This window comes from Mauremys reevesii, linkage group 12, assembly GCF_016161935.1.
Source record: "Mauremys reevesii isolate NIE-2019 linkage group 12, ASM1616193v1, whole genome shotgun sequence".
NCBI classification, from domain to species: domain Eukaryota; kingdom Metazoa; phylum Chordata; order Testudines; family Geoemydidae; genus Mauremys; species Mauremys reevesii.
In genome coordinates this window covers 37685816-37756233 of record NC_052634.1, presented here as the reverse complement: position 1 = coordinate 37756233, position 70418 = coordinate 37685816, and the positions used below count along the sequence as shown (strand labels likewise).

At 51.5% G+C, this 70418-nt stretch overlaps 1 protein-coding gene and 5 non-coding genes across 6 annotated transcripts; 5 read left to right on the top strand and 1 right to left on the bottom strand.

Moving 5' to 3' along the window:
• The first annotated feature begins 4663 nt into the window (after positions 1–4663).
• On the top strand, positions 4664–4735 carry TRNAC-GCA. The gene has a single exon. It is a non-coding gene; the product is annotated as a tRNA-Cys (tRNA).
• A 12977-nt stretch (positions 4736–17712) lies between these two features.
• On the top strand, positions 17713–18759 carry LOC120375650 (zinc finger protein 418-like; the record flags this gene model as incomplete). The annotated part of the gene is made up of 1 exon (XM_039496425.1): positions 17713–18759. A coding segment is annotated over one exon (1047 nt), but the record flags the coding sequence as incomplete, so codon positions are not given.
• Positions 18760–37952: 19193 nt separating this feature from the next.
• On the bottom strand, positions 37953–38046 carry TRNAI-UAU. The gene is made up of 2 exons: positions 38009–38046; positions 37953–37988 (listed from the first exon to the last, which is right to left on the bottom strand). It is a non-coding gene; the product is annotated as a tRNA-Ile (tRNA).
• Positions 38047–51122: 13076 nt separating this feature from the next.
• Positions 51123–51195, top strand: TRNAR-CCU. The gene has a single exon. It is a non-coding gene; the product is annotated as a tRNA-Arg (tRNA).
• An 8568-nt stretch (positions 51196–59763) lies between these two features.
• Positions 59764–59837, top strand: TRNAT-AGU. The gene has a single exon. It is a non-coding gene; the product is annotated as a tRNA-Thr (tRNA).
• A 4920-nt stretch (positions 59838–64757) lies between these two features.
• On the top strand, positions 64758–64829 carry TRNAE-UUC. Its single transcript has one exon. It is a non-coding gene; the product is annotated as a tRNA-Glu (tRNA).
• Positions 64830–70418: the final 5589 nt, after the last annotated feature.

Below are 70418 nucleotides of genomic sequence, written 5' to 3'. Positions count from 1 at the left end.
GAGATAGGTCTTTAGTCTGGCTGGTTCAATGGGCTGGTGGCTACAGGTTGGGGTCCTAGAATTTAACAGTCTGGCTAGAGATTCCTGTGGGTTGATCATATGCTTGTTTCTCGCTGCTTCACCTGATGCCCACAACTTCGGTCCCTGCAGCTGCCACACTCTTCCTCTTGCCCACATGGCATTTAAAGGAAGGAGGGCCAGGGCCAGGCTTCACAGTCAGGGCTAGGCAGGAGGGAGGCAGAGTCCCAGGCTGGAGCCCAACACACCTCTCCTCCTCTGGGCACCTGGGGTGTTGTTCCCCCCTGTTCAGGCTCTCCTGGGTCCCTGCACTTCACACAGCTCTCCCTGATTTCAGCTGTTAGTGAGGGAGCCTCACTGCTCGTGCAGACTGGGCAGTTTGTTGCATGAGAGACACTGTCCCAAAGCAGGACTAATGCTTAGAGCTGGTTATCAGTGATTTCAGATCTGTTGGTCTGCAGCAAGACTCTCCATTGAGTCTTAACCAGCTCTGTTATTACACAGGGAAGAACAAAAGGGTCAAATGGGGCCTGGAACCCTTAAGAAGGATCCACCCCACCGAGTACAACACTTGTCGCTACCTGCTCCCAGCCCCACTGAGAATGTTTTGGGGTCACCCATCGCCTGTATCAACCTAGGAGTCTCAGAGAATCCTAATTAACAGGTGCTCCAGTGGCACAATTGGCTAGCACACAGTACTTATAGGGCAGTGCTGAGAGGAGCTATGCTGAGGTTGTGAGTTCAAGCCTCACCTGAAGCTCTGGTTTTCATTAACCAAGTGGTGTCACCCCCTCATTTGGCCTGTGGAATGTAGAATTCCAGCCCTGGGGACCCTCAGGAAGGGGCTAATAAATAAATGCCCCCTTCACTTATTACCTCCTCTCCAGAGTGCAGGTCAGAATCTACAATCTTTTCTCCCCCCCAGCCCCTGTGCCAAGATCCCTCAAGCAGAGCCTGGAGTCCTGCCCAGGGCATCTGTACTATTGACAAAGACTAAGTGACAGGGACAAAACACTCAAATCCCGCCTGGTGCAGGGAGCCAGGTTTGCTCTTCAAATTCTGTCGTTGGTACATTTCCAGGCCTGGGAATGTCCCACAACAGCATTGAATGGGAAGCTGCCTGCAGAACAGTTACACTGCACAGAGCTCCTGTGGAGGAGGGGTGGGAATTAGTAAGATTTTGAGGATCATTTGGGAAATGAGCCTTTGCTGACAAGATTTGGCTCTGTTCATATTTCACCTTCAGGTGTTATTTTGAGGGATCTTTAGTATATTGTTGTGAGGTTAATAACTATCTCCTCAACTTTATTTACTCAACTTACAAATTGGTGTCACCTGATTTTTGCATCTCCCTGTGACAATACAACTGACACGTGTGGCTTTCTACAGGGGGTCATGATGTTAAAGTTGGGGAATTCAGTCTCTGTACTTCTGGGGGGGGGGGTGTGTTGCTTTTTTACAGCTGCTTCATGGCCAGGCACACTGGGCTGTTAGCTGCACCCACGGTCCTTGCCAGGGGCCCCTGCTGAACCCTGGGCGGCTGCACTGCCGTGCTGGGGTGACTCTGCAGGTGGAGAAGCTGCTGTGGAGCAATGTAGAGCAGGTGCAGGAAGGAGCCGGGGTCACTATTCACATTCTGAACTGCACAATTTTCCAAATTTGGGAATAGATGAATAGATTCATAGACTTAAGGTCAGAAGGGACCATTATGATCATCTAGTCTGACCTCCTGCACAATGCAGGCCACAGAATCTCACCCACCCACTCCTGTAACAAACCCCTGACCTATGTCTGAGTTACTGAAGTCCTCAAATCGTGGCTTAAAGACCTCAAGGGAATCCTCCAGCAAGTGACCCGAGCCCCAGGCTGCAGAGGAAGGCGAATGTCCGATAACAATTCTAAGGGGAAGGTGAATGCAGAGCAATGACACTGGAGATGCCCAGACCTCCAATGGGGTCAGCGTGGAAATTAATAATGGGAAGATCATTTGCGAAATTAGTCGTCACTGACAAGATTTGTCTCTGTTCCTATTTCACGCTGTGGTGTAAGTTAGAGGAATCAGGACAGATTTTACTATATTAATTAAACACTTAATTTTATTTAACCAAGCCAAAAACTTAGTGTCACTTATTTTTTCTCTGTCCTAGCAAGAATGAATTGAATTTTGTGACTTTCTGGAAAGTGCAACAAGATTAAATGTGAGGAATTCAGTCTCTGTGTTTGTGAGCTGATGTTTTCCTCTCACAGGTCAGTGTCTGCATTGAAATACCAAGAGGGACCTACGGGCTGGTGTACGCTGGGCATTTCACTGGCAGAGCGACGTCTCTCAGGATGTGAAAACCCATAGAGTTAAGGTGACCTAAGCCCTCGTTAGATAGTGCTAAAGAAAAGGAAGAATTGTTCTGTCCATGCAGCTATTACAGGGATGGGAAAATCCCTCCCGTCACTGTCTACTCCAGAGTGCTAAAGCAGTGCCACAGCAGCATTTTAAGTGTAGACAAAGTGAAGCTAGATCTGCCTCCAGTTCTAGATGCTCAGGCACTAAGTTCACAGTAATAATAACAACAGTGCAGAGCTTGCGCAGTTGGCAGCATTTGAACCTGCACGGGGTGACCCCAATGGATTTCTAGTCCATCACCTCAACCACTCGGCCACAACTACTTGAGGTGCCCTTCTGTCATTACATGATGATTCTGTTCTCACTGAATTGTCACTTCAAATTGTTTGCTCAGACCAGCTTCCCCAGCACACTCATGACTGCGCATCAGCGTAAGTGTGTCCTTGGCTGAACAGCGAGAATTCCTGCCCATTTCCCTTCCGGCTGGAGCAGGATTAGAGTGTGTTTGTGTGAACGACATTGCTGTAGATTGTTGTTCATTCCCCACTCTGACAATTCAGACAGTCCCTTTCCCATTCAAATCTCCAGCACATCGTTCCAATAGCAGGGGGCAGGATTTCTCTGGGGCACTGAGGGCTGGTGCATGAACTCAGCCTTGCATTCCACCCTTGATGTTTCATGGACTAACAACAGCAGCAGAAAGAAAGAGCTGAGCCAATATCTCCCTGGCAGGGATGCAGGTGCCACGTCCCCTCTGTCTCAGCATTGCATTGCAGGAGAGAAGGGTTCACTGGAATCGAACGCCCTGGCTCAGACCAGAGACACAGGGAGGTTTTGCTGTTCACGGATCTGTGCAAAGGAAATTGTGTCTCTGTGTGAAATTGAGGCAGGAAATGAAACACCCAATGCCCTAAGGAATGTGGGTGAAGGACTCGGGCTGAGCAATGATTTAACAGGGGTTTGTTTCAATTTATTGGCCTGATTAAAACTATGGCGAAAAGCCCCCTGTACCAGGGGCTGCGGGACAGGACAGGCAGTTCTGCGCGGAGTGTTCAGAGATGCCCCGTATCTGCCCTTTCTCTGCACCGCCCCTGCTCCCAGAATGCACCAGGCCCTGGACTGAACTCTTCCCCTGCCGGCCGAGCTGGTTTCGTTTGCTGTGATCCTGTTGTCTTGGCAGGGGGGGGAAGTGACAGTCCCACCCCAGAGCCAACGCCTCCCTGTCACCCAGCCCCCTGACCCCCAGCAGTGCAGGTCAGCCAGGAGCTGGGCCCTGCCAGGCACTCAGGGGCATCTCCCCTGCAGCTGGGGGCTCTCCCCAGCATGGTCCGCGGGAGCTCGCGCACTAATGGGGCAGCGGCAGCAGCCGCGCGGTGGGTTCGGCTGGTGACCCGGGTCCATCTCCTGGGGTCGGCTGGGTTCATGCTCAGGCAACTGGCCCCAGCCACCGGCCGAGCCCCACGGCCACGCTGCTGCTGTTACCGCACTAGCCCCTCACGCCCCCATTCCCTCACTGAAGCCAGGAGAAGCTTTGCAGGGAGGAGGTGGGAAGGGTTTGACCCCAATATCCCAGAGCTGATTCTCCCCACAAAGGGGTGTGTGCATGTGGTGGGTGCCGTGTGCAACGCCCTGTGCCCATGAGGAGGGGACTGGAGCTCTGCCAGCAGGAAGATTTATCCTGCAGGAGCCCTGCCTTCCTCCCCCAGGGGTTCCCCTGGAGCAGAGAAGCTTTGAATCCTCGCTGGAGACTAGAGACGCCCGAGCAGCACAAGCTGCCTGGCAGAGGTTCTGGATCAGGGCCTCACGGGCACATTGGGGTCATTCCCTCAGGGCTGCCCTGCCCAGTGCCAGGGCTGCCCTCACTCCTCCAGCATAGAGGGGGCTGCAGGCTCTTTGCCAAGCTGGGTCCCAGCTCAAGGCAGATTTAACACTAGCAGGGGGCTCAGGTATGTGCTGGTGCCGCTCAGGGAGGGAATCTGGGCCAAAGCCTGATTAGAAATTGGGTAACACTGAAGTGGGACTAGAAAGACCCTTGATGGGACGTGGCGGGTAGGTAGCCCCCATTGTGTACCGTGCCCTCGCCGAGAAGTCTCTGGGAGTGTGGATTCTTCCTGATGCGCCACCAACACGTCTCGTTGGTCCTGATGTCGGCTGCTCCTTTCTTGATACTGACAAGCTAGTTGTGGGCATTTCCCACTCACCCCATAGCTCCGGAATGCACAGACAGCAACACTGGTGTGGATGAAACAAACTCCACTCTCAGGTTTCAAGATACTTAAGATCACTGACTTGCCAATGTAATTGTCAGGGGGTATAGCTCAGTGGTAGAGTGTTTGACTGCAGATCAAACGGGCCTTGGTTCAAATCCAAGTGCCCCCTTAAAAGCCTGGTCCTTCAACAAAAAGTAATTGCATATCCATTTCCATTATGTTCAGGAGCTCCACTGACTAGGGATGAATGGAAACACTCAACATTTTCCTGTGCAAATGCATAAAAATCTAGCAAATATGTCCCCCAGCTGAAATCAGTTCCAATCCTCTAAGAGTCTAGTTTATGTTTTCATCAATGAAACAAAGGCACATGAAGACACATTTGCAGGTCCTTGGCCTCCACAGGCTACAATGTGCAGAAGGACAAGAACCACATCCACTTGGGAAGCATGGACTAGTCTGTATTACATTTGGTAAGTAAGTTGCCATTGGGACTGAAAATTCTACTGGAGGTGGACAGGAGCCTGTTGAAAAAATAAAATAACCAAGATTTACCAAACTCCCTGTTACACATTCAATCCTCTCTTTTTTCTATTTTATTAACCTGGGAGCAAGTTACCAGTGACCCAGGGCTGGGGTGGAAGAAGGTGCAAGTGCGGGGAGGAGCCCAGGGCTGGGGCAGCAGGGGGTGTGTGGGTGGGGGAGCACTGGTAGGGGGGAAGGGGAGAGTCGAGAGCTGGGGCAGCACAGGGTGTGTGTGGGGGAGAGCCCAGGGCTGGGTTGGCAGGGGAGTGAAAGTGGTGGGAGGCCCAGAGCTGGGGAGGCAGTGGGTGCAGGTGTAGGGAGGGGAGAACCCAGGGCTTGGGCAGCAGGGGGATGGGAGGGCAGACAAATTTTTTTTTTTGCTTGGGGAGGCAAAAAACCTAGAGCCAGCCCTGCCTCCACATACCGTAAGGTAGGTAGGAGCAGATCATTATTATCCCTACTTGGAAGAGCGAGAAGCTCAGGCTGAGACAGGAGAATTGACTTGTCTTAGGTCACACGGCCAGCCAGTGGCAGAGCTGGGAATAGGACCCAAGACCCCTGATTTTCAAACTAACCATCGGATCTTGAATTTCATCCATTGAATGACCTGAATAAAGTGCTCTCAGATGAGCTCCAGACCAACAGTGCACAGTAATTATTCAGCAAGTATTTGAGGAGAACTGCAATTTGAGGAGAATCATGACCTGCTCAGAGACCATTAATGCAGAGAAGCAGCAAAATTCAAACATATGACTGGTTATGACTTATTTCCTTGGTCTTAAAAGAGAACAACAAGGACCTGAGTCTCCTCCCTGTCAATAACCCCCTGCTCAGCCAATCAGGGTAGAGACTGAGGACGGGAAGCTGAGGGTTCTCAGCAGGGAGCCTAAAGGATGGTTCAGGTCACTGGTGGGGATCACTGCCTGAGCACTATTTCAGCCCCACATTTTTGGTGGACCTCCCACAGTGGGAGCTGCCAAACACTCCCCCGCAACACATACACATACCCCGCTCTTGGTGTTGGGAGGGAAAGAGGTGAAAGGACAAAAGAAGCAAGAGAAGAGAAAGGAGGAAGGGATGGAGGAAAAGGTGAAACACAAAGGATAAACCCTAATGTCTCCAGTAATTCTAGGGGACAAAATCCCTGGTGCGGAATAAAATTCTGCCTCCTTAAGCTCGTGTTTTCCATGCTTAGATTTCATCACCAGATGGATCAGACTGAACAGGTTTCAAACCTCGAGGAGGCTCTTACCTTCTAAACAGGGACGGCTGGTCTCTAGTAAACTCCCTAAAAGGGAAGGAGAAAAGTCGAAAGAGGTTCCTCCTGGCGCTCAGGTACCTAAACCCGAATACTCTCTCAGTCCTCAAAGAGAGACCTGGAGAAGGAGACTGGCTGAAGCAAAGCCACAGGGGTCTCTGAGGTTTCCCTGGCCCCTCGCCCCTGTCCTGCCTGGCTGATGTCAGCATCTCTCTGTGAGGTCACCACCTCCCCACCACCTTTGACCAATAGTCTGAGGTCCTGCAAAAAGCCTTTGTGATGTCACTGCCACACCCCTCCCTTGCTGTGCTAATGTCCTGCCCCTGGCCAGGCACTTTGGAGGTTTGAGCTACTCCCTGTGGATCACCCCACTCAAGGAGCGTTCGTTCTAGGCAGCAAGCCGGCTAGACAGGAAAACATCAGACGCTGCTCCCAATGCTACACTCAGTTTTTCAGAAATTAGTCGACTTTATGGCCAGAAGAGACCATTAGAGCATCTAATCTGACCCCCTGCATATCACAGGCCTCCTGTATGACACAAGAGCTACTTTTGGGGCAAACACATTCCAGAAAGGCAGCTAGTCTTCATTAAATGACATCAGGAGATGGAGAATCCACCACTTTCCTTGGTAGCTTGTTCCTGTGGTGAATCATCCTCGCTGTTGAATATTTGTGCCTTATTTGTAATATGAATTTGTCTCTTTTCACCGTCCAGCCATTGGGGCTTGTTAGGCCTTTCTCTGCTTTAATACCCAATCTTTTCTCTCCATTAAGGCCCTTCTACACCCCCCAGAGCCCAGACCCCACAGCCGGGGCCCCAGACACCCCCACAGCCCCAGCCAGGGTCCTGCCAGATCTTCCCTGGCCCCCAGGCCCCAGGGAGAGCTGGACACTGGCGAAGGGGAGACAAAATGGGGCACAATCGGGGGCAGGGAACTTCTCAGGGGTTGGGGAGGGGGTCACCCTGGGGGCTGCTCGTGGCTCTAGGGAGAAAGGGGGCGGGGGGTCCCCACGGGGGGGGCAGCGGTAAATCCGAGGGGGTCTCAGCCCCCCCCTTTCTCTCCCCGCTCCTCGGGGGTCACCGGCTCCCTCCCCCGGCCGTGTCCGGGCTGCACCGGCACTTCTCCCCCCCGCCCCTTTCCCACGGAGGGGCCGGACACGGGGGGGTTAATGAAGGTCTCTCTCGCCGCGATCTGCGCATGCCCAGAGCCCCAGCGGCACAAACCCTTCTCCGCCTCCCTCGCCGACGTCACTTCCGCTCCAGGGAGAGCCCGGAACTACATCTCCCAGCCTGCCCCGGGGCCGCGTCCGCCCTCTCCAGCCCGGGTGAGGGAGGGGTCAGCAGCTGGAACTGCGCATGCTCCGTGCGAGCCCCGCTGGGGGCGGGAGAACAAAGCTGCTGCTGCCGCCTCCGTGTGAGCCGGTGAGTGAGAGACCCCGGGGCGGGCACGTGACACGGCCCCGGGGAACCTGGGAGAAGCCTCGGAGCCGCCTCGGCCCCAGGAGCCGCAGCAGGATCCGCCCCGCTGGGATGCGGGGAGAAGCCGGAGTTGCGGGGAAGGTCGGTGGGACGCGGGGTTGAACTGTCTCTGGGCAGCCAGAGGGAGTCGGGCGGGGGTTAATTGGCTCCTGTCCCTGTTGGCGCCTCTCGCCCCCCCCCGGCCCCGAGTCTCTCCGGTTCTGCCCCGTTTCTCTCCCGGGGGCTCGCTCGGGCTGTTACATCCGGGGAGTTTCGCCCCCCCCCGATCCGCTCTCTCGGCTCCCCTGTCCCCCCCCCTCCCCCCGTTTTAACTGCAGCGATTTGTCCTTGTCCGGGTGGGAAATTGTTGCCCCGGGTCAGTCCCCAGCACGTGGCTGCCCCTGGCGGGGGTGAGATGCCGGTTCTCTGCCGGGGCGGGGGCGGGAGGGCACGTGTCCCCGTGGGGCTGCCCGGACCCCGGTTTCCCAGTTACTGCCCCCAACTACCACCTGCCCATCCCCCACTGCTGCCCCCTTCCCTCCTCCAGGGACCTGCCACCCCCCCCCCTTTGCCCTCTTAAAGCAGCTCCTCACGGGGCTCCCTGCTTCCTGTCGGGGGGGGGGAACCATCACTTTCTGTATATGTATTGGATAGTAATATAAAATCCAGTCCAACAGCCCCCCTTTTCCCTCTAGTTATGTAGCAGTAATATAAAATCCCCTCAGATCTCGACGGTGTTCATAGACTATCAGGATTGGAAGGGACCTCAGGAGGAATCTAGTCCAACCCCCTGCTCAAAGCAAGAACAATCCCCAGATTTTTACCCCAGTTTCCTAAATGGCCCCCTTAAGGATTGAACTCACAACCCCGGGTTTAGCAGGGCAGTGCTCCAACCACTGAGCTATCCCTCCCCCCTCTCATGTTATCACTTGCGTAGTTTCTGATATGTATTCTCTGCAAATCTAAAAATTATCCTAAGCCCCACTTTTTCTCTAATTGTCTATTTCTAAATAACTATGGCCTGAGATTTTTCCCTGTCTCTTTAATTATAAAATACTAAGAAAATCTCAAATTTACACCTTTTCTCAGATTCCTGAACATGGATATAAAATATTGGCAAATGTTGCCCATTTTCTCTCTATTCAGTTATCAGATATTGATGTGAAACACTCAGATTTTACGTCGTATCAACACCTGATATAAAATCCTTCTGATTTTCCACTTTCCTCTCTAAACGGATTTAATACCCATCAAACCCAGAGGCCTCCCCCTGTTTGGGGGATCAGTGGTTCCCAGCTGGTAACAGGAGAGTAGGCTGGACCCTTTTCTTTTCTCCAGCTGGCACTGGGTGAGGAGGTCACTCTGAGTGCAGCGTGGGTCCAGAAGTATCCCAAAGCCCATGACAAATGGTCTCTGGGAGGGGTTGCTTCCCGCAGTGCGAAGATGTAGCTAGTGACAGGGCATGGACCTTTCTTGCCCTTCCATTCTCCTGTTAAAGCAGCACCGCCCAGGGATCCCTCTGCCCGTGTGACTGGCCAGCAGGAGGCAGTGATAACTTTCTATCCACTTAGCAGACACAGTGAGGTAACTGTTGCTGGGGTAGGGGATGGGGTGTCTGTGTGGGGAGATTGCAGCTGGAGCTGAAGGGGCATTGTGGGAGGAGGCCTCTGGGTGACTGGGCAGGGGTTCTGGAGGTTTGGGGTTCTGATGTGCCCAGCCCTGAGGCTGTGGGTCCTGGAGGTGGGTAGCACTGGGGACTTGGTGCAGAGCAGTGAGGGTGGGCGTCTCTTGGGGAGGCAGGGCAGGGGGCTGGAGGGAGCCTAGTGCTGTGCCAGGGGCTCAGTCGTGCCCAATGCACAGAACTGGGTGGGGGAGTGCCAGGAGCTAGGTCGGGATGCCAGGCAAGCAGAGGGAGGGGTCCCATTGTAAAGCATCAGGGGGTCCCAGGCAAACGGCCTGGCAGGTCCTGCTGGAGGGCAGGTGGGGTCCTAGGCAGGCAGTAGGGGAATCCTGGGCAGGCAGTGAGGGACTGAATTCCCAGTGAGGGGTCCCCTGGGGGGGTGGTCCCTGGCTGTTGGGGGCTCTTGGTGAGGGGAACCTTTAGGATTCCCAGCCTGCCAGTGATGGTCTGGTGGGGGTTCTCTGGCCAGTGGGGTGCTGAGGGGTATCTGAAGTTCTTGTTCAGGGATTTTGGTGGTTGGGTCCCAGGGAATATCTGGTGGGACTCTGGCTGCGGGGTCTGGGCTCTGGGTACTGGGGGTGTCTGGGGGGCCCTGGATGGAGGCTCTGGGGGCTGCTACTAACCATGCTCCTTCTCTCTGATCAGCTTGTGCCAGAATCCTGACTCCAAGCACATCCCAGCATTCCCCAGCCAAGCCCAGTCACCATGATAACTTTCTAGCCACTTATCAAACATCTTGAAAACTCCAGGACCTTCCAGTTCCATTGGGAAAATTTGTGCCCCGAGTCCTTATACTAGATCTTGGGGGAGCGGCAGGTGGGAAGGGGGCTAGAAATGCCACACAATGGTCTCTTCCACAACATTCTGGACTCATTCATTCTGAAATCTGGTTTCATTGAGACCATTGTTAATCCAGAGTCACTGCATGGAAAGACAAGGAGTGACTCCAGATGGACAGTGGGGCAAATGAGATCAGCAGTTCTCCCTGTGAGGAGGGGCTCTCATTAGCTGCTCTCCCAGAGAGCTAAAGGAGGGAAGCTGGCCAAACGCTCTGTCCCTCTCTGCCCGGGATATTTGGGTTCAGCTTCCTGGGTCAGACGCTGCAGCCTCCATTGTGATCTGGGAGACCAGGCTTAGCAGCTGCTGCTCCCCCAGCGGGGCTCTGTGCTGGGATGTGACCTTAATTAAAGCTGCTTCTCTGCCTGGCCCAGGTGATGACTTTCTCCAGCTGGTCCTAGCCCCTTGGGGCAGCCCTGGGCCCTGTTAATACAAATTCTACCACAGACTCCAGGTAACTGAAAGTCCTCTGGGAAAGTGCTGGGGACTGGCAAGAAAGTGACTCTACACAAACAGCCTCTCCTCCCATTAGCAATTGCCAGGAGCAAATCCAGCCATGGGAGAGCAAAGCCCCCAGGAATGGGACTTTCCCAGCCAGAGGGACAGGGAGAGAGGACAGGGGAAGGAGAGACTGAAAGGGGCAGTGGGAGAAATGAGTGGGGGGGAGAGATTTCCAGCTCTCTAGTGCACCCAGACACATGTATTGCAGCATTCCTGGGCAGAACCACTTTCCAGTGATCAAGAAAAGGATCAGGCAGAGGAAAAGCTGGTTCTTGACTCCATATTCCCCCTGCTGGGGTGTGACTCCCGGGGTCAGTGTCCGAGGAATCCCCACAGTGACACCTTTGGTTCTGCTCTTTTCTAGCCTTGTGTTCAGAGACTTAGTTATGAGATTGGGAGAGGGAGAAGGAAGGTTAAAAATCTCTCTGTGGGCTTAGCCTGGCAGGAGGGCCAGCTCCACACTGTAATAAAGAGATTGAGCATTTTCCCAGGATGGCAGAATCTAGTATGTCTGTCTGCAGGAAAGGGCCTGGGGAATCGTCCTGTGAAATTAACTAAAGCCTGTTCTGTAACCCCACAACTGCCCTTCTCACCCTCCCAGGCTGCAGAATGACGTCCGTGTTTCACTCCAGCTCATCCTATCCTGCCATGGGACAGGGGAGAAATGGCTGCAGAGGAGCCTGTTCAGGTAGGGATTATCGGGGGGTTGCTGGTGGGTTCCTGCAGGAGGGAGAGGGACAGCATATACACCGGAGATGGGAAGATTTGCACAGTCTGGTTTGGAGCCGGGCAGGAAATGCACAGGGTGGGGAAGGGAGGAGGACAGCTTGTGACATTCCTGCTGGGGTATTTTAATAAATGGCCCAGATTCTAGGAACAGACCTATGAGATTAGGAGGTGAAAATACCCTAATTTGTGAAACAGAAAATAACCCTCCTACCTGGGGTTAGGAAAACTGACCAGAATCCCAGTGCTGGAGCCTGACCTGACTAACCAGCGGCTGCTGTGAGATATGAAAGGGGCACCCACCAGTGAGGTTTAGGGGAGATTCCCCTCCCTTCATATCCAGCTCCTCAGAATGGGGAGGGTGTTGGGCTTCCTACCAGGAGCTCTCCCTGGTCCCTGCTAGGGGCTCCATCTCCTGTATCGGTCTGTGGCTAGTAGGCTTGTGATGGATCTGCTGAGAGAGACAAGGGGCTCTTGCTTTGTCCCCTTAACTTGGTGTTTCCAGGATGCTCTGAATGGGGTGGGGGTGGGACTCTGACTGTGATCCACCCAGAGCTTGCATTTGATTGGCTTCTCTCCCCCACAAATAGTGGGGCTGTGAGTGGGGCAGCAGGTACTGAGTGTTGGACTCTTGCTCTTTCAGAGGCCAGTGACCTTTGAGGAGGTGGCTGTGTATTTCACCAGGGAAGAGTGGGCTCTGCTGGACCCTGCTCAGAGAGCCCTCTACAGAGACGTCATGCAGGAGAACTATGAGAATGTGACCTCGCTGGGTAAGGATTCCTGTCCCCTCAGTTCTTGGAAGGGGAAATGCAGAGAAAAGGTTCATGCCAGCCCCACAATGCCACCTCTGCTCTGTCCTGTCTCTGCATCACCCCAATATGCCAGTGACCCACACACTGCCACAGACCCTCCCCTGCTGCAGAACACAGGAACAGTATTGCACAGTGTCAAATATCTCCTGTTTGCATAAGTAAACTTCTTTGAGACGGGGCAACCACATCTGCATGCAGTATTATGCTCCTACAAAGCACATGGGATCTTTGTAGAGGAAGGTAAATACACAGCATTTATTGAGAATATAACAGTTAGCATATGCTTTTTAGTCACCCTTCCCGTGATGTTCATAGTTACCAGTCTCTTGTAGCTCGAGTCAATCTAATGGCCAGTTAGATTGAGCACGAGTGTGGGGCTGGGCTCTTGTCGGTCACGATCCAGTGCTCCTGGAGTGTGGCAAGACAAACCCAAAGTCCCATGGCCAAGCACCCTGGTTCTTATAGGCTTTTTTCCTTTGTTGAACTCTATGGATTTTGCTGTGTCAGTTTGTGATCGGTTACTTCTTAACTGGTGTAAACATTCCAGTGCACCTCCGAGAGGGTCAACCTGTCCTTTGTTCTGATTTAATCAATTGTCCTCAGGGGTGCCAGCCTTGACCTCAGGGTCATCAATCTGCCCTTCGTTATGGATGCACGTTGTTGATTCTTTGATGTCCTTTAAGTCTCTTGACTCCTTCTTCCTTGACTCTGGCTATAACAATGGCCTTTACACCTTCTCTTTTCCTGATGCATACATCCTCATTCACACAAACCCACTGAGAATACAAACAGTAGTATTTTATATCGAGCAAAAAGGCATTGCAAATGAAACCTTGCCTTCAATGTTTCTCTAATCTACTTAACATAGACACAATAGAGAATCCTGTCTCTTACTTACTAAACCTTAAAACAAAGACATGTAGATTTAACTAGAGTGCCTAATTTGTAATACATAGAGGAAACCATAGTAGACAGTGTAACTTATCCTAAAACAAAAGGTGACCATAATGAGTCAGAAGGATTGTTCTGGTCTGTCATTCCTTTCTGCTATTCAAACAGGGTGGCTGACAGGATGAAATCAAATCATACATTAAATTCTCACAGTACATTATAAAATCCAGCTCCTACAGCCGTATTCGAGATGTGGGTGCACCATAGATTTATATACAGGCAATATGATATTTTCTGTCTTTTCTATCCCTTGCTTAATGATTCCCAACATTCCGTTCGCTTTTTGCTGCTGCTGCACATTGAGTGGATGTTTTCGGAGAACTATCCATGACTCCAAGATCTCTCTTGAGTGGAAACAGCTAATTTAGACCTCATCATTTTATATGTCTAGTTGGGATTATGTTTTCCAATGGGCTGCACTATGTGCTATCCTGACATCTAGTACTGCTGAGATCCTGCATTCAGTACTGTCCCTGCCCTTCCTGTTCCCTTTCTCCACTGAACCCCACCAGCCCATGCTTCCTGTTCCCAGCTTCCCCAGGACTCTCTCTTTGTCTCTGGACCTCTCCATCAGCAAGAAGCAGTGGCAGGGAGACTTGCCCTCTCTCTGGAGTCTTGGATTTCTGGGACATGGATTTACTTTCTCTGTGTTTTGGGAGCCTCTTTGAAATTGAGTGTCTGTGACATTAACCACAGTGCAATCTGGAGTGTTGAACAGCTGTGTCCCCTCAGTTCCCAAGGCTGGGGTGACTTTTACACTGTTTTTCTGTGAGAGCAGCCGCTCCTGGGCAGGTAACACACAGTCTCCAGCATGTAACTCGCTCCCAGCTACACAGTATTTAGTGCTGCTAGTCAGCGACTCATGAGTTACAGTGCAGCACAGGAAAACCCCAGAAAAGTCTCTGTTCCCAGACTTCCCAGAATTGTGCATCTTTCCCTGTCCAGCACACTACTGAACAAGGCAAGCTCATATGAAGTCTGTCATTTCATCAGTGGAAAATGACATGCACCTGCCTTGTTATCCCATGTAGATGAGGGGACTCACCCCTGCGGCACCCCCTGCTGGTGACTTCTGGGAATTAGCTCATTCCAGCTCCAGCGCACCCTCTGCAGGCCGGTGATCCGCCTTTCCTCTGGCTCCCGTGTCCCTCCTGGACCTGGTGCCCTTTACCCGGGTGCTGCCCTCTGGCAGTAACCCCTCAGTCTTAGGGTCTCCTCTCCCAGGAACTCCCACCCACTATTCCCACCTCGGCTCAGTATAAGGCCAGTCATCGTCTAGCCCCACACCCTGGGGCAGACTGCAGGATCAGCCACTCATCACTGGCAAGGAGGGTTTGGACCTGCTGCCTTTGCCTACCGCTGGGCTGCCCTCTGCAACCCCCCAGTACCTATTGCCTTCTGCTCGGCCGCAGCCTGGGGCTTTCCAGGCTGGAGCTCCCAGCTCCTCTGCCTTTCCCCAGCCCTGCTCCACTCAGGTACCCTGTGTCCAGCTCCCTGCAGCCAGGCCCATCTCCCTCTACAAACAGAGAGAGATTCTATCTGCCCCTGGCTTCTCTGCCTTTATAGGGCCAGCTGAGTCTGTTTGGGGCGTGGCCCCAGCTGCAGCCACTTCCCCCAATCAGCCCAGCCTAAAAGCTGCTTTCTCCAGCCACAGCCCTCCCAGGGCTGTTTTTAACCCTTCAGGGCAGGAGCGGGATCCACCCGCTACATCCCAAATGCAGTTTCAACACACTTTAATCCAAACACACTAGTTGGATAAAACAATAAAACAAGATTGTTAATTACCAAAAAAAAAAGATTTTAAGTGACTACAGGTAACGAGGCATAAAAGTCAGAATTGTTTACAAAAGAAATGCAGATAAAACACAAATATATTTGTTAGTCTCTGAGGTGCCACAAGTACTCCTGTTCTTTTTACAAACTAACATGTAGGTCAGGGGTAGGTAAACTACGGCCCGCAGGCCACATCTGTGCCGCGGGCCCAGCCTTCTCGGCCCCTGAGCTCCCGGATGGGGAGGCTCCCCTCTCCCTCTCCTCCCTTGCTGTTCCCTAACCCCTGCTGTCCCACTGCAGACTCAACATGCCGCGCCACCAGCGCTCTGGCCCACCACTCCTGGGCAGTGTTGCAGCGGTGGGGCTGCGAGCTCCTACTGCTCTGAATGGCATGGTAAGGAGGCCGGTCTGCACGCTCCTGAGGGACCTCGTATCTAGCTCCGGCGAGCCGCGTGGCTGTGGTAAGGGGGCCAGGGGGTTGGATAAGGGGCAGAGAGTCCTGGGGGGCAGTCAGGGGACAGGGAGCAGGGGACGATTGGGCGGGTGGTCAGGGGATGGGGAACTGGGGGGTTGGATAGGTGTAGGAGTCCCGGGGTCTGTCGGGGGCGGGGGTGTGGATATGGGTTCATATCCAGGACCCCACCCCCTACCCAACCCCGCTGCTACCTGTCCCTTGATTGCTCTGACCTCTATCCACCCCCCTGCCCACTGACAGACCCTTGGGACTCCCACACCTATCCAGCCCCCGTCCTCCCAGAACCTCCGCCCCATCCAACTGTCCCCTGACTGCTCCCCAGGACTCCCTGCCCCTTATCTAACCCTCCGACCCCGTTACCATGCCACTCAGAGCAGCGTGTCTGGCAGCCACGTGGACCACGCAGAGCCAGACACACTGCCCAGCAGGAGCGCACAGCCCCGCCCCGCAGGAGCACTGCCCGCACGGTGGTGTGGCTGTGGGGGAGGGGCTAGCCTCCCCAGCCAGGAGCTCAGGGACCGGGCAGGACGGTCCTGTCGGCTGGATGTGGCCCGTGGGCCGTAATTTGCCCATCCCTGATCAAGGGCATAAACCTATTGAGTCAGCAAGACATGCAGGGGTATGTCTGTGTGCTGAGACCTATGAGGCTTTTCCATGCCATGTGCTGTGAAGCTTGTGTTTGGGACACAGGAAGTACAAGCCACATGGCAAAGGGAATATAAAGGGCAGCTGCATCATCTCCATTTTGTCTTCAATCCCTCTTCCTACCTCTGGAGCAACTTCTCTACAAATTGAAGCCTGGAACAAAGGACTGAAAGACCCATCGAACTTGTGGATGTGTTCCAGACGGACTTTCAAGCCAGCAGCTCAGCAATACTGCTAATAACCTGATATATAGATTTTGGAATGCATCTCACTGCTTTTCCATTTAACAACTTTTTTTGTGTCGTGTCGTGTCTTGTCTTTCCATGCTAAAGGATTGGCTGGCAGTGTGGTCTTTTGGGTAAGATCCAAACCTATAGTGATCTTGTAATGTGGCTGACCTTTTGGGGTCAGAAAAACATTTTGTATATGAGCAGAGTTTTTAAATAACCTCTCACTGTACTGGACCTAGGTGCTGATTGGGAGTCGGAGAACTGGAATGCAATAAAGGGGGCCGTGTGATTTCTTTTTTCAGCTTCTCGATAACCCGTGTGTGGGATCAGAAGCACAGTTTGTGACTGGTCGTTGAGTTTAACTTCAGTGTTAACCACCAGTTTTGGGAGCATCTGCTCTCCCTTTTTCAGCCTGCCCTGACCCTGGCATTTTCAGTGTGGACTGCCCCAGGCACACCCGTCACACTAAGCACTGAAGTTAAATTAATAGAATGTTTTTTATGACAAAGTTATGAAATCAAGTGACCTCCTTTGTTTTCTTTCATCTGAGCAGGGTTTCCAATTTCCCAACCTGATGTGATCTCCCAGCTGGAACAAGGGAAGAGCCATGGGTCCCAGACCTCCAAGGTTCAGAGGAAAGAGAGATCCTGAGAGCTCCTGCACAGGTGAGGAAATATTAAACCAACTGAGAATCTGTAAGTGCCTGAAGGAAACATCTGGGATGCCCTACAATGCCCTTGGAAGGTCTCTCAGTTCAATATTGTCCCTAGCAGGGGTCGTATCCTTAGGGTAAATATAGCTCATGGCTTCCTGTAGACACTAGCAGACACCAGGCAGTAGCTTCCTCCCTTCCCCTGTGAATTTGGATGGGATGTGAAGCCTGAATTGATCCTCCTCTCTCCTGTTTGGGGAAGAACTTGGGGAGTTCAGTTCTTGTTTTTATTTGACCTCTCTCCAGTACTTGTATTGGTTTGGCCTTCCCCTTTCCATCCGTGTTTGAGGTTTCTGTCTGTATCACAGCAGGTGACGCAATGGTAGGTGAGAAAGAGGAGGAGAATTCTCAGCAGGAGAATGTTGAGCAAGTGGATAAACACAGAGCATTATCACAAATTTCGAAAGGAATGTGTCCTGGAGTCATAAGCAGGAAAAATCCCATGACATTCAGCACAGACCAGAAGGAGAGCAGGGAAACCAGCCAGGGGAGAAAGTGGGTAAATGTATTTCCTGTCAGGAAACTCAGAAGGATCTCAAGGAAACCACAACACAACAGGAAATCCTCAGCAGAAAGAGAAAAAATACATGCACTGAGTTTGGGGAAAACGTATGTGATTACTCCATCCTTATAAAGCATCACAGAATCCACACAGGGAAGAGGCCCTATGAATGCAGTGAGTGTGGGAAAACCTTCAGTCGCAGTTCACACCTTATTAGGCATCAGAGAATCCACACAGGGGAGAGGCCCTATGAATGCAGTGAGTGTGGTAAATGCTTCACTAGCAGCTCAGGCCTTTATCAACATCAGAGAATCCACACAGGGGAGAGGCCCTATGAATGCAGTGAGTGTGGAAAATGCTTCACTGACAGCTCAGCCCTTTCTCAACATCAGAGAATCCACACAGGGAAGAGGCCCTATGAATGCAGTAAGTGTGGGAAAACCTTCAGTCGCAGTTCACACCTTATTAGGCATCAGAGAATCCACACAGGGGAGAGGCCCTATGAATGCAGTGAATGTGGGAAAAACTTCACTAGCAGCTCAAACCTTCTTACCCATCAGAAAATCCACACAGGGGAGAGGCCCTATGAATGCAGTGAGTGTGGGAAAAACTTCACTAGCAGCTCAAACCTTCTTGTCCATCAGAGAATCCACACAGGGGAGAGGCCCTATGAATGCAGTGAGTGTGGAAAATGCTTCACTGACAGCTCATCCCTTTCTCGACATCAGAGAATCCACACAGGGGAGAGGCCCTATGAATGCAGTGAGTGTGGGAAAACCTTCAGTCGCAGCTCAAACCTTCTTACCCATCAGAGAATCCACACAGGGGAGAGGCCCTATGAATGCAGTGTGTGTGGAAAATGCTTCACTTGCAGCTCAGGCCTTTATCAACATCGGAGAATCCACACAGGGGAGAGGCCCTATGAATGCATTGAGTGTGGAAAATGCTTCACTGACAGCTCAGCCCTTTCTCAACATCAGAGAATCCACACAGGGGAGAGGCCCTATGAATGCAGTCAGTGTGGGAAAACCTTCAGTCGCAGTTCACACCTGCTTACCCATCAGAGAATCTACACAGGGGAGAGGCCCTATGAATGCAGTGAGTGCGGGAAAACCTTCTGTGGGCACTTTGCCCATGTTAGTCATCAGAGAATCTGCAAGGGAGATCAACAACATAAACACCTCTAGGGCTATCAATACTTTTTTTTCTCTGATAATTTTCCTGATTCCCACATAGTAAAGGTCCATCCAACCTCACATCCTATCTGCCAACAGTGGCCAATGCTAGGTGCCCCAGAGGGACTGAATCTAACAGGTAATGAGCAAGTGATCTCTCTCCTGCCATCCATCTCCACCCTCTGACAAACAGAGGCTAGGGACACCATTCCTTACCCATCCTGGCTAATAGCCATTCATGGACTTAACCTCCATTAATTTATCTGCAAAAAGAACAAGGAGTTCTTGTGGCACCTTAGAAACTAACAAATTTATTTGAGCATAAGCTTTCCTGGGCTAAAACCAACTTCACTGGATGCATGCAGTGGAAAATACAGCCGGAAAATACACACACACACTCAGAGAGGACATGAAAAATTGGGTGTTGCCATACACACTATAACGAGAGTGATCAGTTAAGGTGAGCTATTATCAGCAGGAGAAAAAAACCTTTTGTAGAGGTTTTCGTGGCCTTTGAGAAAGCAAGATAGAGCTTTGGAAGACCTAGCAGGGTTTGTGGCCCAGGAATTGTTCTCAGATTCCACTGAGACTTCAACTCAGAGTGCAGGATTCAAAGTCCTGAGTGCTGGCCCTTACACCATGGGACCAGCAGAGCACCTGTTGATTACTGTAGACTTCCAGCAGGGAGGACTCTGTGGGCAGGGGCGGCTCTAGGCATTTTGCCGCCCCAAGCACGGCAGGCAGGTTGCCTTCGGCAGCTTGCCTGCGGGAGGTCCGCCAGTCGCAGGACCAGCGGACCCTTCGCAGGCATGCCGCCGAAGGCAGCCTGCCTGCCACCTCGCAGCGACCGGCAGAGCGCCCCGTGGCTTGCTATCCCAAGCAAGCGCTTGGCGTGCTGGGGCCTGGAGCCGCCCTGTCTGTGGTTTCAATTTTGTCTGGCAGGGAGGACTCAGTGGGAACATGCCTCTCTGGCCAGCCCTGCATTTGCTGAAAAAGTCAGCACCCAGCACTTTGCTGCAGGCCCAGAGGCCTTTCTTCCTCCAGACTGCGAGGCCAGTGGACAGGTGAGGCAGTAGCACCTTCAGTCTCAGGCAGTAAAGGGCCCTTCCTGGGAAAGGCCATGTCCTGAAAAGGAAAAACTAAAGTCAAGGAGGGTCCTTCTAAAACTCTTTGGGTATGTCACAGGGGGAAAGTGTTTCTTTGCCTCACCATGGACTTGAACCCTGGATCCTCAAATTAGAAGGCTGATGCACTGCCAACTGAGCTAGCTAGGCTCATATTCTTCAAAAAGCAAATTTCATACAGAAGAGAAACTAGTCAAGAAAAATGAGGGCAGGAAACTATACAGAAAACCTGCTACTCTCGCTCTCTTAGCAGTCCTAGCCCCGCCTGCTCCTCCATCTGGTGCCCTGAGGCCGTATTCTTTTTTTTGTTAAATATCAAATCCAGGAGAAAACACAGTTCTACAAAGCAAAATGAAATCACAAACAGAAATAAAAAAGGAAAATGCAATTCCCATCACTTTATCATATCTGGGCCATTCCTGTATCGAGAGCACCCGCGAAGGTCCCTGTGTGCTTACGAGAAACGTGAAGGAACTCATACCACAGCCTGAACATGAAACTCAACTGCTCCCAGGTGCCGCAGTAAAACCCTTTCCCTGCTGTGACGTTGCACTCCATAGGATTTTATGAAAGTATGCTAATGAGTGTGAATATAAAGTGACTGGACTATGCTTCATGCAAAAGGTCGCTTGTAAGGTATCATTACAAAGCTTATAATCTACTCTGTGTGTATTCATCCTATTGTATGAACCGATCATTCTTGGATCTGAAATTAGAAATATGAACTATAACTCTGAGGTCCTGTTGTAATGATGCAAAGTGTGGGCCATTAATAGTGGTTTGGACTCTTGATGGCTCCCATTAACCAGGACAATTGACTGGAGATGGCTCTGTCCTGCACCATCTGTGAGTCAGGCCAGGAAGAATGAAGGCTTGGGGGGGGGGGGGTGTCTCACGGGACATGTGACCATGTCACCTGGTACAGGAATCCATCTTAAACCTGGGGCTCTTCCCCAGGAGAGAGACAAAAGATTCCTGCCTGGTACCAAAGCTCTATAAGAGGGTGGAACTGAACAAACATGGCTGCAGTCATGAGACATCCCCTAGCTACCACCTGAGCTGGAACAAGGGCTATAGCAGGTGAAAAGATTGGGCCCAGACAAGAAATAAGTCTAGTCTTTGCCTCTCAGTCTTTGCAGATGGGACCTTTCCCTCCAGTGCTGGAGGATTTGCCCTTCTCATCTACCCTTGTCCCAAGCAGCACAGCAGGTAGGAATCTTAAATGTGCAGAGGAGACTTAGGAGCAGAACCCCCCCCCCCCGACCTTCCATGCAGTTGGCACTTGCCCCTCACTGAGCAGGATTGAAACTCCTGCAGGGCAGGAGCAAAGCAGCAGGGTGAAAAGAACCTGGAGATGCTAGGATTGAACCCAGGACCTCTGGGCATGTGCTCTACCACTGAGCTACATCCCCAGATGGGCCATTTGTGCTATAGGTTACATTCAGAGCCCTCCTGTTTCCAGAGCACCTAGTGGCCTAAAAGCAACATGAGGGACACATTCCCTGCTCTGAGGCCAAATCTGCTGTCCTGGAAGTTGCTGGTTCTTAGGGGTCACTCTGCTGCAAGGCCAGATTCGATGTGTGGGGCAGAGAGAGTGGGTGCCCTGGGCTCAGGGTGCAGAGATACACTCAGCCTTCTCCCCTGCATTGGGTGGGGGGTGCTGCCACCCCCTCCTGGAATGTAATGGGAGGGGAGGGGCGCTGTGAGTCGCTCAACAGCTGACCCCGGTGGCAGAAGTGCTGTGGGGAGCTCCAGGTGTTTCTAGGGTCTGCTCTTTCCACCTGCCTGTAAAGTCCAGCTTTCCCCAGCACATTCACTGCGGTGCAATTGGGTCACTGTTTCCATGGCTGAACAGCAAAGAATCACTCCCAGTTTCCCTTCTATCTGCGGCAGGATTAGCCTTGTCAGTGATTAATGAGGTGGATCTTGTTGTAGATTGTTATTCATTCCCACCTTGACAATTCACACCGTCCCTTTCCCATGCAGATTCCCAGCACCTTGGTGATCCTGGTAGCAGGGGTTGGGTACTGAGATTTTCAGGGTCCTTTTTCCCCTCCACCTGGAGTGAACTCAGCTTTTCCCCCATCCCAGACAATCCATGAAATAACAACAGGGGCATAAAGAAAGAGGGGAGGGAACATCTCACGGCCAGGGCTGGATGTGCCCGGGGCCCCCTGCTTGTCCATTGTTTCCCTGGAATTTGGCCTCCTGCTTTGCACAAGGGACAGCTCAGCTCAGCATCAATTAGGTGACTCTGGGAAGTTTGGGGTCCCCGGGCTCCCAAAGGAGGGGGAAGCAAGTCACCCCTGGAGCAGGTTAAAGCTGCAGGGTGACAGTGGGGTTGCTGCTCTCTCTGTCCTGCCTGCTGTAGCACCGCCTGGGCAGGACAGAGAGAGCCAGTTATAACCCCACCCCCCACCAGCCTGTATCGGGGGATGGGAGCACTCACACCCTGGGGACCCACACACCAGAGATCTACTGGGAGGGAGAGTGGCACCCACACACCCAGGATCTTGTAGGGGTGGACAAGGGCATCCACACTCCGGGATCCTCTGCAGAGGGACGGACACCCACACACCCAGGATTCTGTATGGGGGGGCAGAGGTACCCGGACACCTGGACGCGGGATGGGGGCACCAAAACATCTGGGATCTTACCTGGGAGGACAGCGGCACCTGCAGCTCGACATGAGATGGGGGCGGGGGAAGCAGGAGCATTTCCCAGTTCCAGGCTGTCCCCGTCTGGCCAAGGCACAGAGCTCACAAGCAGAGTTTAAAGCTCCAGCTGCCAGGCTATAACACAAGCCAGGCCCCATGGCTGGTGCCTGTGATCCCAGCGCCTGGGGAGGCTGAGGCTGGCGGATCGCTTGAGCTCAGGAGTTCTGGGCTGCAGGGGGCTGTGCCGATCGGGTGTCCGCACTAAGTTCAGCATCAATATGGTGATCCCGGGGAAGCTTGGGGTCCCTGGGTTGCCTAAGGAGGGGTGAACCGGCGCAGGTCAAAACTCCCGTGCTGATCAGTAGTGGGGTTGCACCTGTGATTAGCCACTGCCGCATAGCCTGGGCAAGATAGTGAGACACGGTCTCTTTTTATACAGACACCCCCCGCAGAGCCTGGATGGGGGGATGGGAGCACCCACACGCTGGGGATTCTGAATTGGGAGGAGGGACACCCCTCTGCAACACTTGAAAAAAGGAACAGCGACACCCACACACCACAGAGCCTGGATGGGGGCAGGGGAACCACACACGGGAGCTAGTTCATGAGGTGGGGGACACACCCATATGCTCCATTGCACCATTCTTAATGAGAAGAACGGGGGCATCCGCACAACACGGATCCTTAACGAGCTGGGGGACACCCACACTCCATTAACCAGGAGGGACAGGGGCACCAGACACCCCCCGTAGCATGGAGAACACCCACATCCACCGGATCCCTCATGGGGGGTAAGACAGAGGGGATTATAATGGGGCCCAGCGCACCCACGCACCAGGGATTGTTAAGGGTTGAATGGACAGGGACACCCACACACACTGAGATCACGTCCTTGGAGGAACGCAAACCCTCCACAGAAGGACCTGGTCTGTTCCATGATGGCAGCCCAGCCTGGGTGAGTCAAAGTCTCTTTTTATACAGGCACGCCCCAGAGATCCTGACTAGGGGGAGAGAGACACCCACCCACCAGAGATCCTTAATGGTCTAGGGTGCACCCACACACCAGGGATTCTTATGGGCGGGAAGAATGGAGACAGCCAGACACACTGATATCACTTCCTCCAAGGAGCCTGGGCCAGACAGGGAGACACAGTCCCCCTTTACAGATCTGCCAGACAACCTTCCTCCCACTCCCTCCACACAATGTTCTTATCTGGAGGTGAAGCCAGGGAAACCACATGGAGGATTCTTATCTGGGGAACTGGGGGGACCCACTTACCACCAGAGATTCTTAAGGGCAGGAGGAACAGGAACTCCCACCTCTGCAGCATGGGGGTGGGTTGCCTGCTGGGATCATCTGGGCATATTTCACCTCGTCAGCTCCCTGCCATTGCCTTGGGGGCCCCTTGTTCGCTGCCTCTGGTACCCAGTTTAGCCTCCTTCCTGAGGGCTGAAACGCTTTGATCTATCTAAGCTCTGTGGGATCAATGTGTGTCATGGTGTAATTCTGTGTTATTCGGGGGTCAGACTAGCTGAGCTAATGGCCCCTTCTGCCCTTAAATGCCATGAAAACATTTCCCTGGTTTCTCCTTGCGCCTGACAGACACCACGGTGAGGGGACCGATAGAAGATCCCGCACACAGCGCTCTGGCTCTTACTTTACTTGGGGACGTCAGCGCTTTCCTAGCAAAGCTGCTGCTAAAGCGCTGGATTTGGGGAACGGTTCGGCTCCGATTCAGAGATCTGCCTGCGGGGTGTGAACCTGCCACGAGGAGCGGGAAACGCAACCAGCAACGGGAGGCGTTGGCTGAGCTCTAGGCTGCCCCCGTGTGGCCAACGCTTAGAACTGAGCAGGGGAGTTTAAAGCTGGCGCTGGGAGGGAAGTGAACACGCGGGGCATGAAGGCTCGTGCGTGTAACGCTTGTTGGGTGGGCAGCTGAGTGTAGCTGATTGCCAGAGTTCAGGGCTGCACCCCGGGGTGCTGAGCAGGTGTCTGTGCTCAGATTAGTCTCTCTATGCTGGTTTCTGGGAAGTTTAGGGTCACCAGTTCCCCCTCGGGAGAGGGGAACCAGGTCAGCCCAGGAAGGGAGGCTGGCAAAACTCTGGTACCCATTGGGCAGTGGGACTGCCCCTGTGAAGAGCCGCTGCAGTATATGTTAAAGAAAGTGTAGATTCAAATGAAGTAAAAATCTTAAGCGAATCCACAGGTTCCATAGAGTCTCTATGGATAGAAATTTCATGCTCTAGTAAAAATATAACATTAGGGATCTATTATCGACCACCTGACCAGGACAGTAATAGTGATGATGAAATGCTAAGGGAAATTAGAGAGGCTATCAAAATTAAGAATCCAATAATAGTGGGGGATTTCAATTATCCCCATATTGACTGGGAACATTTCACTTCGGGACGAAATGCAGAGATAAAATTTCTCGATACTTTAAATGACTGCTTCATGGAGCAGCTGGTACGGGAACCCACAAGGGGAGAGGCGACTCTAGATTTAATCCTGAGTGGAGCGCAGGAGCTGGTCCAAGAGGTAACTATAGCAGGACTGCTTGGAAATAGTGACCATAATACAATAGCTTTCAACATCCCTGTGGTGGGAAGAACACCTCAACTGCCCAACGCTGTGGCCTTTAGTTTCAAAAGGGGGAACTATACAAAAATGAGGGGGTTAGTTAGACAAAAGTTAAAAGGTACAGTGACTAAAGTGAAATCCCTGCAAGTTGCGTGGGCCCTTTTTAAAGACACCATAATAGAGGCCCAACTTCAATGTATACCCCAAATTAAGAAAAACAGTAAAAGAACTAAAAAAGAGCCACCATGGCTTAACAACCATGTAAAAGAAGCAGTGAGAGATAAAAAGACTTCCTTTAAAAAGTGGAAGTCAAATCCTAGTGAGGCAAATAGAAAGGAGCACAAACACTGCCAACTTAAGTGCAAGAGTGTAATAAGAAAAGCCAAAGAGGAGTTTGAAGAACAGCTAGGCAAAAACTCCAAAGGTAATAACAAAATGTTTTTTAAGTACATCAGAAACAGGAAGCCTGCTAAACAACCAGTGGGGCCCCTTGATGATCAAAATTCAAAAGGAGCGCTTAAAGATGATAAAGTAATAGCGGAGAAACTAAATGGATTCTTTGCTTCAGTCTTCACGGCTGAGGATGTTAGGGAGATTCCCAAACCTGAGCTGGCTTTTGTAGGTGACAAATCTGAGGAACTGTCACAGATTGAAGTGTCACTAGAGGAGGTTTTGGAATTAATTGATAAACTCAACATTAACAAGTCACCGGGACCAGATGGCATTCACCCAAGAGTTCTGAAAGAACTCAAATGTGAAGTTGCGGAACTATTAACTAAGGATTGTAACCTGTCCTTTAAATCGACTTCGGTACCCAATGACTGGAAGTTAGCTAATGTAACGCCAATATTTAAAAAAGGCTCTAGGGGTGATCCCGGCAATTACAGACCGGTAAGTCTAACGTCGGTACCGGGCAAATTAGTTGAAACAATAGTAAAGTATAAAATTGTCAAACACATAGAAAAACATAAACTCTTGAGCAATAGTCAACATGGTTTCTGTAAAGGGAAATCGTGTCTTACTAATCTATTAGAGTTCTTTGAAGGGGTCAACAAACATGTGGACAAGGGGGATCCGGTGGACATAGTGTACTTAGATTTCCAGAAAGCCTTTGACAAGGTCCCTCACCAAAGGCTCTTACGTAAATTAAGCTGTCATGGGATAAAAGGAAAGGTCCTTTCATGGACTGAGAACTGGTTAAAGGACAGGGAACAAAGGGTAGGAATTAATGGTAAATTCTCAGAATGGAGAGGGGTAACTAGTGGTGTTCCCCAAGGGTCAGTCCTCGGACCAATCCTATTCAATTTATTCATAAATGATCTGGAGAAAGGGGTAAACAGTGAGGTGGCAAAGTCTGCAGATGATACTAAACTACTCAAGATAGTTAAGACCAAAGCAGATTGTGAAGAACTTCAAAAAGATCTCACAAAACTAAGTGATTGGGCAACAAAATGGAAAATGAAATTTAATGTGGATAAATGTAAAGTAATGCACGCTGGAAAAAATAACCCCAACTATACATACAACATGATGGGGGCTAATTTAGCTACAACGAGTCAGGAAAAAGATCTTGGAGTTATCATGGATAGTTCTCTGAAGATGTCCACGCAGTGTGCAGAGGCAGTCAAAAAAGCAAACAGGATGTTAGGAATCATTAAAAAGGGGATAGAGAATAAGACTGAGAATATATTATTGCCCTTATATAAATCCATGGTACGCCCACATCTCAAATACTGTGTACAGATGTGGTCTCCTCACCTCAAAAAAGATATTCTAGCACTAGAAAAGGTTCAGAAAAGAGCAACTAAAAGGATTAGGGGTTTAGAGAGGGTCCCATATGAGGAAAGATTAAAGAGGCTAGGACTCTTCAGTTTGGAAAAGAGAAGACTAAGGGGGGACATGATAGAGGTATATAAAATCATGAGTGATGTTGAGAAAGTGGATAAGGAAAAGTTATTTACTTATTCCCATAATACAAGAACTAGGGGTCACCAAATGAAATTAATAGGTAGCAGGTTTAAAACAAATAAAAGGAAGTTCTTCTTCACGCAGCGCACAGTCAACTTGTGGAACTCCTTACCTGAGGAGGTTGTGAAGGCTAGGACTATAACAATGTTTAAAAGGGGACTGGATAAATTCATGGTGGCTAAGTCCATAAATGGCTATTAGCCAGGATGGGTAAGAATGGTGTCCCTAGCCTCTGTTCGTCAGAGGATGGAGATGGATGGCAGGAGAGAGATCACTTGATCATTGCCTGTTAGGTTCACTCCCTCAGGGGCACCTGGCATTGGCCACTGTTGGTAGACAGATACTGGGCTAGATGGACCTTTGGTCTGACCCGGTACGGCCGTTCTTATGTTCTTATGTTCTTATGCAGCCCCGCCAGGGAGAGCCGGTCTCTCTTTATGCAGCCTCACCCATTGCTCAGGACGAGGGTTGTGCTCAAAGATCTGTGCCCCATGTTTTCACCTCCATGTGAAGCGCACAGTGCAAATAACCCTCAGTGCATCAGCTCAGTTCCAGGCTCCACTTCCACCCGCTCAGAGCGCAGAGCTCCCAGGCTGAGCCTGAAGTTGGAAGCGGGAGACCCTGTAACCAGCCGGGCCTCATGGCTGGTGCCTGTGATCCCAGCTCCTGGGGAGGCTGAGGCCGGCGGATCGCTTGAGCTCAGGAGTTCTGGGCTGCAGGGGGCTGTGCCGATCGGGTGTCCGCACTAAGTTCAGCATCAATATGGTGATCCCAGGGAAGCTTGGGGTTTCCAGGTTGCCTAAGGAGGGGTGAACCGGCCCAGGTTGAAAACAGAGCAGGTCAAATCTCCTGTGCCGATCAGTAGTGGGATCGCACCTGTGAATAGCCCCTGCAGTGTAGCCTGGACAAGACAGTGAGTCTGCATGTGGATTTTACAGTATGTTGGAAATAGGTTGGGTTGCTTGCCGAAATGATCACTTGTGGCTGGTGTTGGATTCCCAGTCTCCATGTTACAGGGGCAGGAGAAATAAAGGGTTGTTATCCTTGCTGTGTGAATCGAGGGCAGCACAACTGTGCTTGGCAGACCACGACTGAGGGACTCACCCTCAATTCAATAGCACTTGCTAGGCAGGGGACAGGGGTTCCAAAGCCAAGTGGGCCGGGGCCTGGGTCCCAACACTAAAATGTAGGTGTCAGACCAACGTTAGGACAGGGTGGCTGTGGAGGGATGAGTGAGTCCCTAGACACCATAGTGAGTACGGGGCCTTCTTATTTTCCCCCTTTTCCACCCAGGATGGCAGGTGAACTCTACAGAGGCACCTCGGGGCTTGCTCTGACTAAGGACAACAGCTGTGAGTGGGGTACAGAGAGGGGATGGCTCATGTTAAAGGACTTTTGGTTGCTGGACTTACGAACCGTAGGGAGAAGGACCCTGCCCAGCTTATTTGGGGGTGGGACTTTCCCTCGTGGTTTATGTTTATGTGTTGGGGCTGCTGACATGACTTCTGCTAACCCTGGGCTTACATTGCAGTGTAGACATACCCTGAGAGGGCATCTAGACTGTGATAAAATCCCGCTGGCCCGGCTGGCCTGGATGATCTGATTTGGGCTCCTGGGGCTCAGACTGGAGCCCAGGCTCGGAGACCCTCACCCCTCGTGGGGTCTCGGAGGCTGGGCTCAAGCCCAAGTGTCTACACTGTAATTTTATAACCCTGCAGCACAAGCCCCACAAGCCTGAATCAACTGACCCAGGGTTTGAGACTAGTGACTTGGGTGTGTTAATGGCAGTGTAGACATAATGCTAGGCTATGTCCACACTGCAATGAAACACCCACGGCTGCCCCGTGCCAGTGCAGGCTCCCAGGCTAGGGCCGTGGGCTGGTAAATTTGCAGTGTAGACATCTCGGCTCAAGCTCAATACTGGGCTCTGGACCCCACAAAGTTGGGAGGGAGTTTAGCAAGGAAAAATGGTAAAATGGCAGTGGAGTATTAGCCTGGACTCAATGGCATTTCTCCATTGGTCTGTCTGCTTTGGGGCAGGGACAATACCACGTCCTGCTGCATTTGTTATTTCATAGGGTGGTTTAGGATTTTCATTCTCACACACGGTGCACAAAGCAGGACTCAACCCTCGGTGCAAACTAAATGAGCTGCCCACAGGTTCTGGCAGCCACAATGAGCATTTGGTGTGAGATCCCAGACCTGCCCCTGTCCCAGAGGGAGGGGGGTCGTCTGCGAGGGGACTGGACCACTGACCTATCAGCTCTTAACTCCCAAACTTTCAATAATTCTGTTATCAGTGGCTGTGAGTGTAAATTAAACCATAAGAACAGACACACGATCTATGGGGGTCTCCCTACACAGGTGTGAAGCCTCCTACCTATGGAAGGGCTAGAGTTCTACTTGCTGTAGTGCCGCCATATACTTGGTGCCAAGTGGAGCTGGGATTGGCTTCACCTCTAGGCAAATCTACCCATAAAATGTGACAGTATCACCTCCCTTCAGAGTAGAGACGCGAGGGAACAGAAGAATTCCTCCACTGAGCTAGCGCTGCCTGCACCAGGGCATAGGGCCGCTGAACCACATTGCTCAGGGTGGTGGGTTTCTCACCCCCTGAGAGGCAGAGCTAAGCCAACAGATGTTTCTAGCATAGACCAGCCCTTAGATCTCTCTTAGGTTAGGTCTACACTGGGGAGGTCGACCTAAGATATGTGAATAGTGTAGCTGAAGTCGGAGTATCACAGGTCGATTTACCTGGCCATGAGAATGGGGGCAAGTCGACCGCTGCCGCTCCCCACTTGACTCCGCTTCTGCCTCTCACCACGGTGGAGTTCTGGAGTCGACGGCAGAGCGATTGGGGATCCATTTTATTGCCTCTACACAAGACGTGTTAAAATGGATCCCTGATAGATCAATCACTACCCACTGAAGAACATAAATCCACACCGTAGCAAGGTCAAGCATAGGAGTTTATTACACACAGCACTGGCGGAGTGTCACCTGGCTTATTAGGCTCAGAGACACTGCCAACCAATTGATTACAATAGAATATATAGGTTTTCCATGGGCGGGGGAAAGTGACGGGGTAGGCAGTTCCACTCCCCAGAATAGGTTTTGCAACAAGACAAGATAGCACATTAGCCAGTGGTTAACAGGTTACATAATGTGTCCGCCCATGGTCTCAAGTTAGCAAGTTAACATTTAATGAATACTTTGATAAAATGTTATTAGTATAAAATATAAATGTTGAATTCTGATTTGGGGTCCATAGGAATGGAGCAACTCCTTTGATTGTCCACCAGGTACATTCCTAGGGGTTAAAACAAAGAAACAGTGAAAGTATATGGCAATAAAGATTGTTTTTTGTGTGTCTAAAGGCAGGAATTGGTTCCTGGAAGGATGCCCTATCTTATACTGACATGTGCCAACTTTTCCTAAATGTAAGGCTGTATCTGTGGGAAGAACGTCTCCCTACAGGAGAGACTAACACAATAGGAACAGGGATCCTTTGTTCAATTTGCAACTCTGAATAAGATACAATTATTTAGTTCTTAGCTCCAACACCTGGCAATTTGCTGACCAGGCCTATCTTAGCAAGCAAGGCTTTCTGGTTACCCAGCTTTTTCTTAGCTGATCACTATTTGCTAGGCCTCTGGTCCCTTGACCATACTCTGGACTTTGGGCCTGGAAAAGAGCTGGCACAATCCATAGACCAGGTGGTTATATAAAATGCATATGGATTTTAACCCTTCACATACAGTAATGGTGAAGTTCTTGGTTCAGGCTGATAGCAGTGATGGAATAAACTGCAGGTTCAAATCAAGTCTCTGGAGTCCATCCACAGCTGGGATGAGTCATTCAGTCCTTTGTAGAGAGCTTCAGTTTGTAGCAAAGTCCCTCCAGAGGTATGAAGCAGGATTGAAGATGAGACATCAGCATTTTATAGTCTCTTGCCATGTGATGTTTGCTTTTTTTGTCCCAAGGACACTCTATCCAGCATGTGCTTTAGAAAAACTTTAGAGTTCTGTCCTCAGGCAGGTCCCTGCATACCTTGCTGAGTCACAAGTGTATCTGCCTTCTCTCAATGGGTTGATTGTATAGCTGATAGTCCTTAATGAGCCATCAAGCAGGCTAGGTAGAACTGACACCAACTTGTCTGAGGTGTTCCCTGGAAGCAGAGCACAACTTTGAAATACGGGCAGCATAGAGCCAATATTCATAACGTCAACTACAAAAATGATACACATCTAGAGATAGCATATTTATAATCAGCCAATCATAGCCTCTCCTTAGACCCTTTACACGACAACGTATCTACAATATTGGCTGCAAATATAGAACAGTGGTCGCAATGGTGATCTATACAGTTACAGATTATGTCAATAACGTCACAGGAGGTGACACGGCATCAGTGAGACTGATACTGGAATACTGCCTCCAGTTTTGGTGTCCTCATTTGAAAAAGATGTTGTGACATTGGAGCTGGGGCAGCAAAGAGCCACCAAATGTTCTGAGGGCTGGAGAAAAATGCCTTCTAGTGAGCTATGAACGAGCTCAACCTGTTTAGCTTATCAAAAGAAGATTGAAAGGTGACTTCATTGAAGCGTTGAAGGGCCTTAATGAAGAGAAAAGATTGGGAATGAAAGGGCTCTTTAATGTAGCAGAGAAAGGCATAACAAGACCCAATGGCTGGAAGGTGAAAAGAGACAAATTCATATTACAACTAAGGCACAAATATTAACCAGCGAGGATGATTCACCACAGGAACAAGCTACCAAGGAAAGTGGTAGATTCGCCATCTCCTGATGTCATTTAATGAAGACTAGATGCCTTTCTGGAATGTGTTTGCCCCAAAAGTAGATCTTGTGTCATACAGAAGGTCTGTGATATGCAGGGGTCAGATTAGATGCTCTTCTGGCCATAAAGTCGACTAATTTCTGAAAAACTGAGTGTAGCATTGGGAGCAGCATCTGATGTTTTCCTGTCTAGCCGGCTTGCTTCCTAGAACGAACGCTCCTTGAGTGGGGTGATCCACAGGGAGTAGCTCAAACCTCCAAAGTGCCTGGGCAGGGGCAGGACATTAGCACAGCAAGGGAGGGGTGTGGCAGTGACATCACAAAGTCCTTTTGCAGGACCTCAGACTATTGGTCAAAGGTGGTGGGGAGGTGGTGACCTCACAGAGAGATGCTGACATCAGCCAGGCAGGACATAGGCGAGAGGCCAGGGAAACCTCAGAGACCCCTGTGGCTTTGCTTCAGCAAGTCTCCTTCTCCAGGTCTCTCTTTGAGGACTGAGAGAGTATTCGGGTTCACGAACGTGAGCGCCAGGAGGAACCTCTTTTGAGTTTTCTCCTTCCCTTTGCCTGATTTTACTAGAAAACAGCCGTCCCTGTTTAGAAGGTAAGAGCCTCCTCGAGGTTTGAAACCTGTTCAGTCTGATCCATCTGGTGACAGTTGAATTCTAGGCATGGAAAACATGAGCTTAAGGAGGCAGAATTTTATTCTGCACCTGGGATTTTGTCCCTTAGAATCACTGTGGTCATTAGGGTTCGTCCTTTTGGTTTCACCTTTTCCTCCATCCTTCCCTCCCTCCTTTCTCTTTGTCTCTTGCTTCTTTTGTCCTTTCACCTGTTCCCCTCCCAACACCGGGAGGGGTGTGTGTGTGTGTTTTGCGGGGGAGCAGTGTGGTTTTTCCCCATGTAGCCAGCACCAGACCTGGCACCATCCCCAGCTCTGCCCCCTTCCTGCCACTGTGACACCATCTCACCTCCTGACCCTGGCTGGGTGCCCCCGGCCCCTCATAGCAGGAGGATGCAGAGGGGTCTCCTTGTAACCATGAGTGGATGTCTGGTGGGTGCTGTCACCTCCACCAGAAACCCCCAAGAGACTCACTAGGTTCCTCCACATGCGGGGAGGGGCTCCTACTTTCTGATTTGGGTGGGGGAGATTCCGTGATGTCAGAGCCCTTGGGGGGAGAGGATTGAATCATAGTCTGGAGTGGCAGGGCAACCCCCTTCCCCAGTCAGATTCCACTAGGGGGCTGGGCTGGGATCTCTAGGGAGGGAGACACAGGAAAAAGCAGCCACCACTATGGAACCCAGGAGTCCTGGCTCCCAGTTCCCCTGCTCTCATCTCTAGACCCCCCTCCACTCCCAGAGCCAGGGATAGAACCCAGAGGTCCTGGTGCCCAGCCCCCTCCCTGCTCTGACCACTCGACACCACTCCCCTTTTAGGCTCGCTGCCTCTTCTATCCACCCAGCCCACCTGTCCATCCCTTTGCTGCAGGTTTCTGGGGTGTCACCCCTGCTCTGCACTCCCCCAGTGCAGCCCAAGGCTTTTCCTCCCCCCAACCACACATCCTCACCCCCTTCGTGCTGGATCATCTGCTTGGCCCCCTGTCCCCTCTCGGGGTGCACTGTGCGGCGTGGCTGGGGATTGTGAAATGGCCTAGCACCAGGCAACACAGGACGTAAACCACAGGCCCGGCCCGGCCCTGCCCCACCCCACCGGAGCGGCCTTCCAGGTGCATCGGAGCCCAGCGCCCTGCACCTGTGCCCTCCTGCCCCACAAGGGGTGAGCTGCAGCCCCACCATGCTCTGCAGAGGGTCGAAGGATCAAGCCAACCAGCCCATTTAGGATGGGGGAATCAACACCCTTTTTTCTGCACAGCCACTGACCATCAGCGGGATTCCTCCTCCTCCTCCCTTCTGTGCCTCATGTGACTAAATCTCCACACCTAGACAGCCGGTCCATCCGCTGCACCTCAATCCTCCATGCCTGAGCCTCCCTGCCAAAGCCCTGCACCTGGCTCCATAGAATTAAGTCTCACATCTGGCTGGGAACTCCACTTCTTGTGCCCAGAGAGTCTCAACAGCCCTCAGTAGATGACCCGAGTCTGAGAAACACAGTGTCCGTCTTCTCTAAAGAAGTTCTTGGAGAGATCTTTTTTTCTTGTGTGACCACGTGGCCTAATGGAGAAGGCGTCTGGCTTCGGATCAGGCGATTGAAGGTGCAAGTCCCTCGGTGGTTGTGTTTCTGCAGTTTTACCATTGTGCTGAAAGTCCTGCCCCCTTCAGGGCTGGAACCTCTTCTTGGCCGCTCAGGCCAATGCTCTGGCTTCAGCTAGAGCTCTGGGAAGGAGCTGGGGGTCGGGCATCACAAAGGCTGGGGCATGAGCCCTAGGTGCTTCCAGTCTCGCCTTTGCCATTCCTGACTTGCCAAAGAAAATGGGCAGCTTCCCGGGCTAGAGTGTGGAGCACTTTCCCTCTTCCAAGTGTGCGCCTGTCCCTGTGCTGGAGGGGGTTTGCTACATAGCGCCTTGGGAGCCTGGGTGTTTCTCTGCTTCTTGCCAGCTGGGGAAAGCCTCTTGGGGAAAAATCTCCTGCCCCACTGCAAAAGTGAGCTCCTATAGCACGAACGGTCAGAGGCCCCACCAGGGGGGCTGGCCCTGCTTTCCTACCATCTTCTGATGGTGGCCACAGAGCATCAGCAGCCGCTTCGCATGCTGGTCTGTGGGTGGCCTTCAGTGGGGGTTTGGCATGGCAGGGAGCAGGCTGGCTGGGGGTCTTTGTCGCTGTCTGCTGGCCACGCATAGGCATGGGCCTCCCCTCCTCTGAACAGCCAGAGTGAGTCTGTGCTTAGAAAGCAGAGACACAGGAGACTCAAGGCAAGAGGGTGAGAAAGATTGAGAAAGGACCTATGCAGACAGCAGCCCACACTACAGGGACACTGCCTGGTTAAGGGATGTGGCGGCAATTGAAATGTGCTTGGGAGGATGGTGATGAGGGATTGAAAAAATGAAAGATGAGACGAAATGAGGGAAGCTGAATGGCAGCTCCACGTAGGGTCATTGTGATCAAACACCCCACCCATGGGCACCTCGAACTGTGCTAGACACACAGAAAAGGCAAAGAGGGATCCAGCCCCCGAATGATCCTCTTCTGGGAGAAGAGCCCCTGGATAATTAGGAGGTGGGTTGGGAACGGAGTGGAAGGTCCCTCAGGACGAGGAGAGATGAAGGCCTCAGAGCTAGGGACACTAGGCAATATGAGTGAAAGGGCTTCACACCCTCCAGCAGCAACAGCTGAGGGCTGCAGGTTCGGCCTGAGATCCCGGGGAATGTCTCCACCCCCATCTGGAGTTGGTTTAGATTTAAACAATGATGCAGCCTCTGCTCCTGAGCAAAAGCACCGGAACTTCGGTAGAAGTGGGGGAACCCCGAGGCCCTGCCCTTCTCCATGGCCCCAACTCTCTTCTTCCCCTGGAGGCCCTGCCCCCAAGCCAGGACAGACACTGAAGTCGGGCCATGGTAAAAGCCACCTAGGGAGCCCAAGGCTCTGTGGGGAGCTCCAAACCCTCCACCTGCCCTGGGTTAGGGGCCGGGGTGCCGAAGAGCCTGTGGTCATCAGCTGAGGCAGCCAGGAATGCAGCTATGAGTCACCCCAAAGGGTGGAAGGCATCTCTAGCTGGACTCTCAGGTTCAATAGCATGGGGCCATCTGGACCAAAGATCTCCCTTGAGTAGGCATTAGTAACCAAGCAGGAAGGAAAAGAGACTTTTGTGCAATGGGGATGCTGAGCAGTAGGGCCTCCAGGGCTTCGTAGCAATACAACACAGCTCCAGCAGATCCTGCCAAGCTCTGAACTGGGACTGTGAGAGTCAGAGTCCTGAGGGCCGACCATCACCCCACGGGACCAGCGGGCTGCAGGTTTTCTGCAGAACACCTGTGACCACTAGTATTCACATGGCAGACTTGTCCACTGCGCTCCTTGGTTCTCTCCAGCTGTTCCCTCCCTCGAGACCCTGTCTCCTCCCCCATCTCTAGTTCTCGTCTCTGCTCTTACCCCACCCACTTTGTTTGCTCAGGGACCTAGCCCCACATTGCTGTGCTGGCCACGATCCCGTTTAACCTTCCAGATCGGCTGGGCCAGGAGCACATTCCCAGGTGGTTCTCCCCTAGGCAGAGAGCAGTGACGTCTGCTGTGTCCTCACGGGAAACCAGCTCCCAGAAACAGAGCCAGGAGCTGGTCCCAGCGCATCCCCCATCCGCTGCGAGGAGAGAAAATCACCTCCAGCCCAAGGCCCAGCTGCAAAGCACTTGCTGAATTACAGGCTGTCTTGGAAGCCCCCTGCACTGTGCTGTGCCCACAAATCCATCTCCCCAGCCACAGGGGGACTTCAGTGTCATCGAAATCAGAGCCGTGGAGAAGGGAGCAGACGGGGTTAAACCTGCGGTGCTTATGGCCCACCACACGCATTGGCCTCCCCTCAGGCAGGGGATTTATTGGCCCTGGATCACCTGTACCCTACAGCCTGGATCTCTGACACCCCCAGACCCAGCTGGGGAGCTGCTGTTGCAGCCCCTCTGGGGAAGCAGTGGGAGCCACACTCGCCAGTGGCAATAGTTCAGAGGTGGCCACAGACTCTGTGACGCAGGCAGATGGGGGCTTGGCTCTGCATCTCCCCTGGCAGGAAGAACAGAGGCTGAGGGGGGCACAAAAAGGGGCCAAGGTGACAAACAGGAAAGGGGGAGATTTTCTTCTTGTTGCAATTCATCAAAATCTCATCCCTGAAAAGCTCCAGCAGGGGGGAAGCTCAGCCCACCAACCACTCAGTGAGCTACATAGATACAGGACCGTCCTTACCCATATGCAAACTACGCAGCTGTGTCGGGCGCCAGGAAATGTGAGACACCAAATTGCCCCAAATTTCCTGGTGCCCTACGCAGCTGTGTACTGCTCCAGCGGCCAGCCCGATCCCCCGGCTGGCTGAGCCCGCCAGGAAAGCTGCCCCTGCCCCTGCTCCACCTCTTCCCCAAAGCCCCCCCCCCACTGCTCTGCCCCCATGCTGCCTCTTCCCACCCCTGCTCCACCCCTTCCCCTGAGCTACACCCCGGTGGACTGCAGGAGGGATCAGGTGCACCCTGCACTCACCAAGCAGTGGGAAATGGAACGACCTGGCCCCAGCCTGCTCTGCTCCACCAGCTCCCAGCCGCGCCACTGGTGAGTGCTGGGGGGTGTTTCCCCCCCAACCCCCAAGTTCCAAGGCCGGGAGCAGAGTGCAGTGGGCTGGGGCCGGATCACTCCACTTCCCACCGCCCCGTGAGTGTGGGGTCGGGCCTGCCCTGCAATTACCGGGCAGCGGGAAGTGGAGTGACCTGGCCCCAGCCTGCTCCGCTCTGCCAGCTCAGGCTGGGGGACGGGGGTGCTGTGTAGGGCACCAGAATGTCTAGGGACAACCCTGAATAGATCATTTTCCCACAGGGACCGATGGCTGTTAGAATAGAGATATTCAGGCTGCCTGCACAGGCCTAAACTTTAAGAACTGCGGTGTCAGAGCTGGGAAGGGGGACACTGGGGAACAGACTCTGTCGGTGTATAGAGATAAGCCCGACTGGTGTGAAGGGCTTCGGAATCTGCTGGCTTGGAAACTAACCCCAGTAAACATCCCTTTGTCTGCGCTTCCGACTTCTGGTCTTTTGCTGCTTTCTGTCTGTGTGACAAGAGCCAGGGCAGTGGGCAGGGGAAGGGAAAGCCCTGTAACAATGGCTCCTTGCTCCTCTCCCTCCAGGCTCAGGGGTCAAGGATGGGCAGGACTCCAGGCTCTGCTTGACGGATCCTGGCACAGGGGCTGGGGGGGGAGAAAGGATTGTAGATTCTGACCTGTGCGCTGGAGAGGAGGTAATAAGTGAAGGGGCATTTTTGACTCCTCCCCTGCCTCAGTGTCCCCTGGGCTGGAATTCTACATTCCACAAGGCCAAATAAGGGGGTGACACCACGTGATTAATGAAAACCAGTGCTCCAGGTGAGGCTTGAACTCACAACCTCAGCATAGCTCCTCTCAGCACTGCCCTATAAGTACTGTGTGCTAACCAATTGCACCACTGGAGCACCTGTTAATTAACATTTTCTGAGGGCCCCCCCCCAGCACCTGTTAATTGTGGTTCTCCGAGACCCCCTAGGTTGATACAGGTGAGGGGTGACCCCAAAACATTCTTAGTGGGGCTGAGAGCAGGTAGCGACAAGTGTTGGTACTCGGTGGAGTGGATTCTTCTTAAGGGTTCCAGGCACCGTTTGACACCTTGTCATAGTGTCTATCATAGTCCTGCCCCTGGCGTCTGTACTATTGACAAAGACTAAGTGACAGGGACAAAACTCTCAAATCCCGCCTGGTGCGGGGAGCCAGGTTTGCTTTTCAAATTCTGTCATTCGTACATTTCCAGGCCTGGGAATGTCCCACAACAGCATTTAATGGGAAGCTGCCTGCAGAACAGTTACACTGCACAGAGCTCCTGTGGAGGAGGGGTGGGAATTGGTAACATTGTGAGGATTGTTTGGGAAATGAGCCTTTGCTGACAAGGTCTGTCTCTGTTCATATTTCACCTTCAGGTGTTATGTTGAGGGATCTTTAGTATATTTTTGTGAGGTTAATAACTATCTCCTCAACTTTATTTACTCAACTTAAAAATTGGTGTCACTTGATTTTTGTATCTCCCTGTGAAAATACAACTGACACGTGTGGCTTTCTACAGGGGGTCATGATGTTAAAGTTGGGGAATTCAGTCTCTGTACTTTGCGGGGGGGTGTTGCTTTTTTACAGCTGCCTCAGAGCTAGGCACACCGGGCTATTAGCTGCACCCACTGCCCTTGCCAGGGGCCCCTGCTGAACCCTGGGCGGCTGCACTGCAGTGCTGGGGTGACTCTGCAGGGGGAGAAGCTGCTGTGGAGCAATGTAGAGCAGGTGCAGGAAGGAGACGGGGTCACTATTCACATTCTGAACTGCACAGTTTTCGCTCCCAGCCCTACCGGTGCCCCTCAGTCCCAACCCGCAGCCCCCTGGTTTCCCCCCAGCTCTACCGGTGCCCCTCACTCCTGACCCGCAGCCCCCTTGGCTCCCCACTTTGCTCCCCAGTCACTGCGTGGCTGGTGCCCCTCACTCCCGACTCGCAGCCCCTCCTATCCCAGTCCTGACCTCCAGACTCACACCTCTGCTGGTGCCCCTCAGTCCTGACCCGCAGCCCCCTGGGTTCCCCCCAGCCCTACCGGTGCCCCTCACTCCCGACCCACAGCCCCCTGGGCTCCCCGCTGAGCTCCCCAGTCACTGCGTGGCTGGTGCCCCTCACTCCCGACCTGCAGCCCTTGCTATCCAGTCCTGACCTCCAGACTCACAGCTGATTGCTCTGAGAGACTGGTAGTGAGTTGGGTGTGGTGGCTGGAGAACAGACAAAGTGGTTACTGGTTTATGATTTTCTGTTTGCTTCTTTCAGGGAAGGGAAATAGGGAAAGAAAAATAAGCAAACTAATGAAGAGTGAAGAGCAGAAGAAGCTGGAACTGCACAGGTTGCAAGTTGCTGCCCAGAAAGGCTGAACACTGGGTGCTGGGAAAGTCTCTGTTAACTAAGAAGCCCCTGAGCTGAGTGCATCCCAGTTTCAGTGAACTGCAGAGGGGGTGTCTCAGCACAAGAAAGCAGGAAAATGACTACCAGAGAGGCAGCTACTTAACTAGAGCTGGCCAGACTGGAAGCAGAAGAGAAGGCAAAGGACCGGGAGTTTCAATTGAAGCTCAAAGAAGCAGAGGCACCTGTGCACAGAAGGGCTATGGAAGCAGAGGCAGCCAGAGAGGGAGCTGCTCACAAAAGAGCCCTGGAGTTAAGAGACAGAGAAATAGAGGCCCAAATTGAGGCCCAGAAGCATGGACTGGCTGTTATGGAGGGGAAGAGACAAAACCCTCCAGCAGCCAGCTCCACTTCCCCAAAAATCCACGGAGTGACTATGTCCACAGTATGATGAATCCAGTGATATTGCTGAATATTTCATCACCTTTGAGAGACTCTGCACCTGTGTGAAATCCCTGGTGATCAAAAATGGTCACATTGGTAGCCAAATTGACTGGAAGAGCTATGGACATATTGAATGAGATGCCTATTGATGATGCTACAAACTATGGTAAATGTAAGGAACTAGTTTTAAAACAGTTTCAGATAACACCTGAACCCTACAGGGTTAAATTCAGGAGTCTTAAGAGGGGATCTGGATTCAGTAATGTGGCTTATGTAAATGAAATGAGAGATTTGTTAGATACATGGATGAGGGGAAAAGGCATTACAAGCTTTGAAGGAATGTGTGATTTGGGCCAAGGGCAGGCATGGTTGCAGTGCACCCTTCCTTGCCAACCACTCAAACACATGCCTGAATTAAAAACCTTCTCCAAAGAGGCAGAACAATCTGCATCAGAGCACTTATGAGGGTACACAAAGGAATTTGGAAATGTAATAGACACTAAACAAGCTAAATTGTGTGAACAAAACCTGTTCGCCGTAGCTTTGCTGTTAATCTGGGGTCTTTTGCTACGTCATCAAGCCCAAGGAGTTAATACTAGTGGTAAACCCTTTAAAGGTGTGGGACATACCTGATTTATAGGGGAAAAAAAACTTTTGTACATGCTAGGGATGGTGACAAGACAGTCCCACAAGAATAGTTTCTTTTCAACTCATACCTGTAAACAGGCTGGAAGCTTGGCACAGCAGCAAAGGGATAACAGGCCTACGCTGCTGTGTGGGAGAGAAAACCGAGGCACATTGGTGGCTAAATGCCAAGACACCTACACATTAACAGATATTGCTGTCTGCACTCTGTTAGCAATACTACACCTGACCTGTTTTCAGGCAGCCGGGGACCAGGAACCCCATACCTTGCTAGACCACCCATGTAGGACATCATACAGTTTAAAGGTACTGAAAGGGGGTGTGACCAGAGACAAGCAGGGATTTTAGGTGTACCGCCTCCACCATGGACAGTGTCCAAGCCTCTGGCAGTAAGTTCAGGAAGACGTTGCACACACACACCCCCCAAGGCCCACCCTTCAGCATTCCTGGGGAAAGACCAACATGGCCAACATGACTATGGGCCAGTAGGTAACAAATAAATAAAAAAGGTCAACCAAAAGGCTGTCTCCTAGGCCTGGCTGCAGCTCAGCTTCAGAACTCAGAGTAAACCCAGCTCCCATCCCTCCCTACAGGGCTCCGGCCTCCCCTCTGGTGCGCAAGTCACAACAGCCAGCAGGCAAAAGACCGGCTCCCGCGTCATTTGAAACAGCAAGACAAAGCCTTGAGATTCCAACTTAGGTATGAAGCAACAGGTCCCACAGTCCCCCTGAGATCTGAGCTCAGCTCGCACTAGTCAGTGTTCTGACAGCTGAACTTTATGCCAGGGGACCAGATGGTGTCACAGTCTCTAGACACCTGTGACTCTCAGCTGGCAGGTTTGCACTCTGCACTCACAGCTTCTCCCGCTCTCTTCTCCCCTTGGCTCTCTCAGCACCTGGACCCACAGCGCTTCCTGCCAAACAGAGACTGCACTTCCTGGGCCCGCTTCTGCAGATGTGAGCTTCTATCCTGCTTCCTAAGGACTCAGCAGGAGAAAGGGGCATTCCCAGGAAATTGCTACGGCTTCTGGGAATCCATGTGTGGCTCTGTGATACCACCAGGAATCATTTGGCTCCTGGCACACAAGGCAACTTAAAAGCTGAGCGCTTAGAGAGGGGCGGCTCAAATCCTGGGCTCCCAGATTAAGAGCCTGATGCTTTAACCAACGGAGCTAACCAGACTTGCTGGCAGAGTCTCCTCCTTTTACCACAAGAGCGAGCAGGCAAAAAAAACTCCCAGCAACCCCTCCTCTTGTTCTGCACAGCCACTGCCTGTCAGCGGGGTTCCTCCTGTCCTCCTCCCTCAGTGCGACTAAATCTCCACACCTAGACAGCCGGTCCGGCTGCTGCACCCCAATCCCCCATGCCTGAGCCTCCCTGGCAAAGCCCTGCACCTGGCTCCATAGAATTAAGTCTCACGTGTCACTGGGAACTCGACTTCTTGTGCCCAGAGTGTCTCGGCCCCCCTCAGTAGATGACCTGAGAAACACAGTGTCTGCCTTTTCCAAAGAAGAGCTTAGACCCCCTCATCATGTGGCCTAAAGGATAAGGCATCTCCCTGTGGATCGGATGATTCAGGATTTGAGTCCCCTCGTGGTTGTGCTCACTTTGTGCTGCAAGTCCTGCTCCCTTCAGGGCTGGAACCTCTTCTTGGCCGCTCAGGCCAATGCTCTGCCTTCAGCTAGAGCCCCGGGAAGGAGTTGGGGGTTGGGTGTCACAAAGGCTGGGGCATGAGCCCCAGGTGCTTCCAGTCTCGCCTTTGCCCTTCCTGACTTGCCAAAGAAAGTGGACGGCTGCCCGGGCTAGTGTGTGGAGCAGTTTCCCTCTTCCAAATGTGCACCTGTCCCTGTTCTAAGGGCTTGCAAGTTAAAGCACATTAAAGCAGCCCCAGGGGTCCTAACTCCTGAGGTGTCCACACTGGCAAGGCACATGGAGCACCTGGGCTCTGCAGCTGGAGCGCTCCTGGTAATCCACCTCCATGAGAAGTATAAAGCTCGCTGAGCCCTGCTGAAATGCCCGGGCATCACTGCACTGAGATTGGCTTCCGGAAATGTCCCATAATCCTCTGAAGTCAAGTGCCCACTCTGGTCATTGTTTTGAAATCGGCTGCAGGCATGCGGAGATCCCCTTTCAAAGCTCCGTTTCTGACAGCCGGCTGCTTATCTGCTCTGGGACAAAGAACCATTAGTGTGGAATGCTGCTGTTGTGAGTGTGTGTGAGAGAGGGGGGTCTGCTGCTGTCCGAACACACAAGACAGCATGCTGACACACTCTCAGCCCCCCAAACACACTGTCACTCCCCCCACGTACACACAACACACTCCTTGTCACACTCCACCCCCGCCCCCATTTGAAAAGCACGTTGCAGCCACTTGCACACTGGGATAGCTACCACACTGCACTGCTCTCTGTGGCATTGCCAGAGCTGCTAATGTGGCCACTCCAATGCGCTTGCAGCTGTCAGTGTGAACACACGGCAGCGGTTTCCCTGCTGCGGTCTCCGAGGGCTGGTTTCACTCCCAGCGCTCTACCTCTGCAAGTGTAGCCAAGCCCTAAATTTACCAGACCAACTGAACTCAGTAACTGCCCTCCACCACCACGTGCAGGGAGTAGGGGCACCGTGGAGCACACGCCGCACTTGCTGGCTCAGCCTTGTGCATGCTGGGTGGCCACCTCCCCATTGATAAGTCCTGGTCCCACCGTCTCCATGGAGCTCCAGTCTGCCCTGCTGCCATCCCTGTCTGTGTTGTCTTCTCTAGCAGTTTACTGGAAGGTGCGCGTGTAGCCGTGTTGTCGCCAAGGGCGAAAGCAGGAAGAATGGTGCCTTTAGAGCCCACCCAATATTCCATAACATAGTTAAGGAAAATATTTCTCAATGAACTCTCAGTAAAAATCAGAAACTGCCAGTGTCTGCATCAGTCTATGATCATTGGTATTTTCTTGAAATTTGTCAGACCAACCTAACACATAACACACATTTGAACCTCTTTTCACACCGTTGTTCATTCTCAAGGCCTGCTTTGCCTCCAGACAGATCCGTTCTCTTTCAGAACAGCCTTGCTCTTTCACTGAGGTGTCGGAGTAAACACTTCCCTTCCTTCTATTCTCAGACAAACACTAGTATTAACTGTTTGCTACTGATGGGTCTAGAAAGCATTTGTCAAGTGGAAGATGCCATTTCTGGGGGATTGTTCCCAAGATCCAGTACTTTGTGTTCCAACATCTCCCAACTTCCTTGGTGACAACAAGACCAAGGTTTCTTTGCAATATACAAGAAGAAAGGAGTTTTTCAACCCAGATGGGACTAGAACCCACAATCCTTGGTTTAGGAAACCAATGCCTTATCCATTAGGCCACTGGGGATCTTAACTGTGCATGAAAGAGGGATGGAAATTCACTCTCATAATTGCACATTCCCTCAGAAGCCAAATACCCCATTTAATGGCCTTACAGAAATGACCAACCTAACAGAAGCCCCACTTCCCTCCCAAAATGACGCCCAGTGGGGGAAGCCAGGACAACAGGGTGGGGCGGCAAGTGGTGGCCAGACTCTCACCGCCAGGGTCTAGTCTAGCTCAGGGTCCAGCTCAACTTCCTCCCCACACCACTGGCCCCCAGTCCCCTTCCACCACCAGGTCAACCTGGGTACTAAGGCAGGAACGGGGTGAGGCAGCAAGTCAAGCTGAGCAAGGCAGGCAAAAGCGAGTCTTGTCTTCATGGGCCGCTCCCAATGATGTCCTTTTTGTGTGCAACTGCTGCAAAAACCTCCCGGCCAGAGAAGCAACAGGCCAAAATACTGCCCCACAGCTGCCAAAGTAGCTCAGTTGGGAAAGTGTTAGACTGAAGTTCTTTCATCCTCTTTGTGCAGGGGTGGCTTGCTCCCAGGGAGAGCAACAGCACCTTGACCTGAGGCAAATACCTGATATTGTTTCTTCCTCTAGTTGGCCCACCTGACCTATAAGGATGGGAGCTGTCTTTCCCACATGACTTCTTTGTCAGCCCAAAATGGCGGGAACAGAGTAAGGCAGGACGGCCCTCGGAGATGGTGCCAGAGGGGGCAGGGACTTGGGAGGAAAGCTCCTCTGCAAAGCTGAGTGACGACAGTACTGGGGAAGGGGCATCTGGCACGTGGAATGTGGCAGGGATTCAGAGGCCCAAGAGGAGGCACTTGATGTTAAGGTGTGAAAGGAAAGATCTATGGTAGGAACTGGCTCCCTTCCTCTGGACTGTTTGGTGTTGAGGTGGATTTTAATTGTCTCAGCCGGCCTGAGAACCACAGGTCCTGTTTTCTTGACCGTGAGAGGAAATGTTTTTACAATAAGCACTACCTGGCGCAGGTCTGTAGTGAGGTCGGCTTAGAGAACGTGTTTCTCTGTAATGGAGCCAGTGGAGGGCGGGCAGTAGCTTCCTATTCCTTTGACCCGAGCTCACACCAGCCGCAGAGGGGATACACCTTTCTGCGGGGACAGGCCAGGAGTCGCAGTGACCGGATTTCCGTGAAGGAGAGCACGTCGACAGCCCAGTGCAGGGTGGTGCCAATGGACTGTTCGGATCACGCAGCTCTCACCGTGTGCTCAATGTGGGCAATTCCCTGACCCAGGGCAGAGGATATTGGAAGCTGAACATCCAGAGCTTGCAAGATAAAGGAGCAGGGGGGTGAGGCCTGGCGGTGTTGGCAGAACGGGAAAGCATCAGAGGGTTCTGTGGTTACCAGGGGGATTGGTGGGAGTCGGTGAGGGAGGAGTTGGCGGCTTTGTTCCGGTGGTCAGGCAAACACCGCAACATTAAAGAAACCAACAGTGCCAAGTCCTGCAGCATCGCCTGTGGGATTCCCACAAGAGCATCCAGGCAGGGGAGCCAGTCAGCGTGTGACTGTACGACCGGATCAAGTGACAGCTGGCCGAGTTCCAGGAGATGAGGCTCCAGCTGGCCGATATGAGCGGGAGCACCGAGTGAAGGGAGGGGCGGCCTCCCCTGACATTTTTGCAGCCTGAAGGGAACAAAGACAAAGTAGGGGGATGTGGGGACTCAGGGCAGGCCCCACGGACGCGGTATATCAGGATTATAGTTGATGGAGGCGGAAAGAGAGTCCTGCGAGAGGAAGCTGCTGGTGGGAAGAACATGAGGTTTTTAACTGGGGGGGGTCCAGTGTTTGAGCCCTAGTTTTAGCAGCTGGCTTTTAAGCTGCTGTGCAGGCCAGTTCAGCTGTCAGAACACTGACTAGTGCCAGCTGAGCTCAGATCTCAGTGGGAATTTGGGACCTGTTGCTTCATACCTAAGCATAGGTGGAGTTTCAAGGCTTTGTCTTGCTCTTTCAAATCATTTGGGAGCCGGTCTTTTGCCTGCTGGCTGTTGTGACTTGCGCACCAGAGGGGAGGCCGGATCCAGCAGGCTGGCCTTGTCTGGAGCCCTGTAGGGAGGGATGGGAGCTGGGTTTACTCTGAGTCCTGCAGCCAGGCACGGGAGGCAACCCTCTTGGTTGACCTACTGGCCCAAAGTCACTTTGGCGGGGTTGGTCTTTCCCCAGGAATGCTGAAGCACAGGCCTGAGGGAGGGAGACTCAATCCCCCTCCCTATTGGTCAGGGCGGAAGAGGCGGCTGTAAGAGCAGCCAGGTTCCTGAGCTGGGCCTGCCAGCGTCTGGGGAGGGTGGAGCTGACTGGGGCATGGTGCTGGCAAAATGCCTCAGGGCGCTGGTGGGAGGAGCAGGCCAGGGCTAGGGCTGGGGAGAGAGAGAGAGACCAGCAGGTTTCCTCTAGTGTTTCCTGTGCATTTTTTCTTCAGTAGTTTCTCCTCAGCATGAACTTGTTCACTCTGTCTGGGAGCCTGGCTAGTTCAGTGGGCAGAGCATCAGACTTTTAATCTGAAGGTCCAGGGTTCAAGTCTCTGGTCAGACACTCAACTATTCCCCAAGATCTTAAAAAGCTCTGTCTCTGGAGTTCTTCTTGAGGTTACTTTTTCTCTTCAGGATTTTGCCTTTCCTAAGAAGGGGTTTTGTGTGTGGGATTGAAGGGGCAACTTCCTGACACCCCCTCTGTCCTTGCAGCCTGGAGGAATAAAGGCCTCTGGGCAGGGGCAGCCCTGGACTAGCTGCCAGCACCTGGCGCCCCAGGCAAACCCTGCAATCGGTGCCCCCACCCCCAAACCCCAAGGGCAGAGCTAGGCTGAGGTATTTTGGTAAATGGGGAAACATTTTGCCCCTTTTTTCCTTTTAATGTTTTTAAGCCTTTTTTTTAAAAACAGAGGCTTAATTATTTGGTTTGTCCATCCATCCGTCTGTCCAACCAATGTTTCTTTCTCCATCCTTCTGGTTCTGGCTGCCCCTTACTACAGCCATAACTTTGGTCTTGAACTTTATAGAGTAGTGAGGTACCTTAAGGGTTAAATGCTAAATCCCAAATCCAAACAACACTAGTTACCTGTGTCTGGCAAAAGGTATCTGGCAGTTTTGCCACTTTGAATGATTCAAATGGATTTTCAGTGGCATTATAAAAAAACCCAACAAAGCAGAACCAAACCAATTCATCTTAAACCTTCAAAACAAGAGTTTTACAAACCATGAGTGTCAGTTTAGGTCCTTAAAACCTTCCATCATCACACACAGTTCTCCTTTGCCTAACATCCCTTGCACTGCGATTACTCTTTTTTACACAACTGAACCCCGATTGCACGTCCATCTTGTACAACCAGAGCCAGCCAGGGGCAGGCAAGTTAAGTGCCAATAGAAACCCCGGACATTCCTTTAGTGATTTTGATTACATTACCCAGGAGTCAAATATTTTTGATGAGATTATCTCTCCACCTGCTGCCTGCAGCCATCCCCTATAGACCATTTCTGTGGGCAAAGGGCCCATTTCCTGCCTCTGCCTCCTTAAGCTCCTGTTTTCCATGCCTAGAATTCAACCGTCACCAGATGGATCAGACTGAACAGGTTTCAAACCTCGAGGAGACTCTTACCTTCTAAACAGGGACGGCTGTTTTCTAGTAAAATCAGGAAAAGGGAAAGAGAAAACTCGAAAGAGGTTCCTCCTGGCGCTCACATCCATGAACCCGAATCCTCTCTCAGTCCTCAAAGAGAGACCTGGAGAAGGAGACTTGCTGAAGCAAAGCCACAGGGGTCACTGAGGTTTCCCTGGCCTCTCACCCCTGTCCTGCCTGGCTGATGTCAGCATCTCTCTGTGAGGTCACCACCTCCCCACCACCTTTGACCAATAGTCTGAGGTCCTGCAAAAAGCCTTTGTGATGTCTCTTTTCACCTTCCAGCCATTGGGTCTTGTTATGCCTTTCTCTGCTAGATTAAGGAGCCCTTTCCTATCCAATATTTTCTCTCCATTAAGGCCCTTTAACACTTCAATGAAGTCACCTTTCAATCTTCTTTTGATAAGCTAAACAGGTTGAGCTCGTTCAATAGCTCACTAGAAGGCATTTTTCTTCAGCCCTCAGAACATTTATTGGCTCTTTGGTCATCAGATTCCTGAACTGCAGCTGGATGTGGCTCTTGTTCTTCTGCACAGCATAGCTCCTGGAGAAGAGGGATCTGCAAATGATATGATACCTTTGTTTAATTGATGAAAACATAAATTGACACTTTGAGGATTGGAACTGATTTCAGCTGATGGACAGCTTTGCTAGGTTTTTATGCATTTGGACAGCAAAATGTTGAGTGTTTACATTCATATCAAGCCCCCCCCTCCCCCCGTATAGTGGAGCTCCTGAACACAATGGAGAATGGAAATGAAAATGTTTTCCTTTTTTTTAAAAAAAGAAAGAAGGTTATGAGAGAACACTGGGGCTTGAATCAAGGATTACTTGAACTGCAATTAAGCACTCTACCATTAAGCTATACCCCCATGACAATGGGCTCATGATCTCCAGGACTTTGAAGGACAGACCCTGCTTCATCGAGGTCCTTTGCCATTCCCAGACTACAGGTGGTTTTAAAAATGGGGTTTGATTGCGCACCCACCGATAGAGCTTCTCCCACTGACATAGCTGCCACCTCTTGGGAAGTGGATTAACTACACCAACAGGAAAACTCTCTCCCCTCAGCATAGAGCAGTGGTTCTCAAACTGTGAGTCAGGACCCCAAAGTGGGTCATAACCCTGTTTTAATGGGGTCGCCAGGGCTGGCATTAGACTTGTTGGGGCCTGGGGCTGAAGCCAAAAGTCTGAGCCCCACCACCCAGGGCTGAATCCCTCAAGCTCTGGTTTTGCCCTCCCCCAACTGGCTAAGAGGGCACAGTGTGAAATCTTTGGGGACCACTCTTTTAGGATGACATTCTCAATCACTTCTATGAAGTCCAATAAAAGCTATTCCTCACCCACCTACCCCTCCATCAGGACTGACTAGGTATGTTCTGCTGCCCTTCACTCATGCAGGAAGGATAATAACATTTCATTCCACTCAATCCTAAAGTGATTTGTAACCCGCCACCAGCCAAACCTGGTCATTTTGGGAAAGTGGCCCCATCATGCTGCATAGCTAGGCAGAGTAGGTGTGTCTATGCAAACACGGTCTGTTCCTGAAGTCTTTCCCCCAGCTCCTCACTAGATGTGAGGGGGGAGCTCATTCAGCCCCTGCTTCCGCTTAGTATTTAAAAACTCCTTATTGTCCCTATCTCTGCTGACCTTAGATTTCTCCTCCTGTCTTTTTCTTACCAGTTCTGATGAGGTGGCCGAGTGGTTAAGGTGATGGACTCCTAATCCAGTGTGCGCTGCACACATAGGTTTGAATCTACCATTACGGAGAAACACTCCACTGGTTCTGCTATGGAAAAACACGTCTTCTAAGCCGACCTCACTACAGATGTGCGTCAGGTAGTGCTCATTGTAAAAATGTTTCTTCTGATGGTTGAGAAAACGGGACCAGCGGTTCTCAGGCCGGCTGACACAATTAAAATCCACCCCAACACCAAACACTGTATGGTCCAGAGGAAGGGAGCCAGTTTGTACCACAGATCTTTCCTTTCACACCTTAACATCAAGTGCCTCCTCTTGGGCCTCTGAATCCCTGCCGTGTTCCACGTGCCAGATGCCCCTTCCCCAGTACTGTCGTCACTCAGCTTTGCAGAGGAGCTTTCCTCCCAAGTCCCGGCACCATCTCCGAGGGCCGTCCTGCCTCACTCTGTTCCCACCATTTTGGGTTGACAAATAAGTCATATGGGAAAGAGCTCCCAACATTATAGGTCAGGTGGGCCAACTAGAGGAAGAAACCCATGCTCTCTGTTGTCCTACTGGGGAGCTAAATATCAGGTATTTTCCTCAGGTAAAGGTGCTGCTGCTTTCCCAGAGAGCAAGCAACCCCTGCACAAAGAGAATGAAAGAACCTGCTAAAGCCTGGGATTGAATGAGGCACCTTTAAATCTTCAGTCTAACGCTCTCCCAACTGAGCTACTTTGGCAACTGTATAGCAGTGTTTTGGCCTGTTGCTTCTCTGTCTGGGATGTTTTTGCAGCAGTTGCACACAAAAAGGACGTCATTGGGAGCGGCCCATGAAGACAAGACTCGCTTCTGCCTGCCTTGCTCAGCTTGACTTGCTGCCTCACCCCGTTCCTGCCCTAGTGCCCGGGTTCACCTGGTGGTGGAAGAGGACTCGGGGCCAGTGGCGCGGGGAGGAAGTTGAGCGGGACCCTGAGCTAGACTAGACCCTGGCGGTGAGAGTCTGGCCACCACTTGCCGCCCCGCCCCTGTTGTCCTGGCGTCCCCCACTGGGTGTCATTTTGGGAGGGAAGTGGGGCTTCTGCCTCCCCTCCCCGATTTTCACACCGCAGAGGAGTGCGAACAGGAAAACGAACGGCTGCTCCACACCCCCACCGGAGGAACCCGACGCCCTTAGCTGCTCCCCTTGCTCCCCCCCCAGCTATGCTACTGAGTGGAAGTGTCCTGTGCCCATAACACAGAGGTCGATTAATCAAAACCCTCTTCTGCCAGCACCGGGCCTCCTTCTTCTTACACTTTGCCTGCAACCGAGGGGGCGGCTGGCACAGCACCAAGAGTCTAACCTGTGAGGCAGGAGGCGGCTGATGCCTGCAGCCTGCTGGGGAGCTCCCAGAAGTTATTAAGGGACAGAGACTCCTCAATGCCCTTAGTAACAAGGGTTTGGGGGTCACCGAGGCCAGTAAGGGGGTCACTATGTCGGCCTTATAACCCTGGGGTCAGGTCACTGTGCAGCTTTGATCTAGAGCTCGGATCCCAACAACCGACCAGCAGCCCACAGCCTCCCCCTGGGTCTGCCCCACCTGGTTCCTCCTTACAGGCTGACCTTACCCCCTTCTAGCCCCAGATTCACTCCCTAATCATCCTACTGCCACTCAGAGCCACAGCCGTGGAGGTGCTGAAGGAGGGAGCGGTGACTCTAGGGTGGGGTTCTTCTCTCAAGATGGCTGGCAGAAAGGTGGTGCTCAGCTCTGTCAGCCACCTGCCCAGGTGCCTTGCTGCCAGGGGATGCAGACGTTTCTGTAAGGCCATGAAATGGAGTATTTGGCTTCTGAAGGAATGTGCAATTAAGAGAGGGAATTTCCATCCTTCTTTCTACTGTTTTTCAGGGCCCCAGTGGCCTAATGGATAAGGCATTGGCTTCCTAAGCCAGAGATTGTGGGTTCAAGTCCCATCTGGGGTGAAAAATTCCTTTCTTCTTGTATACTGCAAAGAAATCTTGGTCTTATTTTCACCAAGGAAGCTGGGAGATGTTGGAACACAAAGTACTGCAGCTTGGGAACAAGCCCCCAGAAATGGCATCTTCCACTCCACAAATGCTTTCTAAACCCATCAGCAGCAAACAGTTAATACTAGTGTTTGGCTGAGAATAGAGGGAAGGGGAGTGTTTACTCCAAAACATCCATGAGCGAAACAGAAAGAAAGAGCAAGGCCGTTCTGAAAGAGACTGGATCTGTCTGGAGGCAAAGCAGAACCTGAGAATGAGCAACAGTGTGAAAAGAGATTCAAATGTATGTTAGGTGTTAGTTAGGTTGGTCTGACAAATTTCAAGAAAATACCAATGCTCGTAGACTGATGCGGACACTGGCTGTTTCTAATCTTTTACTGAGAGTTCATTGAGAAATATTTTCCTTAACTAGGTTATGGAATATTGGGTGGGCTATGAAGGCACCATTCCTCCTGCTTTCGCCCTTCGAGACAACACAGCTACATGGCATGCGGCCAGTGCTCACCTTCCAGTCAACTGCTAGAGACGACAACACAGACAGGGATGGCAGCAGGGCAGACTGGAGCTCCACGGAGATGGTGGGACCAGGTCTCATCAACGGGGAGGTGGCCACCCCAGCATGCACAAGGCTGAGCCAGTAAGTGTGGCGTGTGCTCCACGGTGCCCCTACTCCCTGCATGTGGTGGTGGAGGGAAGTTACTGAGTTCGGTTGGTTTGGGAAATTTAGGGCTTGGCTACACTTGCAGAGGTAGAGCGCTGGGAGTTAAACCACAGCAGGGAAACCGCTGCCGTGTGTTCACACTGACAGCTGCAAGCGCACTGGAGTGGCCACATTAGCAGCTCTGGGAATGCCACAGAGAGCAGTGCAGTGTGTTAGCTATCCCAGTGTGCAAGTGGCTGCAACGTGCTTTTCAAATGGGGGACGGGGGTGGAATGTGACAGGGAGTGTGTTGTGTGTATGTGGGGGGAGCGACAGTGTGTTTGGGGGGCTGAGACTGTGTCAGCATGCTGTCTTGTGTGTTTGGACAGCAGCAGACCCCCACCTCCTCTCATACACACTCACAACAGCAGCAGCATTCCACACTAATGGTTGCTTTGTCCCAGAGCAGATAAGCAGCCGGCTGTCAGAAACAGAGCTTTGAAAGGGGATATCCGCATGCCTGCAGCCGATTTCAAAACAATGACCAGAGTGGGCACTTGACTTCAGGGGATTATGGGACATTTCCTGAGGCCAAACACAGTGCAGTGATGCAACACATCGTCCACACTGATGCCCGGGTATTTCAGCAGGGCTCAGCAAGCTTTATGCTTCTCATGGAGGTGGATTACCAGGAGCGCACCAGCTGCAGAGCCCAGGTGCTCCATGTGCCTTGCGAGTGTGGACACCTCAGGAGTTAGGGCACCCGGGGCTGCTTTAATGGGCTCTAACTTGCAAGTGTAGCCAAGCCCTTAGACTTTGTCACTTGTGTGACTTACTTGTGCTATTGTAATAAATACAATAGAATGCAATGGTCAGAAATTGCACCAGCAGAGAAGTATATTAAAGGGAAACCCTAAGGAAATTAAGAGTTTAAATTATCCTCCACATGTCCCGCGTCCCATTGAAATGAATCCAACCCACAGGGCACATGGGCAGAAGTATCGGTGTCAGGATGCTACATTGTTAGCACAGTAAATGAAGCTGCAAAATAAATGATGTTTAAATGACCTCACTCTATTTTTTACAATCCTGTGTTAAGAGGTAATAGATACAGATGGACACCAGGCAGGGTTGTTTGGAGGATGAAGCCTTTATGCTTCCATCTCCCACCACTGTCAAGTTTTAGCCAATTAGGACAAGTCAGCAAATAAGAACAACCTCAGGGCTCAGTAACTGCTACAGGTAGCAAAGTCCTACAGGGAGCAGTTTCTGGCACTACACCTGTGCAGCTCTGCTCCCTGGCTCTTCTCGGGCTCCTGCTCTCTCCTTAGCTCCGCCCCACTCTGGCCCAGGCAGTTCCAGCTCCCACAGAGGATGGGACCCCCTGGCCTGGTGACTTCCTCATTACACTGCCTGGCCTGTCAGTGCGGCTAACTTGGAGCTTTGGCCTCTCCCCATTGCCCAGGGGACTGTCAGTCTCAGGGTCCTGATTTGCCATTGGCCCTTCCCCCTTCTATTGGGACTGGGAACTAGCCAACCAAAACCCCCACTAAGCTTTAGTAAGGGGCCAACAGTCCCTTACATGAGCCGGCCCCATGAGGGTCACTGATGGCCAGAGAAGGCAGCATGAGCTGGTGCCATGGTGTAATGGGCAGCACACAGGACTCTGAATCCTGCAATCTGAGTTCAAATCTCAGTGGGACCTTGTGGTAAAACCCTGGAGCTCCCACTGCTCCACTTCCCTGTCTCCAGCTCTGCAAGAGCAATTTTTTCCCCTCCTGCTGGATGGGTCAGGGCTCTAGAACTGACACCTGAGGGTTGGGATTCTCACGGCTTCACCTGGTGCCCACAAGTCTGGCACTTGCCACTGTGCTTGAAGGAAGCAGGGCTGGGCAGGTGGGAGCCCAGCACTTCTCCTCCTCTGGGCACCTAGAGCAGAGGCGGCTGGTGCTGACAGCTCCAAGGGAAGGCTTAAAAGCAGCGGAGGTCAGGGAAGAGGAGGAGAGGACCATGCCTATGTGTGGCCAGCAGACAGCCACAGGGCCAGCCTGCTCCCTGCTGTGCTGAACCCCACTGAAGGCCACCCACAGGCCAGCATGCAGGGCGGCTGCTGATGCTCTGTGGCCAACATCAGAAGAGGGTAGGAAAGCAGGGCCAGCCCCCTGGTGGGGCCTCTGACCGTTCCCACTCATGGTGCTCACTTTGGAAGTGGAGCCGCCCATTTTCTTTGGCAAGTCAGGAAGGGCAAAGGCGAGACTGGAAGCACCTGGGACTCAGGTCCCAGCCTTTGTGAAACCCAACCCCCAACTCCTTCCCGGGGCTCTAGCTGAAGCCGGAGCATTGGCCTGAGTGGCCAAGAAGAGGTTCCAGCCCTGAAGGGAGCAGGACTTGCAGCACAAAGTGAGCACAACCACGAGGGGACTCAACTCCTGAATCATCGGATCCACAGGGAGATGCCTTATCCTTTAGGCCACATGATGAGGGGGTCTAACCTCTTCTTTGGAAAAGCCGGACACTGTGTTTCTCAGGTCATCTGCTGAGGGGGCCGAGACGCTCTGGGCACAAGAAGTTAAGTTCCCAGCGACAAGTGAGACTTAATTGTATGGGGCCAGGTGCAGGGCTTTGGCAGGGAGGCTCGGGCATGGGGGATTGAGGTGCAGCGGATGGACCGTCTGTCTAGGCACAGAGATTTAGTCTCCCTGAGGAGGAGGAGGAATCCTGCTGACAGGCAGTGGCTGTGCAGAAAAAGAGGAGGGGTTCCTGGGACTTTTTTTGCCTCTCTTTTGCCTGCCTGCTCACTCTTGCCTGCACACTGGGATAATCACTCTTGTGGTGAACAGTGAAGCTATTTGTCAACAAACCCAGGTAGCTCAGTTGGTAGAGCATCAGGCTCTTTATCTGAGGGTCCAGGGTTCAAGGCCCTGTCTGGGTGCTCAGCTTTTAAGTTGCCTAGTGTGCCAGGAGCCAAGTTCTGTTCCCAGCCACACAGGGATTCCCAGAAGCTGCGGCCATTTCCTGGAAAGGTTCCTTTCCTTAGCAATCAGGAGAGAGGCCACAGGAGCAGGCCTAGAACATGCAGTCTCTGGCTGGCAGGAAGCGCTGTGGGGCCAGGTGCTGAGAAAGCCCAGAGGGAGAGCAGCAGAGATGAGGGGAAGAGAGACAGAGAAGCAATGAGGACAGAGCACAAGTGTAAAGGGGGCATCTGGTCTGGCTATTGTGGCAAACTTCCCTGGTTTATACATGACCCTGGTGGAATTGGCCTGTGGAAGGATCTGAGTCCCCACCCCCTTACCCAGAGGCTGCCTGACCTCGAGGACTGTTAGGATACAGAGATTCAGGCCTGTCTGCAAAGGCCTGTACTTTAAGAATTTAGGTGTATTTTTATCACTTAGCTAGTTATAAAGATATAAAAGAGAGAATAAAAAATCACTGTCTGTCTGTGTAATGGCCTTCTCTTACTGTGACAGTCTGAGGCCTGGTTCTTCGGCTAAGCAGCAAAGGCAGCCATAAGGTGGGAGGTGTATGGTCACATCCTCACATTCCCAACTAGTCACACTGAAATAATGTGCGATTGGGCTGTTAGGAATACAATCCTGTCCTGATATTCCATCACCTCCAGAGAAAGGGAAACTTAGTTTGGTAGCATCCTGTCTGGCAAGAACTCACTTATCAATAGACACAGCTGGAAAACCCTTATGTCTGTATAGATGTAGTTGTGAAATCCTCCCTTCTGTATTGTTTTGTATGTTTATTTGCATGGTCTCTGTCTGGGTCTGTGATTGTTTCTGTCTGCTGTATAATTAATTTTGTTGGGTGTAACCAGTGAAGGAGGTGGAATATAACCATGTTACAGTATATTAGGACTGGTTAGTCTAGAGAAGGCGTGAGAGTGCCAGGCGGCGCGGCGGTTGGGGCCACGTGGTGAGTGTCCCGCTGAAGCGCTGGCCACCCCTTCTCTCCCCGCGCCCTTCCCTTCCCCCCCCCCTCCCCACTAGACCGGGCGCGCACTCTGCAACACAGGGAGTCTACTGGCTCCGGCCGCCCTGTAAGGTTTTTTTTTGTTTTTCCCCTGCTTTGCCGGCCGCGCCGTTGTTCTTCCCCCCACCACCCTGCTTTGCTGCTCCAGTCCCACCGTTTTTGTGTTGTCCCCCACCACTTTGCCACTCCAGCCATGTTGTGTCCCCCCCGCTTTGCCGCTTCAGCCGCACCGTATCCCCCCACACACCCCCGCTTTGCCGCTCCACCCGTGCCGTTTTTCCCCCCCTGTTTTGTTGCTCTGGTGGCCCCACCCCATTTTTTTTTGCTTGGGGTGGCAAAAAAGCAAGAGTCGGCCCTTCCCACACCTCACTCCCTGCCATCTTTACAGGGGCCTGACAAGCTTTACTTGTGTTTGGATTCTGCAAAGCAGAGGAGCAGGTGACATTTTCCTTGCAAGTTGTGTGTGAGTCAATCTTTGGCCAGGTCTGCACTGCAAGGTTGTTTCAGCAGAATTATATTGCTCAGGTGTGTGAAAAACACACAACGCTCTCTCGGCCGGTAGCTTGTGGCTGGTGTACACACTGCAATGCCACGTCTGGCGACAAAAGTGCCCTGTTTTGGTGACAAAATAAAACAACTTCGATGAGAGGGCTAGAGCTTTTTGCAGCAAACTTAAAGTGACAGAGTAGACGCTGCTGTTCATTATATCACCATAACTGCCCTCCTCCAGTATCCCACAATGCCCACAGTGAACTCACCTGCCCTGCATTCCTGCTACAGAGCCATGAGCCCCTCCCTTTTCATCGCTCTGGGAAGTTCTCACAGCTGAGCCTGCTGCTCTGCTCCGGCAGCCAGGAGCAAATCACTGCCGTGGATGCTGCTCTCTCCCGCACTGCGAACACAGAGCAGGGTGGCGGGAACTTCCTTACATTGGGAGGGCACCGGCATCCAAACTGTGATGCCTTCATGACACCCCTTCCCTCCAGGAGGCTCTTACCTTCTAAACAGGGATGTCTGTTTTCTAGTAAAATCACTGAAAGAGAAGGAGAAAACTCGAAAGAGGTTCCTCCTGGTGCTTATGTCCGTGAACCCGAATACTCTCTCAGTCCTCAAAGAGAGACCTGGCCCTCGCCCCTGTCCTGCCTGGCTGATGTCAGCATCTCTCTGTGAGGTCACCACCTCCCCACCACCTTTGACCAATAGTCTGAGGTCCTGCAAAAGGCCTTTGTGATGTCACTGCCACACCCCTCCCTTGCTGTGCTAATGTCCTGCCCCTGCCCAGGCACTGTGGAGGTTTGAGCTACTCCCTGTGGATCACCCCACTCAAGGAGCGTTTGTTCTAGGAAGCAAGTCGGCTAGACAGGAAAACATCAGACGCTGCTCCCAATGCTACACTCAGTTTTTCAGAAATTAGTCGACTTTATGGCCAGAAGAGACCATTAGAGCATCTAATCTGACCCCCTGCATATCACACGCCTCCTGTATGACACAAGAGCTACTTTTGAGGCCAACACATTCCAGAAAGGCATCTAGTCTTCATTAAATGACATCAAGAGATGGTGAATCCACCACTTTCCTTGGTAGCTTGTTCCTGTGGTGAATCATCCTCGGTGTTGAATATTTGTGCCTTATTTGTAATATGAATTTGTCTCTTTTCACCTTCCAGCCATTGGATCTTGTTATGCCTTTCTCTGCGAGATTAAAGAGCCCTTTCATACCCGATCTTTTCTCTCCATTAAGGCACTTCAACACTTTAATGAAGTCACTTATCATTCATGAAGGACCCCCCGCCGCCGAATTGCCGCCTAAGATCCAGAGCGGAAGAATCTCCGGAGGCCCGGACCCCACGAGAGTTTTCCAGAGCTCCCGGAGTTAGTAAAGGACCCCGCTCCAGGAGCCCCCAAAAACTCTTGTGGGGGCCCCTGCGGGGCCCAGGGCAAATTGCTCCACTTACTCTCCCATTTGGGCAGCCCTGATGGGACCTGGAGCTACTGTCATTGCAGGACTCCTATGAGACCCTCAGCTGGTCAGTTTGCACTCTGCTCTTGGGACTCTCTCTCCTCCTCCCTCTCTGCTGCTCTCCTCCCCTAGACATTGAACCCAGCCCTTGCTGCTGCCAACACCAACTGGCAGAAGGGCCTATAAGTCCCCTGCCTGAGGGGAGGCCAATGCATGTGGTCGGCCATAAGCAAGATGATATTTTCTGTCTTATTCTCTATCCCTTTCTTAATGATTCCCAAGATTCTCTTTGCTTTTTTGACCGTCGTTGCACACTGAGTTTTCAGAGAACTATCCCCAGTGACTCCAAGATCTCTCTTGAGTGGCAACAGCTATTTTTGGCCTCATCGTTTTATATGTATAGTTGGGATTATGTTTTCCAATGTGCATCACTTTGCATTTATCAACAAATCTGCCATTTTGTTGCCCTTTCACCCAGTTTTGTGAGCTCTTTTAGTAACTCTTCGCAGGCTGCTTTGGACTTAACTTTCCTGAGTAGTTTTGGATCATCTGCAAATTTTGCCACCTCGCTGTTTACCCCTTTTTCCAGATCATTTATAAATATGTTGAATAGCACTTGTCCCAGACCTTCTGGGGGGCACCACTATTGACCTCTCTCCATTTTGAAAACTCACCATTTATTCCTACCTTGTAACCAGTTATTTACCCATGAGAGGACCTTCCCTCTCATCCCATGAGAGTGTAATAGAGCAGAATAGGGCTTCCTTGGGAGGGGGAGTGAAATGAGAATATATCAGGGGGTTGTGCACATTTATTGTCCTGGTGAAAAAGTGTGTCTGATACTCAGTCTTTGCTGCTCCTGCCGGCTGTGACTGCTGAGGACATTTTCCTTCTCTGCTCCAGGGTCTCTCTTCTGCCAGATTCTCAGCAAGTCAGGCCCCCTGCAGACTATGGCAGAGCAGTTTGGTAATAGGCTGCAGGACTCACCACGTAAGAATGTAGCTGCTGTAGCACCTTGACTGTCCATGGGCCAAATCCTGCAGCCCAGGATAACCTCCCACTGCTGGTGATGGGAATTGAGCCTTTGTAACTAGCTGCTGGTACCTGAGGTCTCAGCTAAGGATTAAACTGGTGGCAAACACAGCTTCAGCCAGAGCAGTGAAGGATGTAAGTGAAAGAGCAAAGCTGGTCTTGGGGAGCTGCTGCAGTCCCATCACCACAGCTGGAAGGGAGAAGAGGAAAAACTCCCTAAAGTGCTGGGAGCAGCACTGAGAAAAAGAAGTTTGTCAGTGAGATCAGTAGCAATAACTGTGAAATGACGGAGTGCTTTCTCCTCTGTGCCGACATGGCTGAATTGTGTTACTTTACTGTGAGAATAAGCTTTAAAATATCCTGCTCTAATTTCAGGATGGGTCTGTAACCATAACTGGACTCTGTGGGAAGTGGCCTCTAGATAGTGATCTTTGGGAAGAGCTGGATGAAGAGTCTTCCTACTCACCAGGAGATCCTGGCTTGGCCTGCCAGTTCTTCCTTGCTGAACCTGGCTTTTCTGTCAGGCTCCTTTCTTTTATTTCTTCTCATGAAAAGAAAAGACCTCACTACACAATCCTTGTAAGTACTTGTTCAAGACACAGAGACCCTTCCTTGCCGCTAAGTCTTGGAAAGTGTTAAGTCTGGAGCTGATGGAAAGGTTACCATGACTCAGAGTTGAGCTGAAGCTGCTGTGACTGAAACACAGAGCACTAATCAGTATCTGATCACAGCAGCTTGTGGGAGAAGCGCATGTTAGAAGCCCTCTGTCAGCTCAGCTGTGGCTTTCTGTGCACTGAGCCAGCCTGCTCAAGGTCTGCAAGTCTTGAGGGAAATGGGGAACATTTTTACTTTGGAATTTGAAGGTGTAGTCTTGGACCATCAAGTGGAGTGGTTGCAAGTGGCCTGCTAGGGAAGGTACCATGGCTTAGTAGGCTAAAGCACCTGTCTAGTAAACAGGAGGTCCTGGGTTCAACTCCCAGTGGTGCCTTGTTCTATAGCTTTTGTCTCCTCTGCTCACATTTTCCTGTGTCTTCCTAGGAAACAGAAGAGACCTCCCTTGACAATCCAAGTAATTGCTTGTGAAGGAAAAGGCTTCTTTCCAACGGAGCATTGGAGAGAATCAAATCCTCAGTCTGGAGTTGATCAAAAGGCTATTGGCATTGGCAAGGAGGTTGCTTCCGCTGCAATTTGCTGTGACAGGAGACCCTGTGTTGTGCGGCCATGCAATTCACTGGGGATATCTGTGCACAGAGCCCCTTCTAGAGGGTTATCTGCAGGGCTTGCAGGAAATGGAGAATGACTGTCCTTTCACTTTTCATGTTATTGTTGATGAAAAATGGAGCAGTTCAGGGAGAAGTCCCAGAGCGTGGCACCATGGCAGAGCTTGCCAAGAGAGCTGCTGGATAAAGAGCAGATTCAGGATCCAGCATCCAGTGCTGCCTTGCTGAACGTGCCTCCTCTTGTCCCCTTTTGGTCAATCTTTTTTGTTAACGGAGAAGCCCGACTCTGGCTAGCCATACAAATGCTTGCAAAAGAAACGGGTCTTTTTGCTGACAACTGTCAAAAGGAGGCTTTGGATAAACATGGAAACAAGGTCAAGGTCACAGAAACTCATCTTGCATGTGCAGCTGTTGAAGCTACAAGGCAGAGCATTAAGCACAGTATTACCACGGCTGGTCACAGCAGGATCTCTGTGTGGTGGGATCCGCGGGGTACAATCCCAAACTGTGGAACTGCTCTGTCCTCTTATCTCTCCAGCCTGGGCTGTGTCTTACAATGCTGCACTAGTGACAAGCAGCAAAACCCCCTCCATGTGCTGTGATCACTCAACCAACAACATGCAGCAATGCACCCAACTAAGTGGCATGAATGCTCTATAAGCCACTCCTCAATTACACATAGAGAGACACCAGCATATCTCCCCAGCCCTCAGCCTTGCACCTCAGAAATGTACTGTCTTACACTGCTCAAAACCTCTTGAAAAGTGCAAGCTCATTAATTAATTCACCACTTCCTCAAAAAGAATGTGAACATGCACCAGCCCTTTTAATCTGAACAGCTTTCCCAAGCACTTTGGACAATTTCACAAGTATAAAACATTAAAATAAGTTTATTAACTACAGAAAGATAGATTGTAAGTGATTATAAGTGTTAGGCAGAGAGGTCAAAGTTGGTTACATAAATGAAAATAGAATCTCAGTGTGACATTCTAGACCTTTGGGGGAGCGGGCTGTAATCCCCATATTCCTCATTTTCATATAATCGTGATCTTACATATAGAGCATGACTTGTAAGGTACCAGGGGAAAGGATATGGTCTGCTGAAAGTCATTTCTCTACCCATAGATGTATACCATTGATTGTGCAGTATGGTTGTCACTATGCTGTAAGTTGGGGGAATCAGCCATCACCTGCATGAGGCCACACACGGGGAATTGCTCAGCCTTGCTTGGAGAGACGCAGTGATGCTCACCTGACTCTGAAGAGGGCCACAAAGCCAATGGGGAAGAAACACATGATAAAAGGAGAGACATTCGCCAAGCTTTATCTCTCTCTTCCACCTCCACCTACAGCCATCACCACACTAAGCGACTGAAGAGCTGATCAAAGGGGAGACCCCGGCTGAAAAGCAACCAGCCAGCCTGTGGTGAGAAGCATCTAAGTTTGTAAGGGCACTGAAAGGGTTAAGATCAGCTTAGAATGTGTTTTGCTTTTATTTCACGAAAACAGCGAGGAGTCTGGTGGCACCGTAAGAACTAAGAGATTTATTTGGGCATAAGCGTTCGTGGGTCAAAAACCCACTTCTTCAGATGCATGGAGTGAAAATTGCAGATAAAGGCATAAATATATATTGGAACATGACATGAAGGGAGTTACCTTACAAGGGGAGAACCAGTGTTGAAGGCCAATTCAGTCAGGGTGGATGTGGTTCACTCCCAATAATTGATGGGGAGGTGTCAATACCAAGAGAGGGAAAATTGCTTTTGTGGTGAGCCAGCCACTCCCAGTCCCTATTCAAGCTCAAATTAATGGTGTTAAGTTTGCAAATAAATTATAACTCTGCAGATTCTCTTTGAAGTGTTTTTGAAGTTTTTTGAACAGCTACTTTTAAATGTGAATGTGTGAATGTGTAATTGGACTAGTGACTGTTCAAGTCCCATATGGTCCAGTTATAGTCATCATATGAAGACTAGATGCCTTTCTGGGATGTGTTTGCTCCAAAAGTAGCTCTTGTGTCATACAGGAGGCCTGTGATATGCAGGGGGTCAGATTAGATGCTCTAATGGTCTCTTCTGGCAATAAAGTCGACTAATTTCTGAAAAACTGAGTGTAGCATTGGGAGCAGCGTCTGATGTTTTCCTGTCTAGCCGGCTTGCTGCCTAGAACGAACGTTCCTTGAGTGGGGTGATCCACAGGGAGTAGCTCAAACCTCCACAGTGCCTGGCCAGGGGCAGGACATTAGCACAGCAAGGGAGGGGTGTGGCAGTGACATCACAAAGGCCTTTTGCAGGACCTCAGACTATTGGTCAAAGGTGGTGGGGAGGTGGTGACCTCACAGAGAGATGCTGACATCAGCCAGGCAGGACAGGGGCGAGGGGCCAGGGAAACCTCAGAGACCCCTGTGGCTTTGCTTCAGCAAGTCTCCTTCTCCAGGTCTCTCTTTGAGGACTGAGAGAGTATTCGGGTTCACGGACATGAGCGCCAGGAAGAACCTCTTCCGAGTTTTCTCCTTCCCTTTTAGTGATTTTACGAGAAAACAGCCATCCCTGTTTAGAAAGTAAGAGCCTCCTCGAGGGAAGAGGTGTCATGGGGGTATCACAGTTCAGATGCCGGTGCCCCCCGCCCCATGTAAGGAAGTTCCCACCACCCTGCTCTGTGTTCGCTGTGCGGGAGAGAGCAGCATCCACAGCAGTGATTTGCTCCTGGCTGCCGGAGCAGAGCAGCAGGCTCAGCTGTCAGAACTTCCCAGAGCTATGAAAGGGAGGGGCCCATGGCTCTGTAGCAGGAATGCAGGGCAGGCGAGTTCACAGCGGGCATTGTGGGATACTGGAGGAGGCCAGTTATGGTGATATAATGAACAGCAGCGTTTACAGTGACACTCTCTCACTTTAAGTTTGCTGCAAAAAGCTCCAGACTGCTCATCAAATTCGTTTTATTTTGTCACCTAAACAGGGCAGTGTTGTCACCAGACGTGGCATTGCAGTGTGTACACCAGCCACAAGTTGCTGACCGAGGGAGCGCTGTGTGTTTTTCACACAACTGAGCAATATAATTCTGCTGAAATAACTTTGTAGTGCAGACCTGGCCAAAGATTCACTCACATACAACTTGTAAGGGAAACATCACCTGCTCCTCTGCTTTGCAGAATCCAAACACAAGCAAAGCTTGTCAGGCCCTGGTGGAGATGGCAGGTAGTCAGATGTGGGCAGACACTGTGTTTTAGCCACAGGCAGGTGCCATGGCTAAAGCATCTGTTTCGTAAATAACAGATCCTGGGTTCAACTCCCAGTGGTGTCTTCTTGACCGGTTGTTGGGGCACCTGCTATTGGCTACTGTCAGAAGACAAGATTCAGAGCTAGATGGACCTTTGGTCTGGCCCAGTGTGGTTTTTCTTATGGTTTAAATAACACTCACAGGCACTGATAATAGAGTTACTGAAAGTTTGGGAGTTAAGAGCGGGTAGGTCAGTGGTCCAGTCCCCACACAGATGACCCCCTTCCTCTGGGACAGGGGCAGGTCTGAGCTCTCACCCAAATGCTCATTGTGGCTGCCAGAATCTGTGAGCAGCTCGTTTAGTTTACGCCAAAGGTTGAGTCCTGCTTTGTGCACCATGTGTGAGAATGAAAATCCTAAACCACCTTTTGAAATAACGAATGCAGCAGGACGTGTTATTGTCCCTGCCCCAGAGCAGACAGACCAATGGAGAAATGCCGTCGAGTCCAGGGTAATACTCCACTGTCATTTTACCTTTTTTGCTGGCTAAACTCCTTCTTCTCTGCCCGGCTCAGGCTGTCCTCTGCCTCAGCTGCTGCTCCCGGCCTGCTCTAGAGTCAAACACGCAGGGCCCCCAGGGGAACAGAGGCTGGGACAGGGCAGCAGCCTGGGCTGGGCTGGGCAGATGCTGGGAGTTCTCGTTCCCTGAAAACTGGCCCGGCTCCCTTCTCAACAGCAAACAAATCAATTCCACGTCCTCTCCCCAGAAAAACCAGCCTGGAGCCAAGGGCAGCAGGGGACGATTCCCTGCAGTTCCCACCGAGGCAGGAGAGAACCCAGGGTGTTTCTAGCAGAGCTTATGGAACTGACGTGGGGAAACCAGCCTTTAACAACAGGCAGTTCCAGTTTAAGCTCAGTGTTTTTAACAATTTCTATAACATTAAATAACCCTTCAATCGTAGTGTCACCTTCCATAAAATTGCTTCAGCCTCCTAAGTGCCCAACTAAACATCTCTTCAAATCCAAGGAAGTGGAGATCAGTCAATGTTCAGAGTCATCCCACAGAAAAGAACCATGTTGTGGTACTTACTGGCCCCGTCATGTGGCCATGGCCTTTCCCTCCTCCTCCAGAGTCAGAATGTGATCAGCTCACACTGAGGGGGTGCAACACCCCTCCCTTGGTCTCTATGCCAGAGCTCCTATCAGCTCAGTGTCCTTCCCACAAGAGTTGGCTGCTGAGAGGGTTGCAACGGGGGAAATGAAGGCAGAGGAGGATTGTTCCTGATGGGTTTTCTTTGTGTTGCTCTGTGATCCTGCTGGAGGAAGCTGAAACATCATTTGAGTTTGTTTCAGTGGCTCCTGCACTTTCTGCTCTTAGCCCCTCAGGGAATGGACAATGGAGCAGTTTGAGAAAGTGGCTAGAAAGAAGCCTAAGAAATTGTAGCATAATTGAGAAGAAAAACAATATCATTACCTCCTTGGTGGTCTAGTGGTTAGGATGTGGTACTTTCACTGCCAAGGCCTGGGTTCAATTCCCAGTCAGGGAAAAGTGGCTTTAAACCAGAAAAGCTTCAATTATTCTTCACTTGCAATGTAAACAAATCCATGTTATTTTCCTGATTCCCCATCTTCCCAGTGTCTCCATGGCAGGGCTGGCTCCAGGCACCAGCAAAGCAAGCAGGTCCCTGGGGTGGTCAATGGAAAGGGGAGGTTTCAGCAGCAATTCAGCCCTCTCGGAGGAAAGGACTTGCTGCCAAAAGCAACAGAGGTAGAGCTGCAGTTGATTGTAGCTTTTTTATTTTTTTTTCTCGCTTGGGGTGGCAAAAACACTGGAACTGGCTCTGCTCCATGGAAGACAATTTGTTAAATGCCAGATGAGTGCAGTTCTATCAGTTCTCAGCCTGAGTCCTTAGGTCTTAATCCTGAGGATATTGTCCCACCATGGGGCCATTTCCCGCCTCTCTTTCATACAGAAGCACAATTTTCCTTGCACAGACACAGGAACAGCAAGATCTTTCTCTGTCCCTTGTGCAAAGCAGGGGGCCAAATTCCATGGAAACAATGGACAAGCAGGGGGCCCTGGGCACATCCAGCCCTGGCAGTGAGATGTTCCCTCCCCTCTTTCTTTATGCCCCTGTTGTTATTTCATGGATTGTCTTTGATGGGGGAAAAGCTGAGTTCACTCCAGGTGGAGGGGGAAAGGACCCTGAAAATCTCAGGACCCAACCCCTGCTAGCAGGATCACCGAGGTGCTGGGGATTTGAGCAGGAAAGGGACTGTGTGAATTGTCAAGGTGGGGAATGAATAACAATCTACAACTAGATCCACCTCATTAACCACTGACACAGGCTAATCCTGCTGCAGACAGAAGGGAAACTGGGAGTGATTCTTTGCGGCTCAGCCATGGAAACTCAACCGCAGTGAATGTGCTGGGGAAAGCTGGACTTCACAGGCAGGTGGAAATAGCAGATCTTAGAAACACTTGGAGCTTCCCACACCACTGCTACCACCAGGGTCAGGTGTTGAGTGACTCACAGCGCCCTTCCCCTCCCATTACCTTCCAGCAGGAGGTGGCAGCACCCCACACCCAATGCAGGGGAGAGGGCTGAGTGTATCTCTGCACCCTGAGTCCAGGGCACCCACTCTCTCTGCCCCACACATCGAATCTGGCCCTGCTGCAAAGAGACCCCTAAGAACCAGCAGCCTCCAGGACAGCAGATTTGGCCCTCAGAGCAGGGAATGTGTCCCCCATGCTGCTCTTAGGCCACTGGATGCTCTGGGAATAGGATAGCTCAGAGTATAACCTGCAATTGATCTGGGGGTGTAGCTCAGTGCTAAAACACATGTTTTGCATGTATGAGGCCCTGGGTTCAATCCCCAGCATCTCCACGTTCTTTTTTTCACCCTGCTGCTTTACTCATGCCCGGAGGGGATGTGACCCACCAGTCTCCCTGCACCAGTTTCAATCCTGCTCAGTGAGGGGCAAGTGCCAATTGCATGGAAGGTCTGGGGGGGGCTTCTGCTCCTAAGTCACCTTGGCACATGTAAGATTCCCACCCGCTGTGCTGCTTGGGACAATGGTAGATGAGAAGGGTGAATCCTCCAGCACTGGAGGGAAAGGTCCCATCTGCACAGACTGAGAGGCAAGGAAACAGAGGGGCAGTCAGTGCTCAGAGAGGAGAGAGGTCAGTGATTTACACCCACCAGGGGACACTGTCTTTTTGAGTATCACAGGGGTAGCTGTGTTAGTCTGGATCTGTAGAAAGAGACAGAGTCCTGTGGCACCTTATAGACTAACAGACGTACAGGAGCATAAGCTTTCGTGGGTGAATCCCCACTTCATCAGATGAATGGAGTGGGAATTCTGTGCCTGGTTAGCCAACTACAAAAGCAGTTTCTCCTCCCTTGGTGTTCACACCTCAGCTGCTAGAAGAGGGTCTCATCCTCCCTGATTGAACTAACCTCGTTATGTCTAGACTGATTCTTGCCTGCATATTTGTACCCGCCTCTGGAAATTTCTGCCACATGCATTTGATTAAGTGGGTATTCACCCATGAAAACTCATGCTCCAGTATGTCTGTTAGTCTGTAAGGTGCCACAGGACTCTCTGTCTTTTTGAGGCGAGTGCAGCTGGCTTGGGATGGTGCTGATGATGGATAGAAAAAAGGCTGGAGTCAATGACTGATGAGACCACAGAAGGGGAAGCGGAATGGCAGCCCCACAGAAGGTCCTGGGTGCTCAGATGCCCCAGTTATTGCACCCTGGCCTGTCACAGAGAGAGGCAGGACCCAGCCCCCCTACAGTTATCCCATGGACAAGAACCTGGCTGGGAGTGGGGTGAAGGTTCCCTGTGGGCAAAGGGGAGCTGAAATCCCCCAGTCTTCTGGAATTTAAGCAATGGAAGCTTCAAACCCTGCATGGATGTGGGCTGAGGTGCATCAGCAGAAGGTTGGGCTGGACAGGGGAGGCAGGTTTGTATAATTTTTGGTGGTGCCCAGAATGGGACCAAGTCCTGCCCCCCACCACCTGCCTAAGGCTCTGGGAGGGAGAGGGGTTGGAGTCTGGAAAAGAGTTTGGGTGCAGGGTCTGGGCTCAGTCAGGGGGTTGTGCTGCAGCAGGGTGTGCAGGGGGCAGGCTCTGGGAGGGAGTTTGGGTGCAGGTGTGGGGTCTGGGTTGGGGGTGCAGGAGAGGGTGAGGGGTGCAGCATTTACCTCGGGCATCTCCCGACAGCAACCCGCACCCCCCTCTGGCAGCAGCCCCTAAGCGGGAGGGCAGGGGGCGCCTTTGAGCACGGCTGCCCGCAGACTTCACCCCTGCAGCTCCCATTGCCACAGTTCTCAGAGTTGGCTCTCGGGGCGGGGGCAGGACTTGGAGACCCCACCCCAGGGGCCGCAGGGACGTGCCAGCCACTCCCGGGAGTGGCGTGCCACACGGAGCGAGGGCGGGCAGGACACCCTTAGCCCCCTTGTGGTGGTGGTGGCAGGGGTCCTCGGGCTCTTTTAACTTGACCGGGGCAGCAGGCAGGACCAGGGGAGACACTCCCAAGGGCCTAACGTTGCTTTGCACAACGATAAATCTTGGAACAGGACAGAAATGAAATGGCAGCAGAACCTAAGGAATTAAAAGCCTCCGGATTCTTGTGTGTGCACTGACTCCGAACGGAAACTGTAATTTGACTCGCTTTGTGTCTGCGGCTGGTAAAATATCAAGGCAAAATAATTTCAGTGATTGTGACCCTGGGTTTGAGGAGGCTTTGGTCTTATTAAAATGTAACTAGCATGTTACACTTGTGTTTTTAAAGGTGGCTTCCCCAAGCAATTCCAAGTTGTTCTTCCCACAGCTGGCTGATGGGGGGCAGCAGGGGATCTCCCCAGTCTGGGGGAATCTCTCTGGGTCCCACTGTTAGTTCTCCATCCTTTCCTCCCCCTAACCATGCCCACCCCTCCCCTCCCCATTATCAGTGTTTTAGAGCGACCCCTCCCTCCCTTTATGGGATACAGACTCTCTGTGACAGAGACTGAGTGGGGCTCCTCTCTGCATGGCCCCAATGGGGAAGGAAAGAGACGGGGTGGGTCAGGGCGGGGAGGCGGGGGGAGAAGATGGGCACAAGGAGTCAAATGGGGCTAAACCAGAATAGAGGAGATTTTCTTCCTGTTAAAATGTCCTGGAGTCTCATCACTGAAAAGCTGCATCTTGAGTTAGGTTTGATGCATCAGCCTTTCAATTACCAGGTAAAGGTGTGAACCCCAGAGACTGATAACTGCCTGCTTTCCAGCTTCCTCTGAAAAGCACCTGCAGTGGTGCAACTGGTTGGTATAAAGGGGGATACTGCTGGTAGTTCAAGCCTGGTCTGAAGCACTGTTTTTTGTTACCCATGTAGCTTCCCCGACTTGCTTTGCCCAATGCACAGGGAAAGTGCCCTGCTAGGGAAAGGAGATTGAGTTCTAACATGTGGCAGTGGGTGCACAGCTTGGAAACATCCACCCTGTGCTGCCATTAGCTCCAGTACATTATTCACTGGCAGGGAGAATTGATTTATTTGCTCCTGTGAAAGCTGCCAGGACAGGTTGGTGGGCACCAGATCTCCCTGCTTTTTCCAGCACACCCCTGGCTCCTTCCCAGGCCCAGTCACTGCTGTAGGAGGATCCTATATGTACTGAGCCTAAACATTTCACTGTATCAGAGGGGTAGCCGTGTTAGTCTGGATCTGTAAAAGCAACAAAGAATCCTGTGGCACCTTATAGACTAACAGACGTTCTGCAGCATGAGCTTTCGTGGGTGAATACCCACTTCTTCAGATGCATCTGAAGAAGTGGGTATTCACCCACGAAAGCTCATGCTGCAGAACGTCTGTTAGTCTATAAGGTGCCACAGGATTCTTTGTTGCTTTAACATTTCACTGGGCCTTCTTAGCACAGTTGGCAGCATGTCAGTCTCATAATTTGAAGATCTCGGAGCTCAAGCCTCAGAGAAAGAAATGGTTCTGTTTCCTGCTTTGGATTTTCTAAAGGAATTCAGAGAGAAGAAAGTAGAGGAGAGTGGTTTTTAGACACCCACCCACCCATCTAACACAGAGAGGCTTTTCCAAGGCATTAATTTTTCCTTCTCTGTGCAGTTTGTATTCTCCATAGAGCAAAATAAACCAAAAACATGCAAGTCTAAGCCTAATACAGTACAAAACTCAGTACAGATAAAATCTCACTCTCAGAGATCTTCCAATAAGCTTCTTTTGCAGACTAGACTTATTTCTTGACTGGGCCCAATATTTTCACCTGGTACAGTCCTTGTTCCAGCTCAGGTGGTAGCTAGGGGATTTCTCATGACTGCAGCCACCTTTCTTCTGTTCCACCCCTTATATAGCTTTGGTACAAGGCAGGAATCTTATGTCTCTCTCCTGGGGAAAAGCCCCAGGTTTAAGATGGATTCCTGTACCAGGTGACATGGTCACATGTCCTGTGAGACCCCAAGCCTTCATTCTTCCTGGCCTGACTCACAGATGGTGCAGGACAGAGCCATCTCCAGTCAATTGTCCTGGTTAATGGGAGCCATCAAGAGTCCAAACCACTATTAATGGCCCACACTTTGCATCATTACAACAGGACCTCAGAGTTATAGTTCATATTTCTGGTTTCAGATACAAGAATGATTGAATCATACAAATAGGATGAACACACACAATAGATAATAAGCTTTGTAATGATACTGTACGAGACCTTTTCCATGAAGCATGTTCCAGTTACATTATATTCACAGGTTTCAGAGTAGCAGCTGTGTTGGTCTGTATCCACAAAAAGAACAGGAGTACTTGTGGCACCTTAGAGAATAACAAATTTATTTCAGCATAAGCTTTCATGGGCTACAGCTCAATTCTTCAGATGCATTCCTAGCCTCGGTTTGTCAGAGGGTGGAGATGGGTGGCAGGAGAGAGATCACTTGAACATTACCTGTTAGGTTCAGTCCCTCTGGGGCACCTGGAATTGGCAGGTGTTGGCAGATAGGATGCGGGGTTGGATGGACCTTTAGTCTGACCCAGTATGGCCATTCTTATGTTCTTATGAAGGGAGGGGCAGAGCCCTGTGACAGAGTTTCTGTAGTGTAGTGGTTATATTGTTTGCCTCACTCGCAAAAGGTCCCTG